The sequence below is a fragment of the Mauremys mutica genome, chromosome 1 (genome assembly GCF_020497125.1).
Source record: "Mauremys mutica isolate MM-2020 ecotype Southern chromosome 1, ASM2049712v1, whole genome shotgun sequence".
Lineage (NCBI taxonomy): Eukaryota > Metazoa > Chordata > Testudines > Geoemydidae > Mauremys > Mauremys mutica.
The window spans coordinates 153,098,321-153,170,409 of NC_059072.1; the positions used below are offsets into that span (position 1 = coordinate 153,098,321).

A 72,089-nucleotide genomic window follows, 5' to 3' on the forward strand; every position below is an offset into this window, starting at 1 on the left:
AATGTCAGTGGCTGATGCAGTGCAGAACTGAGGTGCACTAGGAAAGCACAAGCAAATGTGTGTGCGAATTTTCCAGGAATGTGGTAGCCAAGGGTACCTCAGGTCAGGGTTCTTGTTTAAGAATGTGTTCTGATGTGAACTGGCAATGTTATATGGGGGTCTTACAAGTAGAAAGTCAGGAAGTGCTATAGGTCAGGACTGGGGTGCATTGGCATAGTCACATAAAGGCTCAGGATTGTATTGTTGAGGGTTTCTTCTGTTAAGAGGATCATGGTGAATTGACAAAGTTATGTGGGGTCCCAGGTTACTTTGAGGGTTTTTGCTGGCCAGGACTGAAGGTAAGTGAGTTGATCTTCATGGATGTTTCCACTGTGTTATACAGTTCAATTTTTAGGCGAGCTTTTATCCATTACATTCACCAGACTGAAATATAATCTAACATTTTAGGGGGGAAAAGTAGCAGATATAAAAGTCTTGAAGCTAATATAAACTTCCAGGAAAAGAGCACCTTTGAATGGCTCCAAGCTTCAATACAGAAGGCATTTTCTATGAAACATTGTGAACGCCTGAGAAGTGGGTAGCTCAGTGGCATTACTGACAGATACTTAGTTTCACTGCCTGAGCCACAGAGATGAGAAACACTTGGCATTTGGACAATTGTGTGATCCGGTCAGGGGCTTAGAAATGGGACATGGCACCTTTCACCCACCAGAAGAGCTGGCTGAATAATTGTTTGCTGTGAATTTTGAGACTGAATAATTATTCAGCTCTAGTTGTCACTTTGAATCTGGTCCAGGTTGACAGATCATCAAAATCTGATATCTGTTCTGTGACCTCAGTAAAAAGCAGCTTTATATCTTTTAATTTATTTACATGTTCTTCAGTCAAATCTCTCCTGAAGACTCAAGCAGTCAACAATTATAATAATAATATGTTTCTATAAACCTATAGGTTTTGGTCTCCCCAGTGCATCCTGGCTACTTTGTGCCTGTCCTGTTTAGACTGTAAACTCTTTGGGGTACTTTGTGCTCACCACTTCATCCATGGCAACAGCCTCCCTCAACAGCTGTATTCCTCAGGAACTATAGAACTATGGTCTATGAGAGGGAGATTTATGAAACCAGGTTCAAGGTTCCTAGAGGAGATGAGAATGATCCCAAATCTCATGTTCTTCACAGTGAGGTGCGAAACCGCCTTCAACTTAGTCTTCCTATGGCTGAATGTGACTCTGTAGACAGCTAATGCATGTGTAAGAAATACTTCTCAATGGATGTTCTATGATTTTTGTCTCTTTTGGAAAAATGCTTTCAAAGTTATCTAGAGTTTTACTTCTTAAAACTTTCTTTCCCATTCAGTTCCCCCCCCCCTAAAATAATCTATTTGTTCCACAAATGCTTAAAATCCTGAGCCCAAGCATGCCTAATTTATGCTGGAGTCTTTCTCTTAAAAATAAACTCTTTCAAAGTTTAATAATAGTCTTTTAAACTTCATAGCTTCTTATTAACAATCCAAGGACAGGTTCTTCTTGTTTTTCTTTCTCTAGTAGGTAAGATAGCCCCAGGACTCCAAGTAATTGATTAATTCCCACTCAACATAGCTATATTTAAATGGCTTCTACTATTAGTAACCTGTCATATAACAAGGCTTTTGGAATCTATATTTATAATAAAGGTGTATCGCTATGCACATAACAGGCTTTGGCCTTTGTTTTGCTTCCTTTTTGTCTATTACTCCTTATATCACCGCTGGTTGTAGTAACACTGAGTCTAAAAGCCCCAAGATACACATGGTCTTGCCATCAAGCACTGAACTGGGCTGCTTTTAATGTCTTCTATGGGAGTGTCTCTCCAGACAAGGATGGGTTGCCATGTATTTTCTTTACTTTTCTTGTTTGCAAGCTTTGACATAGCGATTTGTCTTGCCACAATTATTGCCCCCATATGAAGGGCATTTTCCATGATCAAGTTTTTCTCCACTTGGGTCTTCCTTTACATTTTGTTGATCTCTGCTGCTTTGTAATTGAACATTTTTTTGCAAAAATGTTGATATGTTTCCTTGTATTTTCATCCTTTCCTTGTGCTACTGGGTGAATTATCTTTGAGTCCACTCTGCTTATGCCCTGCATTTGGGTGTGTTGGTGTTCACTAGCTTTGCACACATTTATAGTTCTTGGCAGAGTTAGTGTGGATTCTCTGAGCTTTTTCATTTCAGCTCTTGCATCTTTCATCCCTCTTTTGATCTATTAGTTCAGCTTTTAAGATAATAGCATGAGCCAGCCATTTTGTATGCTTAAACAATGTATCAACCTATTGTTTCTCCAGATGTTTTATTACATTGTTACAACATTATCTTTCATATATATTTTTATGGGTTGAAAGTGTTTTTGTTGTGTCTGACATATATTGTAAGTTCCTGCAGTATCTTTGGAACATGTTACTGTGTCTATGTGTCAGCAGCTGGCTCCCAAATCCCCCCACCCCCAGTATTTATCTTCACGGGTGAGGTATATCTGCTTGGGTGGGTAGGTGACCAGGCCTGCTGCACTCCTCTGCCACATAGCATCCTCAGACTGAGTGGTGTTGGCGGGGACCCCCAGAGCAATGGATATGGGAGTGAAAATTCCATGGGGATGAGTGGAACAGTTCACACCTCTCAGAGATGTTGTTTCAGGCTCTCTGCAGACCCAGGCAGACACCACTGCATCGGTTACACTTGGGCCACATTTTCAAAGTGTTAATTTGCTAGAAATTTACATTTTTTAAGTGAAAGCTGAGATTCTGCCCTCATCGTGTGACTCCAGGATCTGGGGCTCTAGGCAGAGCTCTATAGTGCCTCTGATCGATGGCACCCCAGGATGGCAAGGTCTGCAGCCCATTGGAACTATCAGCAGCCGGCTCTCAAGGGACGCAGAAATGAAAGCTTGTCATTGAAATTGATCGATCCATAGTTTGGAAGCTGTTCACCTTTCCGGGCAACATAATTCAAGCCTCTTTCATCCGCCCAGTCACACAATAGCCAGGCACCGCTCTGCACCTTATGGGAAGACACTCGGTCATTGAAAGATCCCTTGCTCAGGCTAGTTGCTTCTGTTACCACCTTGATCTCCCCTTCATAGTTGGCATGTTCATATAGGATTTTTCAGGTTTTCAGTAATCAGCTTGAGAGAAGTGATCTTGTCATTCATGTCTTCATCAACAAAGCTGTATTCACCTTCCTCAAACACCAGGAACTTGCCTAAATAATTAGGATGTTCATAGGCCACCTAGGGTTGGCCAGTGACTTTTATAGAGGAGACACAGTGGTCCCACCCTATGGGCTTCAAGTCAGCAATGTCAGAAGTGAATTCTTTGGATTTACCTTGGAAGTTTATATGCTCATAAATGATGATCCCATTCATTTTGGTGGGTGTGGCAGGATCTTTGTTATTGGTTCTTGGAGCCGAAGCAGTGATGTGAAGAGAGAACAGAGAACACAGCTTGAGAGGCAGTCCCTACTCCGTGGAGACTCTCTGTGCTGGGATGAAAAATCAGGAAATTAGCAACATTTGAAACAACAGATAAATACACAAACGATTGAACAAAATGGGTGGGAGCAAATGTATAAAGGGAATGGGCAAAGTCCTTCCTCAAACGTTTAGCCAGCGGGAATAAGAGTAGGGTCTTTTCCCCCACCAGCTGACTCCAAGGTCTATTGCCTGCTCCCAACCTGCAACTCCACAGCTTATGAAGAATTGCAGTCTGGGTCAATGGAAATGTTTTGTTGTGATAAAATTTAAATTTTTCTCTCCAATTTTGACTTTTTAATCTATTATTTTTATATTATTTTATTTTCTATTTAATTAGGGTAGAATATTTTTAAAATATAAAATAAAAGCAATAAAAGACGTAACTGGTACTGTATTTGGTCGCTGGTATCATATAATTATAACAAGGTGGCTTGTCCTACGGGTTGCAGTGGTCCCCAAGGAAAGGACAATATCTCAGGGAGGAGGGGCTGTGCCCAGCTTAGGCCTGGGGGGAGGATTTCATTTGTGTTTGTTTGAGAAATTTGTTAAGTTAATAACGCTACTAAAAAGACAGAGGTCCCAGAAGGGTTGTGTTGAAAGAGAGACTGTGTGGAGTTTGCTGAAGGAGCCCAGAAAAAGGGGGAAACAAGGCACTGCAGAGGCATTCCTGGTAGGGGCGCTCTAGGATTTCTGCCACCCCAAGCAGGGCGGCACGCCACGGGGGGCGCTTTGCCGGTCGCCGGTCCCGCGGCTCCGGTGGACCTCCTGCAGACGTGCCTACGGAGGGTCCGCTGCTCCCGTGGCTCCAGTGGACCTCCCGCAGGCATGCCTGCGGATGCTCCACCGGAGCCGCGGGACCAGCAGCCCCTCCACAGGCATGCCTGCGGGAGGTCCACCTGAGCCGCCTGCCGCCCTCCCATGGGACGCTGCCCCAAGCGCGCGCTTGGTGCGCTGGGGTCTGGAGCTGGCCCTGACTCCTGGCCACAAGCAGATACCCGGGTGGCAGTTGACCCCCTTTCTATAATATAATTAAAATTAATAAATAATATGTTTCAAAATGAAAAATCATTTCAAAATTGGAGCTAAAACAGTTGCAAAATTGTGGAAACCAAAATATTGCAAAAACCTGCGTCTCAGCTGGAGCATTGTGGGCGCCACATTTTAGGAAAGATATAGACAAATTGAAAAAAGTCCAGAGAAGAGCAACAAAAATGATCACAGATCTAGAAAACGTGACCTATGAGGGAAGATTGAAAAAATTGGGTTTGTTTAGTCTGGAGAAGGGAAGACTGAGTGGGGACGTGGTAACCATTTTCAAGGACATAAAAGGTTATTACAAGAAGGAGAGTGAAAAATTGTTCTCATTAACCGCTAAGGAGAAGACAAGAAGCAATGGGATTAAATTGCAGGAAGGGAGGTTTAGGTTGGACATTAGGAAAGAGTTCCTAATTGTCAGGGTGGTTCATTACCTAGGGAAGTTGTGGATTCAACCGTCACCCAAGGTTTTTAAGAACAGGTTAGACTAACACCGGTCTGGAATGGCCAAGTTATCACTTAATCCTGACTTGAGTGCAAGGGACTGGACTAGACGACTTATTGAGATCCCATCCAGTCCTACATGTCTGTGATTCCAGTAAGACTGAACCAGAATGTTTAAAGCTCACTGAAAAGCTTTGTTTCAAATTTAATCAAAAACAACACATTCCTGCAGAATGCTTCAATTTCAATGAATCAGCATTTTCTAGCAGAAAAAATGTTCTTTCCAAATAGTTTTTGACCAGTTCTTATCTCTGTAAAGGTCTCAGAGCATGAAGCAAATGTCTCCTCCAGTGCAGAGAAGCTCACAGGTCTGGCAGCAGCACTGGCTCCACATCAGTGGGTTTCAATCTTTTTTGGCTCAGGAGCCATTTGTAAACCTGGATGGCCAGTCACAACCCAGTAAATAGCCTTAGTGCAAACACATCTGGCTTACTAAATATTTCCACCCACGATATACAATATATACACGGATATAATAAGTACTAAGTAAGTACATGGCGAGCACCATAACAGCAGCTCCTGTGACTCCTGTCCTGTGGGGTGGCTGGGCTTGGCTCCCCGTTCAGTGCATTGTGACCTCTGGGGATGCCGTACTGCTCAGGTTGGGCCCACCCCCTCCGTATTTTTGTGTGCAGCATTGTGACCTGGCACATGTGGCTCAGCCCCACTTACTGAAATTTGGCCCCTCACGACAGAGGGGTGGCTGGGTCAAAGCAGAGCAGCATGGCAACCCCAGAGCGGGAAGCCAAGCCCAGTCAGGCCCATGGGACTGTAGCTGCAGGAGTCTGTGAAGAGGTGTATTCCCCGCACTTGCCCTGAGAGGCCAGGCAGGTCCGATCAATCAGTTAAGCAGTGAGCAGGGGAGAGATTTAGGCTGTGAAGGGGCCACTAACTGGAAGCAGGCTCAGTTGAACAGGAACAAGAGGAGCCTGTATAAAGCCCGGAAACAGAGAGCAGAAATAGGGCTGCAGGGAAGCAGGCTGCAGTCACTCCCTGGGAGAAGGGAGGTGTGTTTGGGGATGCAGGGGAGTAGTCTGCCATCAGTCCCTGAGAGGAGGGAGCTTGGGCTCGCAAACCCAGAGGGAGGGGGAGATAGAAGGTAGAGCTGCGAAGTAGGAAGGAGTCCAGGGGCACAGCAACATGGTCTGGGAGTGAGCAGGCCACTGTTGCTAGAAACAGAGGCCCTGCACTGGAACCTGGAGTAGAGGGTGGCCTGGGTTCCCCTACCAGCCACTGAGGACGTGGCATAGGCCAAGCAAAGGACAATGGACTGCCTTGGATCGTTTGCCCTGGAAGGGGAAACAAGCAAGTGACCTGGCTGGAGAAGCAAGTTAAGAAAAGGGAACACCCTGAATTGCAGAGGGTGCTACAGGACAATGGGAAAGACACAACACCAGAAGAGGCCACAACGCCTGGCCAGACCTAATCCCCAGAGTGAGCAGGAGGAGGCACCTCTTGCGGTGAGTGAACCCCGAGACAGAGCCACTGCTGTGAGGTGAATGGGACAGGCTCTGCAACCCCGCCAGGGCAACCCCACCTCCCCAGGGAAAGACCGGACCTTTCCCCGCTCAGGCCTCCCACACCAGCCTCTGGTACATTCTGGTGAACCAATTTGGGGTCACAGTGCACAGGTTGAGAAAAGCTTCTCCACATGGAGACAAGAGGGAGAGAGAGAGCGAGCACATAAATCGAGTTCAGCGTTTGCATCCAGATGTTGAGAACTGGATATAAATTGACAGAAAATGCCTGTGAGCTCTGAGCAAATGTTGATGAGCGAGAGGTGGAGAGGCCATCTCAGGGCTCCTCCCACCAGGGACTGGGAGGGGGAGGCAGAGCAAACCCCAATATCCACAAGGCTTTTTCTCCTTCAGACTGAGGTTTTGGATGAGGAGAAAGAGACTCTGCCCACCCCCGACACCCCCATCCCTGATTTCCCGCATGCTGGGGAGGAGGGAGGAGTGTACCCTTAACAGATACCCCCAGCTGCTCTCTCTTCCCGCTGGGATTTTGGGAAAGAGTTGGCTGGGAAAGGATGGGGAAGCAGGGAGAAAGGGGACTGAAGAGCGAGGACACAACACAGACGGGAGGAGAAGAGAGGGGCTATGCGCAAGGGGGAAGAGCTAGAGAGAGAAGATGAGAGAAAAGGAAGGAATGCGAGAGAATCGAGAAAGAGTGACAGGGTCATGATGAAAGCAGGGAGTGAAAGAAGAATGGATTTAGAGCCTGCAGAGTCTAGTGCATGGAGCACCTACAATGCTTGACTCTGAGCTGGTGGTAAACAGCCACTGTACCAGACATCCAGACGGGACTAGTGTGCCACAGGACTTAGAGAAGCACCCTGCAGTGGGGTTGGCTACCATAGTTTGGAGCCAGTCCTGCAGACATGTAAGCAGCTGCGCAACTTTACTCACACGGATAGTTCCATTGGCTGCCTAGGGGCGCGTGGTGCTTTGGTGTAAAGTGTTTGCATTTACTGGGCCAGATTCACGACCGGTGTAACACAATCTTACACACACAATAGAAGGATTTATGCTGATTTATTCTGACACAAATTAGCAACGTTCCCTGTGGATAGGAGCTCTGAGGGGCACCAGGTTATAGCTGTATAAAGCAGCCATAATTCCACTGCTGTGTGATGAAAGGGGGCTGTACAGCCCAGAAGTGGATGGTCCTGGCAGAGACTGGGGCCTGGCCAGGGTCTCCATTGTACATAGAGCTGATTGGGCATTTCCTGTTGAAATGATTTTTAGACAATTTCTAAAAAATCTAAATTTTCAATGGGAAATTTTCAATTTTGCTGAATTTGGTGGGGGGGCAATCAAAACAAAATGTTTCATTTCAGGGCTGTTCAACAGTACACTGCTTCCGCCCAGAGTGCCTTGATGGTTCATGGGAGTCATATTTCTGGTGCTTCGTGCCCCCATTCTCGCCTATGACCTGGACCCTTACCCAGACCTCATTCCCATGATGCACTGTGGTCCCTCTCCTGACCGAGCCACATGGCACCTCCGGGAGATGTATTCTTGGCAGGGAGCCTGCCCCATAAGGAAGAATGAAAGCATGAGGTACCCGAAACTACCTGTCCCATGAGGCAATAAGCAAATGCAGTTCAATGTCAAACTGACTTGAAACAAAATGTTTCAACATTTACTAAACAAATTCTTTTGTGAAAATTTTTGATATTTTTCCAGTTTGGGACATAAACAAATGTCAAATTATTACAATTCCCTATGAGCCAAATTCCTATTTTGTCTCAGCTGCATTTATGCAGTATACCGTATACTCACCTCCTGTAGTGTGTGCTCTTCCTCCTCCTCCACCTATGGGCCCCAATTCAGGAAACCTGTGAAGATTAGACTATTACAAAGCTGCCTGAATATGGATTTAAGAGCCTAACTTCAGGCACTCAGCTGAAATTTTTCATGTTAACCTCTGTGCCTTAGTTTCTCCATCTGTACAAGAGTAATATTAATACTTCCCTTGTTCTTCTTTGTGATGATTAAGCACTTCAGCATTGTAAAGCAAAGCTAAAGGTCACCAGAGTTCACATAAAAACCTCCAGTGGCCAATCCCGCACTCTCTCTCCCACCCCACCCCCATCTTATTGAGGCAATTGGCCATTGCACATGTTTTAATGTTGATGTGCAAAAAGCCCAGCACAAGCAGGTTGCTCTTCTTCTTCAACAGAAGAATTAAAGATCACAAACATGCATTTCCCTTAGGGGGAACATTTCTTGCCTATAACATACTGTTATGCTGGAGACTGGGTGGCTCCCACCAAGCGTGTCTTTAATCTACAGGCAATCACACACCTCACTGAAGCTATGGGCATAGCACCCACCTTTCATTCAGACTAAGTAACATAGTAGTTAAATACCCTTTTGTTTAATGACCACTGGAAAAATGGAAGCCACCACCCAAAGGCTAGGGTGAGGGCTTGCTCAGTGGTTTGAGCATTGGCCTTCTAAACCTAGGGTTCTGAGTTCAATCCTTGAGGAGGCCACTTAAGGATCTGGGGCAAAAATTGGTTCTGCTAGTGAAGGCAGGGGGCTGGACACACTGACCTTTTGAGGTCCCTTCCAGTTCTAGGAGATTGGTATATCTCCAGTTATTATCTATTACCTTAGACTGGATGCAAACACAAGGGCTGGGGATTGATTTGTGAGGAGCTGTGTGTGTGTCTGTAAGTCAGAATCAGCCACAAACCATGGAAAGAGAGTTTTTCTTCATTCCTGTAGTATCTGCCACCTCTTCCAACAAACTAAATATTCCTTCCCCTTCCGATAGTATTTGGTGTGGTCCCCCCCGTCAGAACTTGTGCTCTCGGAAACCACCTTCCCTAAATACAGGAGGTGCACTCTCAAGCCTGGTGGCAGCAGTAACATCTCCTCCCTAGAAAATCATCTCAGGGGATGTGGTGAGTTCGTGTGAACCACGCATACTAAACCCACAGACACTCTGTAATTCTTCTCTAGGTGCTTTCATCAGCTTCCCAGACAAAACATAATAACATAACAATTTCTACCTTGGCTTCTGGCTTCAGCTTCTGACACTTGGGAGCTCTCAATGCACCTTTCTATCCAGCTGCTGCTGCAGACAGGAGATACCCTCTCCAACCGGCTTTATACCTGAACATTGGCGGCTCACTATCACAATATTACGTAGCTGCCCAGTAGGAGTTCACCACTTGTGCTATCTATGTCCAGAAGCAACTGAGTGTCCCAGGATGATGTGATAAATGGTAACAACAATGTGATTGAAGCATTTCTTTCGAAATATTTATTCTACAGAAAAGGACCTGGGGATTACAGTGAATGAGAAGCTGGATATGAGTCAGCCCTTGTTGCCAAGAATTCCAATGGCATATTGGGCTGTATTAGTAGGAGCATTGCCAGCGGATCAAGGGACATGATCATTCCCCTCTATTCGACATTGGTGAGGCCTCATCTGGAGTACTGTGTACAGTTTTGGGCCCCATACTACAAGAAGGATGTGGAAAAATTGGGAAGAGTCCAGCGGAGGGCAACAAAATGATTAGGGGGCTGGAGCACATGACTTATGAGGAGAGGCTGAGGGAACTGGGATTGTTTAGTCTGCAGAAGAGAAGAATGAGGGTGGATTTGATAGCTGCTTTCAACTACCTGAAAGGGGTTCCAAAGAGGATGGCACTAGACTGTTCTCAGTGGTACCTGATGACAGAACAAGGAGTAATGGTCTCAAGTTGCAGTGGGGGAAGTTTAGGTTAGATATTAGGAAAAACTTTTCACTAGGAGGGTGGTGAAGCACTGGAATGGGTTACCTAGGGTGGTGGTGGAATCTCCTTCCTTAGAGGTTTTTAAGGTCAGGCTTGACAAAGCCCTGGCTGGGATGATTTAGTTGGGGATTGGTCCTGGTTTGAGCGGGGGGTTGAACTGGATGGCCTCCTGAGGTCCCTTCCAACCCTGATATTCTCTATGTCATAGATAACACTTCTGCATTCACTTTCTGAAACCACACCAAGATTTTATAGTCCTCTTTTTCCCAAACCAAAAAGTCCCAGTCTTTTTAATCTCTCCTCATACAGATTTTGTTTCATACCCCCACGGTCATCTGCCATTTCTCACCGAGCATTGTCCTGAAGGTTTTGAACACTTTTTTGGTTTTCTCATGTTTCATGGTTGGAAGGATTTCCAGAAACAGATGAGTTTTCTTGACATATAGACTCATAGACTCATAGACTTTAAGGTCAGAAGGGACCATTATGATCATCTAGTCTGACCTCCTGCACAATGCAGGCCACAGAATCTCACCCATGCACTTCTATTACAAACCCCTAGCCTATGTCTGAGTTATTGAAGTCCCCAAATTGCGGTTTGAAGACCTCAAGCTGCAGAGAATCCTCCAGCAAGTGACCCGTGCCCCATGCTGCAGAGGAAGGCGAAAAACCTCCAGGGCCTCTGCCAATCTGCCCTGGAGGAAAATTCCTTCCCGACCCCAAATATGGCGATCAGTTAAATCCCGAGCATGTGGGCAAGACTCACCAGCCAGCACCCAGGAAAGAATTCTCTGTAGTAACTAAGATCCCAACCCATCTAACATCCCATCACAGACCACTGGGCATACTTACCTGCTGATAATCAAAGATCAATTGCCAAATTAATTGCCAAAATTAGGCTATCCCATCATACCATCCCCTCCATAAATTTATCAAGCTTAGTCTTAAAGCCAGATATGTCTTTTGACCCCACTACTCTCCTTGGAAGGCTGTTCCAGAACTTCACTCCTCTAATGGTTAGAAACCTTCGTCTAATTTCAAGTCTAAACTTCCTAGTGTCCAGTTTATATCCGTTTGTTCTTGTGTCCACATTGTTACTAAGCTTAAATAATTCCTCTCCCTCCCTAATATTAATCCCTCTGATATATTTATAAAGAGTAATCATATCCCCCCTCAACCTTCTTTTGGTTAGGCTATGTTTCTCCTGCAGCTTTTCTGCTCAGTTCAGCTGAGAGTATGGTTCTTAGGTTCTGGTAAATATCTGTATTTGCAAACATGTTGGCAACAGTCAGAGAAAACTCCAGAATTTTCTGTGTGTCACACAGTGATTCCATGTTTTCAACATTGAACATTACTTTGGTGTGCAGAATCTGGCGGCCATTTTGGTTATTTGCCAGTCTCTTTAGAGTTTCTGCTTTAGAATAAAAAAATTCAGGATGATCTAGGAGACGCATTAGCATGATCCATGAATTATTTAATGCCTGGCAGTGAACTACAAGCTCATCCACTGATGTGGCACAACAGGGGTAGGTATATTCACCTCTTGGACCAGATTCTGTCCTCCGCTTAGGACTAAATCAAGAATTGCCTCTCCTATTGTGGGTTCCAGGATTAGCTGCTCCAAGAAGCAGTCATTTAAGGTGTCAAGAGAAGCTTACAAGGGATGGATCAGTTGGTGATTACCTGTTCCGTTCATTTCCTCTGGGGCACCTGGCATTTGCCACTGTTGGAAGACAGGATACTGGGCTAGATGGAGCTTTGGTCTGACTCAGTTTAGCCATTCTTATGTTCTTATGTTCCTAGAAGAGAATTATTTGATAATGCAAGGAGCCAAAAAAATCTTTTCCTCTCCCACAAAAGCCCTGTGTAGATATAGCTAATCACAGGATGGAACTGAGGGTTACTGGCAGAGCTTTGTGTGGGTAATTCAAAGCTGGAACAGCAGTGTTGCTGTGGGCCAGGCTGCAGGTGTGTTGGCAGCACTATAGGAGTCAGTAACAGCGCTGTGTTCTGTGCACCTGGAGACTCCCCAAGAGGCCTGGGTTACAATCTCTGGCCATAGTCCCTTGGAATGTCCTAAATTTTTAAACACCAAACACGCCATCCATAAACTTAAACACTGTTCCCACAAAAACCATTAACATGAAGTTCATTTTGTGGGCACATGTAAGTGAGTTGAGTGTACTTATATGCTGGAAAGTGTTAATGAGTGTCACCAAATGGGTCTTTGATTTATAGACAATCACAGATCTGAAAGTTGATGCATGTACTAAGCACCTTTCTTTTAAGCTAAATGAATGGAGCAATCAAATATACCTTTATGTAGTGATGGCTGGAAACTATATGAAGCCACCACTCACAGCAAGCTAAGCTATGTGGGCTGAGAGGTTTCTCTGGAACTGATTGGCAACACAAGCGGCTAGGGTGTGTGTAATCATTTTTACTTATTATTTAACCCAGAGTATGTATTAATACCTGGGGGAGCAAACAGCAGTGCATATCTCTCTATCAATGTATGTATTAATACCTGGAGGAGCAAACAGCAGTGCATATCTCTCTATCAATGTTATAGAAGGCGAACAATTTATGAGTTTATCCTGTATAAGCTTTATACAGGGTAAAACAGATTTTCTTGGGGTTTGGACCCCTTTGGGAGCTGGGCATCTGAGTTTTGGGGACAGGAACACTTCTTAAATTGTTTTCAGTTAAGCCTGCAGCTTTTGGGGGACGTAGTTCAGACCTGGGTCTGTGTTTTGTAGCAGGCTAGCATGTCTGGCTCGAACCAGGCAGGGTACTGAAGTCTCCAGCTGCCAGGGAAAATGGGGTCAGAGGTAGTCTCAGCACATCAGTTGGCAGCGTCCAAGGGGTTTCTGTAATCCAACCCATAACAGACTTTATTTAAAAATTATGGTTCTGGACATTTAATATTCAGCGAAAACACTGTATTTGTGCAGCTTGTAGGTGGTACAGTAAAAGCTGTTTTATCTGGCACTTCACCAAACAGAAAGCTCTATAAACTGGCATTTCTGATCTTCATTGTAATTCTGGTTTATAATCCAGTTGGCACGGGGCTGGCAGAAGGTTGGGGCGCAGGAGAAGGCCTGGAGCGCGAGCTCTGGGAGGGAGTTTGGGTGTGGGAGGAACTTGGGGCAGCGGGTTGAGGTGTGGGAGGGGGTGCACGGTGCTAGATTCAGGGGTGCTCCCATTGGGCAGCTCCCCACAAGCGGCTCCTGGGTGGAAGTGCAGGCAGCTCTGCGCACTGCCTCTGCCCACAGGTACCCTCCCCGCAGCTCCCATTGGCTGCAGTTCCCAGCCAATGGGAGCTGTGGAGCTAGCACTTGGGGCGGGATGAGGGCAGTGCGCAGAGCTGCCTGCTGTGCTTCCACCTAGGAGCAGCTGGGACAGGTCGCCATTTGTGGGGAGCTGCCTGAGGTGAGTGCCTCCCAGATCCGGCACCCCGCACTCCCTCCCATACCCCAACCCACTGCCTGAGCCCCCTCCCAGACCCAAACTCCCTCCCTCTTAGTTAACCAGCATTTGTCACTTTCTGACACTCTCCTATTCCCCCAACATGCCAGATAAAACAGCTTTTACTGTATATTGAAAACATTGGTTTATGGCTGAATTTATGTCTCCATTATAGACACTCTAGTTCTGTATGTAAAGACATCTGAGTAATTCCTTGGCCCATGAAAGACTAGGGGGCAGTTCTTCAAGATACTAACTGCTGCCAATTCTGTTCAGGGTCAGGCCCTCTATGTAGCATGGAGACCAAATGCCTTCAGGATGCTCTTTGTCTAATTGGAATTGGTAAATGCAATTTCCTCTGGCAAAAAGAAGTCTGAGAGGGGATATAATTGCTTTCTATAAATACCTTAGGGAGTAAACACCAGGGAGAGTGAAGAGCTATTTAAGCGAAAAGATAATGTTGGCACAAAAACAAATGCGTATAAACTGGCCATGAACAATTTCAGTCTAGAAATTTGAAAGAGGTTTCTAACCATCAGAGTGGGAAGTTCTGGAACAGCCTCCCAATAGGAGCTGTGGGAGCAAACAACTTAATTAGATTTAAGAGAGACAAATTTATGTGTGAGAGTCAATGTTGGGGTTACTTGCGATTGTGGGGGCAAGACTTGGGAGCCCTGAGGCTCACTTCCGGTTTGTGTCTTATGTTCCTAGAAGCTCATGCTTTAGGACACCAGCAGGGGTCATGAAGGGTTCTCTGTCACTCCCTCAAGCATTTGGGGGGCGGGGGGGGGGTACCTGGCATTTGCCACTGTTGGAAGACAGGATTCTGGGCTAGATGGAGCTTTGGTCTGACCCAGTTTGGCCATTCTTATGTTCCCAGAAGAGAATTAGTTGATAATGCAAGAAGCATCAGAGATGGCTACAGCCAGAGATGGGACACGGGACAGGGTGGCCAGTGCTCTAAGGTGGCATCCAGCTTTCTCTCTTTCAAGTGCTTGGCTGGCTGGTTCTTGGTCACATGCTCGTGTTCTAATTGATTGACATATGTGGGGTTGGGAAGGAATTTTCCCCCAGGTCAGATTGGCATGGAGCTTGGGGTTTGGGGGGTTTTATTTGACTTCTTCTGCAGCATGTGGGGGCAGATCATGTGCCAGAACCACTGCAGGGGCCTCAGGCATTGGTGCACCTCAGTCCCTGCTATTCTAATAGACTCATAGACTTTAAGGTCAGAAGGGACCATTATGATCATCTAGTCTGACCTCCTGCACAATGCAGGCCACAGAATCTCACCCACCCACTCCTGTAACAAACCCCTAACCTATGTCTGAGTTATTGAAGTCCTCAAATTGTGGTTTGAAGACCTCAGGTTGCAGAGAATCCTCCAGCAAGTGACCCGTGCTGTAGAGGAAGGCGAAAAACCTCCAGGGCCTCTGCCAATCTGCCCTGGAGGAAAATTCCTTCCTGACCCCAAATATGGCGATCAGCTAAACCCTGAGCATGTGGGCAAGACTCACCAGCCAGCACCCAGGAAAGAATTCTCTGTAGTAACTCAGATCCCACCCCATCTAATACTCCTGTGAATAGCAGGGAGTCCAGCCTCCAGAGAGCTGTAATACTTTGGTCTAATCAGAGGCGATTCTTAACTCTTGATAGTGGGGGGCACATGACTGCCCCATGCGTCACCTCTGGGCCCTTTCCCACTACTCCCATGCCTCCCACACCTGCTCCATGCTGGCACCAGCTTGCCTCCATTCCCCCCAGGGCTCTTTCCTCACTTCTCCCATCGCCTCCCCACTGTGGGCATGGTGCTCCAGACACCTACTGCCAAGCATCAGTAACTGCAGCTGCAGGCGAGGAAGGGATAGGACTCAGTGGGCTTCCCTGTGCCCCCTCTGGCAGAGCTGTGCTGCCAGCTCAGACTCTTTCCCCTGCCCAGGGCTCCTCCTAACACGGCTCAGCAGGAGCGTTAGGTGCCAGTGCCTTTCCCATGCACGTCCCTTCAGCCTCGCTCAGCCCAACTCCCATCCTGGCAGAAATCTGGGGGTCGTGTTACCCCACATTCCCCCCCCAAACACATGTCACCTCTGCTCTAATTTCAGTTGTTGGATTTAGTGTGTGGGTGGTGTTGGTGGCCTGACATGAGTGTTCTGCATTATCAGTTTTTATTTCTAAAACAAAAAAATCACTTCTTCCTCTTTCGTAGTTTTGATATGAAGTAAATGGTAACCTCAAGGATTAAACAAAATTACAAGAAAAGTAGCGCAATCTTCACAGCCAGCAAAAACAAAGGGAGAGAAAATTACCCACCAACCCCATACTAAGGACCTAAGAAGATAAGAACAGCCGTACTGGGTCAGGATCAATAGCCCATCTAGCCCAGTATCCTGTCCAGTAGCCCCACTTTCTGCTTCCGATGTACTTTAAAAAAATTTGCTGTTAACTTTTTGGTCTTTGGCTAGTTGCTTTTCAAATATTTTTTTTTGGACTGCCAAATTATACTTTTAACCTTGACTTGTGAGAGTTTATGCTTCTTTCCATTTTCCTCAGTAGGATTTAACTTCCAATTTTTAAAGGATGCCTTTTTGCCTCTAACCACTTCTGGGAGACACTTTTTCTCTGTGTGTTTTCTGCCTACAATACTTGCTTAACTGCCATTGGCACGTATTGGCAATTCCTCTTCACTGTCACAGATCCCACACACATGGCCACCAGGTCACAGTTCCCAAGGTAACTACACCTGTGATTCCTTTTTGGCTGGCTCAGGGCACCTCGCTAAGGTCTCAGGCTCTAGCTCTCACCTTTCTCATGGTGCAACCCATATTTCTCTCCCTCCAGATCAGGGATTTAGGCAACGCCTCCTGCCCTTCATTGGGATCACCTAAACAAGTCTGAGGGCATGTCTGCACTACAATACTGCAGCTACACTGCTGTAGCTATGCCACTGTAGCACTGTAGTGTAGATAGGTCCTACTTACTCATTTTCCTATTCTTTGTTTGCCAGCCTTCTGAACCAGGTCTTTCACATGTAGGTCACCAGTCTGAATCCAGCCCAACTCAGAGATTTCAAGCCCAAAAGGCACCATCATAAAGATCTAGTCTGATCTCCGGCACATTGCAGGCCACAGAACTTTGCCTACAACAGGGCGGTAACCTCTGGCTGAGCTACTGAAGTCTTCAAATCTTCATATAAAGATTTCAAATTATAGAGAATCTACTACTTATTCTAGTTCAAACCAGCAAGTGACCCATGCCCCATGGTGCGGAGGAAGGCGAAAAACCCCTAAGGTGTCTGTCAATCTGACTCGGGGGAAGATTCCTTCCTGACCCCAAATATGGTAATCAGTTAGACCCTGAGCATATAGGTGAGACCAACCAGTCAGATACGTGGGAAAGAATTCTTTGCAGTAAATCAGAGCCCTTCCCATTTAGCATCCTGTCTCAGTTGCAGAAGGGCCATATGCCATAGTAGGCAAGATCATCATACCATTCCCTCCATAAATTGGTCAAGCTCATTCTTGGAACCAGTACAAGGCACTGGTAAGACCTCATTGTGAATAGTGTGTACAATTTTGATCACCCATGTTCAAGAAAGATGAATTTAAACTGGAACAGGTGTGAAGAAGAGCTACAGTGATGATCAGGGAAATGACATGCCTATCGTGTGAGAAGCGACTGAAACAGGTTGGTTTGTTTAGTATGGGCAAAAGGAAGGTTTAGAGGGGCTATGACTGCTCTCTATAAATACCTTAGGGAGTAAACACCAGGGAGGGTGAAGAGCTATTTAAGCGAAAAGATAATGTTGGCACAAAAACAAATGGGTATAAACTAGCCATGAACAATTTCAGGTTAGAAATTTGAAAGAGGTTTCTAACCATCAGAGTGGGAAGTGCTGGGCTGATCGAAAATCTGGCCATGTGATTCATCATAAGACGTCTTATGCCTCGAAAACATTCACTTAACACATGAAGAGGGTTCTTCTTGTCTGGTGTTCACTTTGCCTTCTTCCTCTTTCGTAGTTTTGATATGAAGTAACTGGCAACCTCAAGGATTAAACAAAATTACAAGAAAAGTAGCACAATCTTCACCGTCAGCAAAAACAAACGGAGAGATAATTACCCACCAACCCCATACTAAGGACCTAAGAAGATAAGAACGGCCCTACTGGGTCAGGACCAATAGCCCATCTAGCCCAGTATCCTATCTTCTGATAGGGGCCAATGCCAGGTGCTTCAGAGGAAATGAATAGAACAGGAAATCATCAACTGGTCCATCCCCTGTCATCCACTCCCAGCTTCTGGCAAAGAAAGGCTAGACTAACTCAGAGCATGGGGTCGTATCTCTGACCATCTTGGCTAATGGCTATTGATGGAGCTATTCTCCATGAATTTATCTAGTTATTTTTTTAACCCTGTTATAGTTCTGGCCTCCACAACATCCCCTGGCAAGAAATTCCACAGACTGACTGTGTTGTGTGAAGAAATACTTCCTTTTCTTTGTTTTAAACTTGCTGACTATTAATATAATTGGCTCTTGTGTTATTTGAAGGGGTAAATAACACTTCTCTATGCACTTTCTCCACACCAAGATTTAATAGTCATCTCTTTCCCAAGATGAAAAGTCCCAGTTTTTTTAATCTCTCCTCATACAGAAATTGTTCCATACCCCTAATCATTTTTGTTGCCCCTCTCTATACCTTCTCCAATTCTAATATATCTTTGTTGAGATGGGGCAACCAGAACTGCACGTGGTACTGGAGGTGTGGACGTATCATGGATTTATATAGTGTCATTTTGATAGTTTCTGTCTTATTATTTAGCCCTTTTCTAATGGTTCCTAACATTCTGTTAGGTTTTTCTTAACACTGCTGCACATTGAGGAGATGTTTTCAGAGAACTATCTGCAAAGACTCCAAGATCACTTCCTTGAGTGGTAACAGCTTATTTAGACCCCATCCATCATTTTGTAAATATAGTTGGAATTATGTTTTCCAATGTTATCAACATTGAATTTCATCTGCCATTTTGTTGCCCAGTCATCCAGATTTATTATCAATTTATTTCAAAATCTCTTCTAGGGATAGCTCAGTCTGGGACAGGTCTTCAGATTTACCACCTAAAAAGAATGGTTAAAGGTGTGGGAATCTCCCTCACATCCTCTGCAATGAAGACTGAAGCAAATAATTCATTTAGTTTCTCTGCAATGACATTATCTTCCTTGAGTGCTCCTTTGCCACTTCAGTTGTCCAGTAGCCCCACTTTTCTGCTTCTGAAGTACTTTTAAAAAAATTGCTGTTAACTTTTCGGTCTTTGGCTAGTTGCTTTTCAAATTCTTTTTTGGCCTGCCTAATTATACTTTTACACTTGACTTGTGAGAGTTTATGCTTCTTTCCATTTTCCTCAGTAGTATTTAACTTCCACTTTTTAAAGGATGCCTTTTTGCCTCTAACCACTTCTGGGAGACACTTTTTCTCTGTGTGTTTTCTGCCTACAATACTTGCTTTAACTGCTGATGACACGTATTGGAAATTCCTCTTCCCTGTCACAGATTCCACGCACATGGCCACCAGGTCACAGTTCCCAAGGTAACTACATCTGTGATCACTTTGTGGCTGGCTCAGGGCACCTCGCTAAGGTCTCAGGTTCTAGCTCTCACCTTTCTCATGGTGCAACCCATATTTCTCTCCCTCCAGATCAGGGATTTAGGCAACGCCTCCTGCCCTTCATTGGGATCACCTAAACAAGTCTGAGGGCATGTCTGCACTACAATACTGCAGCTACACTACTGTAGCTATGCCACTGTAGTGTAGATAGGTCCTACTTACTCATTTTCCTATTCTTTGTTTGCCAGCCTTCTGAACCAGGTCTTTCACATGTAGGTCACCAGTCTGAATCCAGCCCAACTCAGAGATTTCAAGCCCAAAAGGCACCATCATAATTATCTAGTCTGATCTCCGGCACATTGCAGGCCACAGAACCTCGCCCACCCACTCCTGCAATAGGGCGGTAACCTCTGGCTGAGCTACTGTAGTCCTCAAATCTTCATATAAAGATTTCTAATTACCGAGACTCCACCACTTATTCTAGTTCAAACCAGCTAGTGACCCATACCCCATGGTGTGGAGGAAGGTGAAAACCCACCAGTGTCTCTGCCTATCTGACCTGGGGGAGAATTCCTTCCGAACTCAGTATGTTGATTTGTTAGACCCTGGGTGAGACCCAACTGCTAGACAGTTGGGAAAGAATTGCCTGTAGTAACTCAGAGCCCTCCCCATCTACTGACCTTAGGAGACCGCTGCTAACAGCAGTGGTGGATAGGCCATATGTAAGGCTATGATTTAGTGACTTCCAGCAACCTCTGTGACTTCAGCCTGCGGTGGTCGAGAGCTGCAGGGTCTCCCACCACCCGCGGGGGCAGGGAACTGTGGGGTACTCTTGAGTTCCCAGCTGCTGTAGACAGTGCGGGAATCCCCTGAGCTCCCAGGCTTTTGGGATCCCTGGAGCTGCCAGTTATGGGGGAACCTCCGAGTTCCTAGCCACTGTGGGCCTATGCTCTTAGCTCCTAGCCTCTGCGCAGCTGCGCCACTTCAGGCGGTGTGGGGACCCACAGATCCCCATTTTTTCACGGCTTCTGTGAATTTTTCTTTTTTGCCTGTGACTTTTACTAAAATTATCTGTGACAAAATCTTAGCCTTAGCCATAGGCAACCTCATCGTATCATTCCCTCCATAAGTTTATCAAGCTCAGTCTTCAAACAAGCTAGTTTATTTGCCTTCACTAATCTCCTTGGAAGGCTGTTCCAGAACCTCACTCCTCTGAAGTCAAACGGCAATATGCAAAGTCCCCTGGGAGGTGAAATTTCCCAGGCTTATCAGCCTAAGGATTTGTTTATTACTCAACAAGTGAGTTTTGCTGCAGGAAACTCCTGCACGCGTCAATTGGGTCAGGATTCAATCACTAGTCAATAAAATTAACTTTAATGATGTTGATTCCACAGAATTTAGTATTTCACGATGTTAAAGCTCACTTCACATGTTGTCAGTTCTTGATATCTCAGCAGCGCTTACATTCCTTCCACCCAGTCGCTGCATTGCTTGTCCTGTCTGAAGAAAGACATTAACACCTCCACACTTGGTGGGGAGCCATACAGTGAGTGGGGAAACTGAGTCACACATTTGCTTAATAAAAATCAGAGGTTGCCCAGTTCTCCACACATGTCCTCCAGTACTGTAAGACCCCCGGGACTGAAATGAGGACCAGAATTGGCAACTCCAGCCTCCCTTCCGTCTGCTAGAAAGAGAAGTGGGTAGTGCCCTCTCAGTCCGAGTTGTTCCAGTCACCCAGGCCATTCGCTGGGGGTGGTGATGATATGAATGACAAGATCACTTCTCTCCAGCTGATTACTGAAACCTGCACAATCCCCAGATTATCCTGTAGAAACATATGCACTGTCAATGCGAGATCAGGGTGGTGAGAATCATAGATTCATAGAAACACATCTTTGTGAAGTGTCATTTTCTACCTTGACTACCATCAAGACAAAGAGTAGGAACAGACTCAATGTGAAGAAAAACTTAAATTGTTGCTGTTGCTTCACTGCCTCCCAGAATGACAAGGCTCACAAGTGAAAAACAGACTCAAGAATCACACTGAAATTTTAAGTATGAGATTTATATTCCAGTCAATTTATTTTATAATTATATGGTAAAAGTGAGAAAGTAATCAATTTTTCAGTAGTAGTGTGCTGTGACATTTTGCATTTTTATGTCTGATTTTATAAGCAAGTAGTTTTTTAAATGAGGTGAAGGTTGGGGGTACACAAGACAAATCAGAGTACTGAAAGGGGTATGGTGGTCTGGAAAGGTTGAGACCCACTGCTCTACTACACCGAAGAGCCATGTAGGTAATTACAGATTTTAAATTAGGCCGTGTGTGTGTGTTTTGTATAATATAATGTTGAACAGCAAGTATGAACGTGTGTTTTTGCCTTGACTATAAAACAAGTTTGAATGTACGCTTAGGGTAGTTTATTTATGCAAGATGGCTTGAATGTATGCTTAATTGTTTTGGGAAGGAAGAGCAATGGGTGGACATTGGTGCTGTGTGCATGTGTGTGCTGAGGGGTGGGACGGGTTGCCAGTGGGGTGCCACCTGGAACTGGGGTACCACTGAGCCCAATGACCCACTAGACCGGGCTCCCTCTCACACCGTGCTGCTGTGACAAGTTGCAAAGCCCTCCAGGCTTGCACTGTCACCAGCACTTGTACAGACAGGGACACGTCCAGCTGCAGTTACAGGCAGGCTCTCTAACCACCAGCTTCGGACCCCAGAGCAGCACCGTCCTGCCCTGGTCAAATCTGGCCAGTATATGGGTTGAACACCCAGTCCACCTCTCCCTCAGTGTGAAGAGGACTGTGGACACTTGTGGTAACCAAGCTAAGATTTTCCCCAGACACCTTAGTTAAACGCTCACTGGTTTGGATTAAAACATAAAACAAAGTTATAAACTACAAGCTATAGTTTAAGTTATTATAAGTGATAGCAAACAGATCAAAGCAGATTACCTAGCAAACAAACAAAAACACAAACTAAGCTTAATATACTACATAGATCGGATATGACTAGCAAATCCTCACCCTAGTGATGATACAAGCAGGTTGCATATTCTTAAGGGGACAAGCTGCCTAACTTACAGCTTGGAATCCCCAGGTGTTCCCTTCACAGGCTAGAAATCCCTCTAGCCTGGGTCCAGCACTTGCCCTACTTCAGTCTTTGTTCCTCAGGTGTTTCCAGGAGACTTTGGGAGGGGAGTCAGTGAAGAACCTCGATGAGGTCACTCCCCTGCCTGAAATAGCCTTTGCTCATGGCGGGAACACTTTGTTTCCAAGCTCAGTTCCCACACCAGCCAGTGGAAAAATACTGATATCCCAAGATGAAGTCCAGTCCCAGGTGACCTGGTCACGTGTTCCTGTAGTGTCACAGCAGCCATGAATCAGAGGCTGTTTGTAGCGTGCTCAGGAAGGCCCCCCAGTGGGCGGTAAGTTTCTTTTAGACCTATTGTTTTCTCCTAAGGCCTCATTACCCTGAATGCCATCTAGACTGAGAGCCTTTTGCCTAGTGGGTGTTCCCCAGGGGAAACCACATTTGAAACACAGATGTAGTGTCAATATTCCTAACTTCAGATACAAAAATGATACATGCATACAAATAGGGTAATCATATTTAGTAAATCATAACCTTTTCAATGATATCTCACATGACCTATCTCGCATAAAATACATCATAATTATGCCATAATCATATCATAATATCTCTATGAAGAATAGCAGTAACCTTATCCCTGATTTAAAAAAATGTGTAATCAACTGTTTTACAGAAAACAGTTTAAACAAAACCTTCATTTTGTCTACATGGGGTGTATTAGCCAATTGTACATAGTTAGATTTCTTTTAAGTTAGACTTTGTGTATGTGCATGTTTGGTATAAAATAATGCTGAACAAATACAAATGTGTGTGTGTGAATGGGTGACTTATCTATAAGATACATAGTGAGGTGGAGTGGCCTCCCTCCAAGGCTGACAGGGAGGAACCACTCCCCACCCTCTAGTGGGTGGAGGCAGGCAGGACCTGCCCCTCATGCCAGAAGCAGAGGGACAGAACAGAAAGTATAAAAGGCAGGACCTCCAGCTAAGTTGAGCCAGACGCCTCTACTTTGCTGCTGGCCTCTACACCAGAGACTGAGCTGTGCTAACCACTGCCTGTGGAGCAGGACCCCGAGGAAGGGGAGCTGCTAAGGCTGCCATTGGCCGAGTATCCCGAGGAGCTGCTGGGTGCCGTGTACCCAAAGGAGACTGAGGGCCCAGGAGCAACGAAGCCCTACGAATAGGTAGTGGTAGAAAGTAATCCAGGGAAAGTCTGGTTGTGTTGCTGAAACCACAGTCAGCATGTTTCCACAGGATCCCCACTGACCCAGTGGCGGGATTCCTTGCTGGGACCTGATGGAGTAGGGTGGGCCAGGGTCCCACTACCCCCTGCTGCCAACCCCACTCCTAAGGTGGTGCCTAATGACCTTAGGCCAGATGGCCTGTGTTTCTCCGCTGTCTGCCCCAACCAGAGAGCTGGGCCATAGGCTGCTACTGCTCTACCCCATCCACAGGGCTTTAGCCTGACTGTGTTTGGTGTCTGTCCCAGTCAGGCAGCTGGGCTAAAGACTGCCAATTGCTCTGCCGCACCCCAAAGGCCAGGGCCCTAGACTCTTTGCTGACACTTAGCATGCTAATCCCCCATCCTTTGGCCTCAGCTGTAGGTGGTGCAGCAAGGTGGTGTGGCCTCCCTCCGTGGCTGACGGGGAGGAACCTCTCTAAGCCACTACTAATAATATACAGCTATTTTGAATGTGTGTTTCCAATGGTTTATCTATCAAAAAGGACACAAGTTGGCTTGAATGCATGCTGAATTGTTTGAGGGAAATAGAGCGGAAGAGAGGGTAGGCATGTGTTGTATATTTTGCTAAAATATTCCTTTAAATTTATCTGTCCTTCAAAAACTTTACTAAAATTAAGAGGCCTCTGCTACAGTGCTAATTTCCAATATTATATATATATATATATATATATATATAAAAAAAAATAGAGGGCTGTGAAGAAATACAGTACTTTGAGTAAATGGAATAAGGGAAATTGTTCTAAAGATTAGGCACCTCTTTCATGGGAGTCTACCAGTGAGACAAATGCTAAAGGAATTATGCAGAAAAAGAAGATTATTTTGGGTCCCAAAACTGAAAACAAAAAAGTCTAATTACTAAGTGTCCATAGGTTTTGTAAAAAGTTTGAGAGAAATTTCCCTGCATGCTCCTTTTGAAGGGTTGGTCATATTTCTGCAAATAAAAACTACAACACGGGGGGAACAGGAGGGTGGGAAGAGGTAAGGAGGCAGCATATACCAGCATTCTTATCTGTCCTTTAGAGAGGTGGAAAAATCTTTCTGCTTTATAATGAAAAATAGAGAAATAAAATCATTACAGTAAAAGGCCTGCTGCCTTTGCCTATCTAAGGATATAGAGAAAACCACAGTTTAAGTTAAAGAGGAATTGCTGCAATGAGAACGTGTGGTAGTTTTAAGGCTAAAGTTTGGATATAGTTGGGTGTAGCTCAGTGTTTACAATCACTTCCCTAAGCACAAGAACAGTCACCCACTCATTACATGTGTTCAAACTAGTGCTAAATTCAGAAATTAACATCTCAGGCTGAACCAATTACCATAACTATGGGAGTTGGGTGGGTTTTTTTTCCTCTGCTTTTCCCACGTCTACAGAGCACTTTACACAGTGATATTTAAAATGCTCTTTCCCTCACTATTAAAAAGATTAAAATTTTGCTTTTGTTTTGTGTTGTTCCTTTCTTCCCTTCTCTCCCCTCCTCAAACCTGATGATGGTAAACGCCACATGTACAAATCACAGGACTACCTGACTACATAATATCAAATCTTTGACTATTCTCTGATCACATTTGCTCTAGATCTTCCTTGTCAGCGTTTCCCAACATGTCATCAGAAGATAGCTGGTCGGAGCCTTTGCCTGTGCAAGAAATCCAAGAAATTGCTGACAAGGTGAGTGGCATGCGATGAAAGATGAACAACAGAAACAAATACAACAAAAGTATACGTCTTTAAAGCAAATTCTAGAGAAATTAGAGAGCGAAGCTACAACTTTCTTTAAAATCCAATATTCAGCACTGAAAATGGAAGCCCTCTTGATTGATTAGAAGCATGCTTTAAAAGTGACTGTGCTAACTCAAGTCCGTGAAAATTCGTAGGTTCGTATCCGCCAAGGCCAGAAGGGACCATCTAGTTTGACATACTGTATAGCACAGGCATAGAACTGTTCATTCTTTTAATCCGTTTGATGTGGCCATGTTAATTTTGTATCATTCTAGTTTAATTGAAATGTCATGTGATATCAAGCGCGGTACAGAAGTCTAAGTCTATTACATCAATGCTATTACCTTTATCAACCAAATTTATAATTTCATCATAAAAAGACAGATCCTGTCATACTGACTTGATATTTTCCATAAAGCCTCATTAATTGGCATTAAGTATATTATCCTCCTTTAACTCTTTATTAATCGAGTCCCATATCAGCCACTCCAATATCTTGCCCACTATCGATATCGGACTGGCAGGCCTATAATTGCTGGGTTATCCCATTTATCCTTTTTAAATATTGGCACAACATTACTTTTCTTCCAGTCTTCTGACCCTCTGCTTTCCAGTCTTCTGGTTGCTGTAGAGACAGTCCCGACAGCAATATATGAAAGACAGCAAGGTCTAGTGGTCAGTACTGGCATCTGAAGCTGTCGGGACTGTCTAATTAACTACCAGAGCAGTTCCACTGATAGTAGCAGTGGTAGAAGCACTTGTGCAGACAGGGTTTTAGGTGTCTTTATAAGTGTGTCATCGCACCCTGATCTGTACAGAACTGGCTGACAGGGCAGTAAAAATATCAGTGTTCTGCCTACACTGGTACTTGGGCTAGTGGAGCTGCACTGGCAGTGAATTGGAGGTCCCATTTGCTAATACAGAGCAGGCCAGGGAGTCAGGCTTTTGTTCCTGGTGCCAGGGCCGGCTCTAGGGTCCCATTACTGGGGGGCAGAGGAGGGGAGTGGGTATTTGGGGGCCCTGTAAACAAATAACCTTCTAGGAGTCCAGGGGCTTGTCTGATCCCTGGAAAATCTTGGATTTTAGGAAAGTTGGTTACTATGTCAGTATTTTCCTGTGATTTATAATTTTGGCTTTTCTGACAATGATTTAGGGCCCCTTGAAGGTTGTTCAGGCTCCAGGGGGCATAGGGCAAACACCCTGGGTCTGCCTGGCTCAGTTTTCTCAGCTGTAAAACGGGAAGTGAATAACACTTCCCTTCCTCACATGGGAGCCGTGAGGTTTAATTAGCTCATGTTTGTCAGGTACATTGAGAGTCTCCCTCGAAAGACACTAGAGACCTACAATATGTTACTGCTGGTGTATGTGCACTCACTGTTGAAACCTAACAGAGTGTCCGAAAGATTTTATAATCCAAGTTGAAATGTGCACCCAGCATGTGTCAGGAATGAGGCTGCAATACTTAGTTTTCAGTGGCCACAAATATGGGGCAAATGGTGAATTTTCAAGTCAGATTCTGCTTTAATTCACACAGGGGTCAACCGGGGTTTTAAATTTACTCCCCTGTTAATTGAGAGCACAATATAGCCTCCAGAGCGCAGATATGTAGGATACTTTCCTGAAAGTAGTTCAGGTGTCATGCACTTTGAGTGCTTTAAAGCACACACCTGTTCAGTCATCTTTAAAAATGTAAACAAAATTATTCATTGCTCTTTATTTTCTAGAAGGTGAAACTTACCTTGTGCTTGGATGAGGAGAAAGAACTCAGGAGTTCTGGTTCTCCTTTCTGGCCCCGCCCTTGCATAAAATCTGTGTGTGCTGTGTAGATATTGAACAGTATTTGACTCACAAATGCCTATTAGCAACTCAGAACTCCCCAGGATTCTTTAGCAGCTATGAGACTCTGACCACCAGATTGCGGACTAGCAAACGTGTGGTGGCTCTGACCTCACCCTTCTTCAGGCACCTCTTTATGGAAAGGGAGACCAGCTGCCAACAGACAAATGTCATTGATGATTGGCTAAAATACATTTATTGCCTTTACTGACTAAGTGTTTTTAAATAAATGGTGAAAGTTCATTCATTAGCTAACTGGGAATCATAATGGGTCAGTGGTTAGTGCACTGGGATTGGTAGTCATCAGATGCGATTCCTGTGTCAGCCACAGACTCACAGGGCTGACTTTTGGGAAGTCACTTCAGCGCTCTCTGCCTCAGTTTCCACATCTGTAGTGCTGTTGCTATGTGGGACATCATTGTAGTATCTAAATGCTCCTAAAAGAGGCTCCAAAGCAGACAATTAAAATAACAGCAAATAGAGAAGATGCTTTGCTCTTCAGTCCTTCTGAGAGGAAGGATTTTAACTCTGATTTCCTCAGGAGGTACAAAGCACTTTTCATGGGCAATCTGAAAGCACGAATCCCAACCAGAGATGGGCGCCTCTCTCCAACCTGTCAGTCAGGTGCCTAAGTATCTTTCTGGAGCTGGGACCTAAGCCCTGTCACTTTTCTCTCCATTTTACTTCTGGCTAACTTAGATGGCTCCCCACTCTGCTGGCTTCTGGGAATCCTTTTCCCCATACAGTGTACAGGAAACCTGGGTGCTTAACTCAGGGCTAAGAATTCCACTAGTCAGCAGGGTGCCTAAGATTCCTGGTGAATCTGACCCCCAACAGCCCTAGTCCCATCGCCTTGGGACAGGTCCTCTCATAGACCCCTGAGTGTTACCTTCATGTCCACCCTACGCCTAACTGAGTCCAGAAACCACCACCAACATTTGTTCAGGAATGTCTTATGTATTAAACCCCCATGTCCTACATCTGTTAGGCATCAGAACAGCTGCTCCAGAGCTGACACTGACACAGAGCTGAAACTGTTCCAGAGTCACATGCTCACACAAAAGATGCTGCATCAGTGTGGAAGCGCAATGCAGAGCAGCCCCTAATGCAGGGGTGAAAGTAACTTAAAGGACTTACTGGTACTCTGGAGTCCTGAGTAGGGGGCAGGGCCTCAAACAGAAGGGGTGAGGGCTTTAGCGCCCCAGATCCTTTAAATCACCACCCAAGGCCTGCTGCTGGAGCCCTGGGGCAGCAGTGGCAGCTGGCGGCTCTGGCAGCAATTTAAAGGACATGGGGCTCCCAGCCGCCACCGCAGTGGAGCCCCAGGCCCTTTAAATTGCCATCTGGGAAAGCTGGTCCAGTATGGTGTAGCGGCTACTTTCACCTCTGCCCTAATGAGACAGACCACAGAACTGAACTCCGACCAATTACCTCTACTGCATGAATGCATTAAGATGTTCAGATTGCACACTAACTTCTTGGGAACTGCCCACCCTCCCTAAACACACCAAGAGTTAAACTGGGAACTACTCTGTTATTGTTAATAGGAACTGTTTAAACTAGTGAGCCCAGGGTATTTGCAGCCTTTTCTGGCAGCCTTAATACATTAGTATTTCATTGGTGCTGCAGGTCAGAGCTTTGAGACTCTGTAGCTGTTGCAGCCCATGGTGCTTGACAGCTGAAGTTTCTTTAATGCTTTCCTCTGAGACATGGTACATCTGGTGTGCAAACAAGTTCTGTATCTGAGAAGGGTTGATGTACCACAGCACTCCAATGACCCCCATCAGGTGAGGGTGATCACAGGTATCTTAGGGAAATGTGTGACATAGTTGGGACAGATACGACACTAACTGGGACTAACCTCATGGAATTATGTTTAAGTATTTTAGGCGTTCATTGTATTAAAAATGTAAAAGTTTATGTACAATTCAGGGATTGTACATAATCCCATGGGGGAGGTGAATCACAGCCCTCAAGGAACTAAGAAGACTGGAGAGTGCTTAGGCAAATCCACTCAGGTTGCGACACCTCCAGAGAGGTACCACCAGTTGGAAAGAAGTTTGCATTTACTGATACAAACTGGATTCTCCAGAGCCCAACAGACAAAGAAATAGCCTGAGTTTTAACTGACTTGGGGCCTTTTCCTTATCCAGCAAAGGCAGAAGGTCTGGTCCCTAAGGCCAGGAGGGGGGGAGGGGACATGCAATCCTTGTGCAAGGGCTTAACCTACTAGAGCCCTAGGGTAGAGCTGGGGTGACCTCGGGCAAGTTTTCTAGAATGTGTTTGGGTTTTTATTGTGTTTTCTGTGTAATGTTTTTACCTTAAGAATAAATGTGCCTGCTTAGAAAGAGCTGTGGGGTAACCTGTCACTGCTGGCACTCTACTGTTCATAGCCTGTGGAGAGAAAGCAGCACAGGTGCTGGGCTGGTTAGGCACTCTGGCTTCCTGGAGGTATCACAGCATAGTGCAAGAAGCTGTGCAGCCTGAACACGTTGGTCAGGAGGGAGAGAGACATGGGTCTGCCCAAGAGACGTGACAGCTGAGGAGCTGCCCCTCTTCCCCCGTAGAGTGGGTGCCCTTGGTGGACACAATGAGGGAATGCAGGTGCAGTTGTCCTAAACCAGGGGTTCTCAAACTGGGGAACAGGACCCCTTGGGATTGTGAGGTTATTATGTGGGGTCGTTAGCTGTCAGCCTCCACCCCAAACCCCACTTTGCCTCCAGCATTTATAAAGTGTTTTTAATGTATGGGGGTGGGGTTGCACTCAGAGGCTTGCTATGTGAAAGGGGTCACCAGTACAAAAGTTTGAGAATCATTCCCTAACCTGGGAAAAGGTTATTGATAATGTCACTGTCAATTCACTGATGAGCCCCAAACTTCCCTTCCCTTCAGCTGTATGTTACAATAGGTAGCACTCTTCATGCCACATATTTTGAAGTACTGGTACTGAATAAGTTTTAAAATTCCAGTGTTTAAAGTTATTCCCCTGCATAAACACATCTACCCAAACCTGCTTCCAGTGCAAGAGAGTCTTGCCTTTGCCAGCTGGGTGTTAGCTCCTAACACAACCAGCCTGGCAGCCACTCAGGCGCTCTCCTCTGGGCTGTGCCAGCCCTGCCTTTGCCCTGCAGATTGACATTAAGTGCACCGAGTCCCTGAATCCCTTCAAAGTGTCCCCCTGTGCTAGCCAGCCCCGATCCCTGGATACCCACAGAAATCCCAGTTCCTCCATTCCAGAAGGAACAGTGGACCCCAGGTTTACCTTATATGACAGCTCCTGTAGCACACCTAGCAATTGAGTTCACTTACAGTAAAAGTAAAGAACATTTATTGAAGGAAGAACAGATTCAAAGAGAAACAAGCGTGAGTGATGGGTACAAGTAGTTCTATATAAAACAAAAATCATAACATGCAAAACACTTGTTAACAGTTACCTTGCCTATCTAATAGAGTAGATTCTCACCCCACAGTTCAGTCCTTTGCAGAATTAGCTAGCCCCAAAGAGCCAGACTTCCAGGAAGCTCCCCCACTCATCAAGGTGCCACCTCAGTGAATGGTTGCAGAGTGTCTTTCTCTACCCTGTGATCTACTGGATCAGTGTTTTGTCTTTATCCACAGACGGGGTGATCCACTCACTAGCATATTGTTCCTTTTCACTTGCTAGTGGTTTTGATACTTATAGTTTGTCTTTGATGATTTCCCATTGCTTTTCTGGGTTGGTGCCACAGAAGACAATGAGTAATGAAAGTTATAATTGGCTAGCTCAGGACAAACAACTCCCTCCTGCTTGTATTGGCCATGACTGAGACATATTATTGCCTGGTGACTCACTTTACCTCCTTGACCATAAGGGCATACTTTTCAATATAGTTACATTATTCCTTAAATATCACCCTGCAACAGAGTCACACTCACCTCTCATAAGCGCCCCCAGCCAAGCATGTGTGCCTGCACTCTCTGTTTGTGGTTAGTCTTCAGTGACTCAGCCCTCCGGCCAAGTCATGACCAACCTGGGTGAGATAAAGCAAAGCAAACCCCTTTCAGAGTACAAGTACAACAGGGGTCTCTCTCAGTTTGCCCCTGCTCTGGACTAGGTCAGTGCCCCAGGGCTCCTCCCCTTGAGCCAGTGTCTTTGCCCCCTTAGGGCCTTTCCAGCCACAACTCTCCAGCTGGGCCAGTACAGTTCTCCCCCCCGGGGGTGCCTCAATGTCCAGGCCACTTCCCCACTGTGGCTAATGGGCAGGCGGGAGGGAGACCCAAGCCCACCCACTACTCCAGGTCCCAGACCAAGGACCCTTTAGATAGCAGCTGTCTGCTGTGTCCCTTTATCTAAATCACACTGCTGCTCTAATTCCCTGGGCCACTTTCCTGCAGCCCTGCACCATCTTCACCCTTACCTCAGCACCTTGTCCTGATGGAACCTGCACAACCAGCTCAGGTTCCATCTTGCTCTCCCTGGCTTCTGGCAGCACTACCTTCCCCATGGTGCTGCAGCTCCCTCAGCCAGCCACACACCAGCCACACTCCTCCAATTCTAGCAAGGTACAGAACTCATGCTGGCCCTGCAGCTCTTCTTATATTGACCTGATGGGCCTGGATTGGCTGCTTCCCACACAGCTGCTCTAGGGAGCTTGGAGGACCTCTCTACTGCCCTTTTCTGGGGGTGGCAGGACCACAAGACCTCCAACAGAGGGCCTCAAGGCCTAGTCCACCCCGTCACACACATCTTACAGTGCTTATGGGTATTGATCAATTACAAGTTTTCATCCATGCTATCCTTCATGGATGAATACCATGAAAGCAGTGTGTTAGGTGTAGTGAGTTTGTCAGGTCTGAGACAGGAGTTGCTTGTAAAGAACAGTGAACCCTTTGACAGTTGGCACCAACGGGTCTCTATGTCACAGTGCCCAAGTGTCATGTGATGGCAAACTGGAGGTGGTGCCTCCTTTAAGAGGGAGCTGGACCTGACAGACTGAGGTCATTGGATGGACAAGGGTTTTTGGGGAGAAATGTTTGCAGAAAGCAGGAGCTTCAGGTGAAAGAGACTTTCAGGAAAGGCCAGGCAGCAATCCTAGTTTTCACAGGGCTGTGAAGCCTGGTTAGAAGGAAATGTTGAGCCTAGGGAATAAGGCTGAAAGATCTAAGTTGAGTTGTTTATTTAATAAGCAAGGTCCAAGAAGGGAAATGCTGTATGCTGCCTTTAAGTCTATGTGCATTCTGAGAGGGGGAAACTGAGGAAGTGGACATATGACGAGAAAGGATATGCTGATCCCATTACACCATCTAACCCTCTTTCATTTTTCTATAGGTGAAGCCACAGCTGGAAAAGAAAGTGGACAAGACATATCGAGTCTTTGTAGCCAACCAGTATAGATATCTGAAAAACATAGTTGGTGCAAGCCACTACCTCATTAAGGTCAGTATTCAATGTAGGATGGAAGAAGTGAGGGATTTTGTCAAGTGTTCTACCTGCAGAAGAACTTAGATGTCATTTGGAGTGGCTTGAGACAGGAAATAATGATCAAACATTGCAGGGAAAGGGCCAATTTAAGTTTTAATCAAGGTAGGGACTATCTCTCGTGTGAACAGCTTCAATGGGAGAGTCAAAGTGCCCCCCTGCCTCAGACTACCCCATAGCCCAGGAGTTAGGACATTCAGCTGACAGGTAGAAGACCCAGGACCAACTCCCTTTGTCTTGTCATGCAGAAGGGGGACCTGAATGGGGTCTCTCATGGCCCAGGTGAGTGCCCTTACCCCTGGGCTAAAGGTCATAAGGGAGGTTATTGCCTTCTTTATTTTTTCTGGTGTCAGGTGTGCTCTGAGCACACCTACTGGATCAGACCCTGCAGGTAAGATAGGCAGGGCAAAGCCTCATATGAGAATCCCGCTGCAGGTTTGCTGTGAGTTAGGTGTCTAGGCACCTGCCTGAGACAGGAGTGCACATGGCCAGTGGCAAAAACTTAGGCAACTAGCAAAAATTACAGCAAAAATGTAGGTGTTCAGGGAATGTAGGCACCTCCAGCATTAGGTGGTAGCTGAGTGGGGGTTTTGTGAATACCAGTGGTGCTTAAACATTGGACTTAAACTCCTTAGGCTCCTGAGCCCCTTTGTCAACCTGGCCCTGAATCTCCCAGCACAAGCTATCTGGGTAAGGACACTGCTCTGCCAAGGCAGGTGCTGTGTATTTACCTGCTTTAGGCCAAAAAAAAAAAGAAAAATACAGAGGAGGTTCACTGTAGTACTCACAAGTTCACCTCGCTGCAGAAACAGCCAATAGTTGGGTATGTGGTAACTCACCAAGGCCTCCTGGGGTACGTCTACACAGCAACTAACACCTGTGGCTGGCCCGTGCCAGCCGGCTCGGGCTCGCAGGGCTTGGGCTGCGGGGCTGTTTCATAACTAATGTCTGGGCTTGAGGTTTGAGCTAGAGCTTGGGCTCTAGGACCCTGCGAGGTGGGAGGTCCCAGAGCTCAGGCTCCAGCCTGAGCCCAGAAGTCTACACCTCCCACAGCCCGGGCCCTGGGAGCCTGAGTCAGCTGGCACGGGCCAGTCACAGATTTTTCTTTGTTGTGTAGACATGCGTCTACAGATGAGTGCATTAAGCCTTTCATTATTGTGGTATTTATTTTTCCTGGAGGCCTGGCTCAGCCAGGTCAGCACTGAACAGATACACAGTAAGTGGCTAAGTCCCTGTCTCAATGAGTTTACAGTGTAGACTATGTTAGGGGGCTTATTTCTTCACCCTTTTACTTCCCTGGTCGTTCTCGCATGAACAGAGAGCAACAATACCGGAAGTCCGAAGGTGCAAACAATTTGATGTTTATTGGGGTGAACTTTCAGCAAGCATGAGTTCAGTTTCCTTCCTCAGTGTCCCCCTTCCCAGCTCTAACACCACAGAGCCTTGCCTATGTCCCTGTTCCCCTTTCCTGTTCCTATTCCCTCCTCCTTAGCAAAACATGATTTCAATTCCCCCACCCCCATTCCTTGTTCCCATTCCCCCCCTTACTTCCTGATTGACTGCAGACTATATAGTAAAACTTGGGTTTTGTTTAGCTATACCAGTGATTCTCAAACTTTTGTCCTGGTGACCCCTTTCACATAGCAAGCCTCTGAGTGTGACACTCCCCCCCCCAAATTAAAAACACTTGTTTATATATTTAACACCATTAAAAATGCTGGTGGCAAAGTGGGGTTTGGGGTGGAGGCTGACAGGTCACGACCCCCCACATAATAACCTCATGACCCCCTAAGGGGTCCCGATCCGCAATTTGAGAACCCTCGAGCTATACCTTAACCAATTATTTTACTGAAATTTAACTAACCAATCCTAACATGTAGTAACATGGTTATTTAACCAATTATATCCCACCACCTTAATTGGTTTACACCCAACAAAATTAATTATACAGCAGACACAAACAATTACAGAACCAGACAGAGATTACAGAAAACAATAGGGAAGTGGAGACTACACTGATAGAACAATACAGAAATGAGGATTTTACATCCCAGCTATTGATAAGTGAGTTCTTGCCAGACAGGATGGTATCAAACTAAATTATCAAACACTTGGCATGCTGGGGCCTGGAGCCACCCCTGAGTGCATCATAATCAAATACTTGAGCTGTGCAGATTTCACCGAACAGGTAACTGTGGTGCTAGGCAAGCCATTGGTCCAGTTATAAGCCAGACAGTTCTGTTTTTTCCTTCCCCAAGGTTTTATCCCCTGTCCTGTACAGATGTAAAACTGGATGTGGGTCTGTCTGGTTTCACGCTGCACTGGGCAGAGGATGCATTTTGAAGAGCACGCTGCTCTGCCCCTGCTGGCGTGACCTCACACACACCACACATGTGACGCAGGAGGACATGGGAGTGGGGCAGCATACTCTTTAAAATGGCATCCTCTGTCACGCAGGTGGGGGCGGGTCCACGCTATCCCCGAAGTACCAGACGGCCTGGTATTCTGGGGATGCGTCAGTGGCCACCCTAGATGCCCCCTCCCAGAGACAGCACCCCAAACTCCCTTCTGCACCCCAACCCCATGCCTCAGCCCTGAGCCCCCTCCCACAACCAAACTCCCTCCCAGAACACAACCACCTCCTGCACCCCAACCCCCTCCCCCAGCCCTGAGCCGTCTCCAGCACTCAAACTACCTCCGAGATCTTGCACCATGAACCCCCTCCTGCACCCCAACCCTCTGCCCCAGGTTCAGCCCCCTCTCACACTCTGAACCCCTCTGCCCCAGCCCAGAGCTCACACCCCCTCCCACACCCCAACCCATTGAAAGTGACCGAGGGTGAAGGTGAATGAGCAACAGGGGGTGGGGGAAATAAAGTGATTGGGGTGGGGCCTTGGAGAAGGGGCGGGGAATGGGCAGAGCCTCAGGGAAGGGACAGGGCTGGTGGCAAGGCAAGGTATTTGGGTTTGTGTGAGTAGACATTTGGCAACTCTACTCATATCCCACCGGTTTGAGCACTCTGCTGAGAAACAGGAGACCCAGTACATCAGATGAGGATCATATTGAACCCAGGTCATCCAAATCCCAGGTGAGTAAGGATCCGCGTTTGTCATGCAGCTCACAGAAGTCATGGATTCTGTGACCTCCATGACTTCTGCAGCGGCTTGGGTGCTTGGCCGGGGGCCGCCTGAGCAGCTCATGGAGCCCCTAGGCCGGTAGCACCAGCTGCTGCTGCTGCAGTCTTGCTCCCCACCACTCCGCAGCAGCAGGAGTTTGGGTGTGGAGGGGCTCAGGGCTGGAGGTTGGGTGAGGAGCAGTGCTTACCGAGGGGGGCTCCCCAGAAGAACTACAGGAAATCCCCTCCCTCAGCCCCTAGCTCCATGTGCTGCCTCAGCTGGCAGGCATCACCCTCGCAGCTCCCATTGCTGTGATTCCCAGCCAATGGGAGCTGCAGCACCAAGGCTTGGGGCAGAGTGAGGTAGCACATGGAGCTCGGGAGCCAGCTAGGGAGCCTACCACAGCCCCATGAACCCTCCACCCCAGCACCCGCTGTGCCCCCTGAACTGCGCCCCTCCAAGCACCCTCAGCAGCCACCCACCAGGCTGTGCCCCTCCAGCATCCGCGGTGCCCCCAGGGCTTTCCCCCCAAGCCGCCCCCCCCACATACACAAGTCAGGGGACATGAATTTTTGTTTCCTGCCCATAACCTGTCCATTACTTTTACTAAAAATACCTGTGACTAAAACGTAGCCTTACACATGACTACTCCCAACCACTGGACTAAAAGTGATAAGGTGGGATACCACCATCTCCTCCTCTGGCCATTTTGTGAATCTGTCCCCCAAAATCAAAAAGAATCATTTTGGAAATATTGAAACAGTTTGTCACCAGTTAAAAAATATTTTTTGATTTGACTGACAGTCAAAATTGACACAAACAGTTTTGGTAGATTTGAAATGGCATTTTTGGTGAATAAAATATTAGTCCGAAAAATATTTCACCTAGCTCATGTGAGAGGGGTGTTTTACCTAATCCCAGCATCCAGTCATCTATACCTTGATTTCCCCTCTGGTGGTGGGGTGCTTTCAGTATGGTCGGTAGCCAGACAAGTATTCCAAATAAGTCTTCAGCCCATTCTGTAAACTCAGACAGACCCTCTTAGACCTTGGGAAATCCAACAGGAGGGTTTCTTCCCACTACGTGCCTCCTTCCTCTTCCCTGCCTTTCATCAACTGACTTCTTATATCTCCTTTTTTCAAACTTTCTTTGCTCTTTCCTGAGTGGCTTTGAAAACTGATATGGCCTTCTTGGAGAAAAAAAGGGTTAATTTGTTCATTACCAGAGATCTGATTGAAGTCAATGAGAGTTTGCCTTAGGAAAAACTGATTGAAAACTTTTGGGTTTATGTGCAAAGAGCAGAAGATGAAGGGGCTGAGTGGAAAGGATAACTTTGGGGGTATAAAGACTGTGGCCTCAATTCAGCCCAAGGATAAACAGGTGCTACTCCCAGAGCAACCAATGGAAGTGGCACATTCTTATGGCAGCATTGAATTTGACCTCGTGAATGGGGATAACATTTTTACTTCCACTGATCGTGAGGAACACACTCACATAGGCACAAAGACTTGTCACTGATCACACGTAGTAGGAAATGGAAACAGTCTCTACAGCTATTGAAGGAGAGTGGGTGGGAGTTAGTTCTTATTTTGTAGCTATTCAAAGGTTCAGCACTGCATCTCCCCAAACATCCTTTCATTGGAATGTGCTTAGTCCATGGCTGTCCCATTCTCCTTGTCTTTCAGGTCTCCGTCAGCAACAGCACTGATGAGTGTGTACACTTGTATGTGGTACAAATGGTTATTGCTACCCCAGTGGATCCAGAACTCAAGAAGTATCAGCTGAACAAAACCAAAGATGATCCACTGGAGCCATTTTGATTGAGATGCTTGGGACGGGCTCTTCTGTTGCTCTTTCTGCAGACTCCCAGCTCATACAACCAGTGCCAATACATGAACGAAAATAAAATGTAACTGATTTTGAAAACTAAGTTTGTGTTTCCATGCTGCATGTAACAGAAGGTCTGTCTTCATTCCAGCAGTAAGTAACTGCTGCTAACTGACAATGGGCCTGCAAGGAACGAACAGTTCAGCACTGCATTTCCCCAAAACATGCCTCTCTTAGAATCTGCTTAGTCCATGTGCTTGACTCTCCCATTCTCCTACTTTGCTGCTTTCTGCTAATAATAGTAACCTAGAAAACTAGAAGAATTTTTCCACCAGCTCTGCCTTAAGTAAATCTTTCACATCCCCACTTGCCACATCCTCACTGCAGTCATAAGAAAAACAGTCATCTAACCGGACACCCCACACTGGATCATTACATCGATTGCTTCAGGAATAAAAATCAACTCTGAAATCCTCAAACATGCATTGCATCCACCGCAGTCTATGTACCACCCAGGGGATAGTCCCTGAAATCTAAACACCAGAGAGGGATCAAACTGGTAGACAAAGGGCACTATTGTAGTCCCTAATCACGATAACTGTGACCGCACGATCAATAGACAAGTCTCTTAAACTATCTATTATAATGACAGGTTTCAGAGCAGCAGCCGTGTTAGTCTGTATCTGCAAAAAGAACAGGAGTACTTGTGTTAGTCTCTAAGGTGCCACAAGTACTCCTGTTCTTTTAATCTATTATAAAGAACTTAAAAATGACCCCACACCATAATTCACACAGGAATTTAAAGACACTGTCAAATCTTTCCCCAAACAACTCCAAGAAAAGCTCTATAATCTCATCCCCCACAAACCCTCCCCGTGGAACTTCTACGGGCTTCCCAAAATACCCAAACAGGGGAACCCAGGAAGATCTCGCGTATCTGACAATGGCGTTCTCACTCAAGCAAAATCAGGACTCATAGAAACCATCCTCAATCCACTCACCACTGCAAGCTTCTTCCAAAACAGCACCAAGTTCCTCCAGAAACTCTGCAACATTAATAATCTCCCTCAGAACACCATTCTTGCCACTCTGGATACCACCTCCCTAATACACCAACATCCCCTCACCATGATGGTATCCCTGCCTGTCTCAAATACTTACAGAATAATGCACAACACTCAGAAATGCACCCAACACACATCAACAAGCTCATCCATTTTATCCTTACCCACAACACCTTCATATTTAACAACAATTACTGTCCAAACCATATAAATAGCTGTGGGTAGTGGGATTTCTCTCCCCTCCCCCGGCCCCGCCCAATATGCCAGCCTCTTCATGGACCACCTTGAGGAATGAGTTCTGGAAGAATGCAACTCAAAACTAATGTTATACCTGAAATACACTAATGACATTTTCATCCTCTGGACAGATGACCTGAGCTCCCTCATAGATTTCCACCACAATGTTAACAGCTATCACCCATCCAGCAAACTCTCTCTAGAACAAACCCACACCAGCATCAACTGACTGGACAATGCTATTAGCTTCAACAATGGAAACCTACAAACAGTAATACATCAGAAACCCTCGGACCACCACACTTACCTCCAACCCAGATTCAGCAACCACCTAGACATACCAAGAAATCTGATCTATAGCCAGGCACTCAGATACCACAGAATATGCTCTGAGATACACACCTAAACACTCTTAACAACACCTTCACTAAACAAAGACACGCCACCAGAGATGTAGATCACATCATGGAAAGGGCCACCCAAATACCCAGGGAGAAACTGCTTAATTCAGAAAACAAAAACCCCACTGACCACAGCCGCCAGTTGTCACCAATCATCCCAAACTGGGGACCACATCCTGGAAAATCTTTCCTGAACCCCCTCTTCTGGCCTTTAAACAACTCCCTAACCTAACCAAACTCATCATCAGAAGCAGGCTTGCCACAGACTAGGAAACACCAACTCACCGTGGCATCAGACCCTGCCAGAACAATAGATGCAAAACCTGCATACGTAGCTCCACTGTTACAGTGATCAATACCACCCACAACACACCTTTTAAAACTCACGGATCCTGCACTTGCCTGTCACAACATGTGGTGTACCTCATCCAGTGCATCAAATGTGCCCAATAACAACTATGTGGGTGAAAGCAGACAATCACTATTCTCTTGAATGAACTCACACTGAAAAACGATAAGAGACAAAGCCACCTTATCACCTGTAGGCAAACACTTTTCACAAAGCGATCACTCCATATCTGATCTTTCAATACTCATTCTCAAAGGAAACGTACTCAACACCTTCAAATGACAAGCCTGGGAACTTAAATTTATAACATTGCTAGGTGCTAAAACTCATGGATTTAACAGGGGCACTTGCTTCATGTCAAGTTACAGATATGTAACAGACACCTACCAGCTAACTCTTAATGGCAGCTTATGTGAATGTGCAACTTGATTCTCAGAGTGAAGTCAATACCCCCATATATAAACTGCACTGAGGTATTTATGATCTCCCTGATGCTTCCAAGGATATCAGTGCCACCAATGCATTCAAATGTGCTGTCTTAAGCAATTGTTTATTTCAGGACCCGGAGCCCTAGAATCCATATCTTGGTGCATAGCTAAAGAATAATCTCCTTTTGTATGTTGTTCAAAAGCTATTTTTACCATCACTGCTATTTGCTGGGACCGACACGGGAAACAGTCTCTCTCATCTGACCCAAGGGAGGCTTGCAAATAACTTGTACCTGGGCCTGCTCCACTTCATTAGCCACTTCACTGAGACATATGTGAGACTTGGGAAGCATAGAATCATAACCACTTCCCAGCCAGTGTGGGGCAGGGAAAGCCCTATCAGTCTCTTCAGTGAACACAAATAACTGCGCAGGGGTTCCCCTCCCTGCTGCCTCCTGGCTGGCCATTCCTTCCAGGATTCTAAAAGGCCAATCCTTCCCCATAGCAGGTGTGGGTTTGCGTAACTGTGTGTAAGATCCACACTCCACACTGGCTCCTGGTAAAATGTTCTGGCATCACCATGAAGACGCACTGCTAGGTATTGTGCTGTTTTCTTTTCAGGCCACTACAGCTCAAAGTCTATCAAGTGCTCATAGATTCCAGTCTCATCCGCATTTCTTCTCAGTCAAAAGTGCTTTTGCCATCTTGAAGCTGTTGCCACCTGTTGTAACAGCTGTATATAGAATGACAGGGATTCCAGCACACCAGGCAGGACTAATACTTCATCTCAATCTTCTAAAGCAAATACTATATAATAACACAAGGCAACAATTTAGCACTAAGATAAAAATACAGCACCATCTATGGGTCGAGGTGCTGTATACACCGATCATTACAGTAGGTCCTCCCATCCTGGTGTGGGGTTTTGCTTGAGCCCAATCCTTGTTCTCTGATCCCATTCCACCCACGTCAGTTTTTCTATGAAATCCAGGCCAACTATTCACATAATGATCTGCTAGTTTCCTTGCTATGTGCACTTCTCTAGGATTGTTATCTATTATCTATTTTAGGTCAGGGAAACAGAGTTTCTAACTCTTCTCCAAATTCATTAACTCATAAATAGAGCTCAGTGAACCATTTCAGTCCAATAGAACTTCATCCAAAAATGCAGTTTTGGGGCAGCTGAAACTGCTTTTGAACTCGGGTCAAATTTGGTGAAGTTTCAGCCAAATAAAAAAGGAGGAAAAATGTTTGGAAGAAGTCAAAATGATTCATTCTGACATTTGTGAAATGAATTGTTTTGACTTATTTCAAAATATTTGGAAACAAGGTTTTTGTTTAAAAAAGGAAGCATATTTTTTAAAAAGCTCAAAAAAGGATGAAAAACAAACAAAAAACACTGATTTTAGTGTTGTTTCAGAATGAACAAAGCATTTTATTCAACCCAAAATTATTTTAATTATTTGTTTTTTATTTTTCATAGAAACAAAAACAAAAACAAACAAACAAAAAAAACCGCTCCCCCCCCCTCAGTTTCAGTTAGAAACAAACAATTATTTTTTTGATTTTTCAGTTTGGCCACCTGACCAAAATATCAATTATTCACTCTGAGTTACTTGTAAGACTCATCAATCATGATGACTCCCCAACCAGCCCCCTCGTTTTCTGATGTAACCCCATATTTCAGGTGCATCCTAAGTGTAATTCCCTGTTTTCCTGAACTCCCTCAAACTATCTTCTGTATGCTTTGGGGGTCAATTTAAAGATTTCCAACACAGTTTGCTTTTTATACTACTCATAATCTCTATAGTTCCCACTGGCCATATGGCTTAAAGCATCTGATGCCTTCCCCACCAGTAAGGGAGCCAGACACTTGGCTCAATTCACACCCCATTACACACATGTAAAACCACATCCATGTCCTTCTCTTCCCTAAAGTGAGGAAATATAGTAACTTGGAGTTTACACTTGGGGAAACAGGTCTATGGGCTCTAACCCCACCTACTGGACTAGGTTGCTGTTGGTGCACTTTTTCCATTTCCAGTTCATGCTGCTGATCCTTTTCGCTCTCCTTGCTCTCCTGCTGTTGTTGCTTCTCCAGTGTTTCAAGATCATTTTGAATTCCAGTCCTGTCCTTCAAGGTGTTTGGAACCCCTCTCAGCTTGGTATCATCTGCAAACTTTATAAGTGTACTCTCTGTGTACAAATTATTTATGAGGGTATTGAATATGTTGTGTATCTGAGTGACTCTAATGACTCAAAATTGTCGAAATAACATGCTCAATTGAAAATATTTAATCTAAGATTATTAATCAGAGATTAGAATAGCACTATATAGAATACAGAAATAAATAGATACATTACCACCCTTTGTTGTCAGACTAAGAGCTAGATATGTGTCTGTCCTGCATCTGGAAGGGATGCATGGTGTTCATTGCCCCCCAGCCTAAGTTTTCATATCACTATCATTATATCAGATTTCAGACAAAGGAAATCTAGTTGCCAAGAATATTCTCCCAGTCCCAGAAACATATGTTGTGATGTGATTTCTATACAGTCTCAGTTTACCTGACATATGTATGAAGGCATGATTATTTACAGCTGAGAGAACTAACAATTCTTCAAGTTAATCTCTCTCAGTGGGTCTTTCTTACCTCATAATCATTCTTGTAGATTTCTCCCACAGAAAACATCTACTATAATAATAATCTCTTCTTAGTTTCTCTAGTCTATATATGCGTATGTTAGCGTTATATATATGCTAACATATAGTGCCCCAGTCATCCTCAGGGGATTTTCACTCCAGTATCCATCAATCTGTGGTTCCCCACCAACACCACCCTGTATTTATGTTATTAAATACAGCATAATGAATAAATTCCTGAATAGGGTTACTTATTAGACAAGACTAGTGTTCTGGGCTTTAGAATTCAGACATACTCTTTATTGAAGATAAAGATTCTAAAGCATAGTTAATATATATAAATGAGTCAAATATACAGACAGAAAGAACTAAAAGGATTAGTATTCACTAACAAGCACTAACAAATAGAACCAGACCCAGGACAGATCCCTGTGGAACCACACTCAATATGCCCTTCCAGTTTGATTGTAAACCATTGATAACTATACTCTAAGTATGGTTTTCCAGCCATTCGTTCAGCCAGCTTATAGTAGGTTCGTCTAGCCTACATTTCTCTAGTTTGTTTATGAGAAGGTCATGTGAGACAGTCTCAAAATCCTTACTAAAGTATGATTACCCAGGTCAGCTGCAAGTGTTTCACTGCAATGTAGACGTACCCATAGAATGTTATGTCTAGAAGGGTCCATTATGATATGGTGTGTGCAAATGAGAAGATGGGGAGACAAATGCAGCCAAAAATGTAATAAAAGATCTAGGAGGAGCCAGAATAGGGCTTTAACCTAGCGCACTCCAGATGAACGTGCACCAGGGTCTCCCTCACACCACAAAAGGGACAGGCATCAGGGAAAGGGGTGAACCACACCAAGTACACACCTGTGCTCATGGCTCCGTGAAGGAGCTGCCAACCAATATCCCCAGTGGGCCATGGGACTAAGGTGGACTATGGGCTGGTCCACCAGGGTTCACCACCCTCAATGGGTGACATTAAGTCCCACCCTTTGGTATCAGGGCGGGACATGAGGGTGAGGAAATGAAGAGTATGGAGCATGAGCATGTACAGATGTGCCCTTGGCATGGTTTGAAAGCATACCAGCTGCAAATCGGGGTATATGGATGGGCAGCTGAGGGGATGCAAGGGGCAGGGGCCCTGTTAAAAGGCTTGTAGGGCCTGGAGTGTGGGGTGGGTGGGGAGAACCCTCCCAAAGTACTTGCTTGAGGTAAGCCCAAGAAGCGGGCAATAAGGCTGCCCTCACCTCCTGAAGTATGCACTGGGGAGTATGAAGGGTGGAGAGCCCCATGTGCTGAGCGAGTGTCAGGGGGTACACCCAGTCTTCCTGGTCATAGTCCAGGATGTCTCCGATTCTGGTGACTTCTGCCAGGATCAGCCTCTGGTGCACTGAGGGGGACTCCGCCACCTCAACACAAAGTTGTGGATTGCATAGCAGGGGCTTTGCAAGGATATCTGCCTTCCTCGGTGGCCACCATGGATCTGGTGGCCGAAACCAGCTTCCAGGTCTGGAGGAGGTCCTGGTAGAAGATCAGCAGCCCAGAAAGGTCTCGCTGAAGATCTCTCGGATGAAGATAAAGGAGCTGCCGGTCATGTAGTTGTTCTCGGAAGCGACGGAGGAAGGCGTCCGCCAATGTACTCCATGCCGGACTATCTGCACCATAGAGGAGTCTCTGCGGGGTCTGGAGGCAGAAGACATGGATCTGCATGCGCAAGCACATCAGACCCTGTCCTCTTTTCTCCAGGGAGAGATGGAGAACCCCCATAGAGACCCAGTGCAGTCCTGACCAAAAGAACTCCAAAACCAGCTTCTGGATGTCATCCAGGAAACCTGGGGCTGGGACCAGGGTGTTGAGCCAGTGCCAGAGCATGGACAGGACAAGTTGGTTGAGCACCAGTGCCCTCCTGCGAAGGGAGAGGCACCGGAGTAGTCCCGTCCACTTCCGCAGCTGCTCAGCCAGCCTGCCCTCTAAATCGTGCCAGTTTTCTGGAGGAGATGGATGCATGGCAGAAAGATAGATGTCGAGATAGAGCAGTGGACCTGCGCTTCACTGGATGGCCTGAAGCACAGGTAGGAGGGCGCTCCCCTGCCACCCGGCCCCGACCACCAGGCCAGAGCTCTTGATCCAGTTGACCTAGATGGAGGCCACCAAGTAGATGGTCTGGCAAACCTCCACCCACAGCAGGTCATCTGGGTCCTGTACTATGAGGAACACATCGTTGGTGTACGCTGACAGGATCAGCCACAACTCTGGCTCATGGAGCACCAGCTCCGTCAACTTCCAATGGAGAAGACAGAAGAAGGGCTCAATTGCCAAAGCATACAGCTGGCCTGACAGCAGACTCCGCTGATGCACCCCGTGCCCGAAGCTGACCAGTTTGGTCAGGGTCCAGTTGAGCCTGACCAGACACTCCACAGAGGTGTACAACACCTGGAGAAAACCCACGAACTGGGGCCCAAAGCCGAACACCTGCAGAGTGCTTAGGAGATATGCATGGTCCACCCTGTCGAATGCCTTCTCTTGATCCAGGGGCAGGAGGGCGAACGACAGACCATCCCAACACCCGAGCTCCAAGAGATCCTGGACCAACTAGAGACTGTTAAAGATGGTACAACCCGGGATGGTGTAGGTCTGGTTGGGGTAGACCATGTCCACCAGCATGGACCCCAGCTGCAGCGAGATGGCCTTTGCTACGACCTTATAGGACCATGCTGAGGAGCGAGATGGGACACTAATTCCTAAGGTCGCAGAGGTCCCCTTCCTTTGGAAGGAAGTTGAGCATGGCTCGCCTGCGTGAGAGAGGTAGGATCCCACTCCCCAAGCACTTGGCCCAGACGGTGACAAGGTCTGGGCTGAGGACATCCCAGAACACGCAGTAGAGCTCCACGGTCAGCCCGTCCATGGCCAGAGATTTATTGGTGGGCATGCGACGGAGGGCTTCCATGAATTTGGCCAGAGTGAGAGGCAGCTCTAGCTGGTCTCAGTCACCCGCGCTGACCGTCGGGAGTCCTTCCAAAGCACTCTGCAAGTGTTAGAATTGGTCAGATCCAGGGAGAAAAGGCCTGCTTAGAAGGCTCTTGCCCTCATGCACATCTCCACTGGATCTGTTAGGGCGGTGCTGTCCTCTGTCAGGAGGCAGGTGATGTGCTTCTTGGCCCCCCTCCATTTCTCCAGGGTGTAGAAGAAGCAGGAGACGTGGTCCATATTCTGAAGACGACAGATGCAGGATCAAAAGAATGTTCCCCGGGCATAGGCACTGACTTTGTGAGTGCTCCGGGACTGGGGCTGGAGCACCCACGGGGAAAAATTGGTGGGTGCTCTGCACCAACCGACAGCCAAGCTCCCCTCCCCTCCCCACAGCCTCACCCCACGTCACCTCCACCTCCTCCCCTGAGCGCTTCTCCATCTACCTTCCAGCACTTGCTGCTGCAGAACAGCAAGCGTAACAACCTCCGGGAGGGAAGGGGGGAGGAGCAGGAAAGCAGCGTGCTCAGAGGAGTAGGCGGGGAAGAGGCAGGGCCGGAGCAGGGATTTGGGGAAGAGGTTGGAATAGGGGCAGAGAGGGGGTGGAGTTGGGGCAGGGACTTTGTGGAAGGGGTTGGTATGGAGGCGGGGCAGGGGTGGGGCAGGGTGGAGTTGCGGTGGGGCTGAGGGCAGAGAGGAGGGGGTCGAGCACACACCAGCACCAGCAGAAGTCGGTGCCTATGGTGCTGGGCCCAACAGCCCTCAAGGGCCCAGAGCTCCTCACACTTCTCCCAGCAGTGGGAGAGTGGTAGAGGGGAGATATGTAAGCCTAGGCTCATTAAGGTGTCGTTCCCTGTAGATTTGGAAGGGTTGCTATAGGTTAATTGGAGCACCTGCAGTCAATTAAGGCCCTGTGAAGAACCTAATAAAAACCCTGCTTCAGGGAGACAGGGTGGTGTGAGTAAGGACTGGAGTTTAGTGATTTGTTGCTGACAATTGAAAGACTGGAGAACTGGAGGAAGGGAGATCCCAGGGAGACTCCCTCCCACAGCGTCAAGTACCAGATTTCCCCAAAACATGCCTCCATTAGAAGCTGCTTAGTCAATGAGCTTGACTGTCCCATTCTCCTGCTTTGATGCTTTCTACTACATAATACTAATCTAGAGAACTAGAAGAATTCTTCTGCCAGCTCTGCCTTAAGTAAATTTCTGCCTCAAGGGATAATCCCTGAAATCCAACCACCAGTAGACAAAGGGTGGCACTATTGTAGTCCCTAATCAAGATAACTTTGTCAACAAGACCAACACATGAGTCTCTGACACCACTTACTATAAAAAACCACGTAATAATTCACACAGGTATTTAAAGACACTGTCAAATCTTTCCCCAAACAACTCCAAGAAAAGCTCTATAATCTCATCCTCTCTCAAACCCTCCCCATGGAACTTCTACGTGCTTCCCAAGATACCCAAACGGGGGAACCCAGGCAGACCTATCGATCTGGCCCTGCCACTCTCACTCAAGCAATATCAGGACTCATAGAAACCATCCTCAATCCGCAAACTTCCTCCAAACACTTCCAAGTTTCTCCAGAAACTCTGCAACATTAACAACCTCCCACAGAACACCATCCCTGCCACCATGGATGTCACCTCCCTATACACCAGCATCTCTCACCATGATGGCAGCACTGCCTGCCTCAAATACTTACAAAATAATGTAATGCTCTAAGAAATGTACCCAATATATACAGCCAAACTCACCCATTTTATCCTCACCCACAGCAATTTCATATTTAATCACAAACACTGTCCAAATGAGGGGGATAGCTGTGGGTATTAGGATGGCTCCCCAATATGCCAGCCTCTTCATGGGCCAACTTGAGGTATGTTCTGGAAAAATGTACCACAAAATCAATATTATACCCTGGACGAACGACTTACTCCCTCAGATTTCCACCACAACTTCAACAGCTACCACCCATCCAGGAAATTCTCTCTAGAACACTCCCACACCAGCATCAACACAGAGAAGGACCAGGATATCATATAGGAAGATGTGGATGACCTTGTAAACTGGAGTAATAGTAATAGGATGAAATTTAATAGTGAAAAGAGCAAGGTCATGCATTTAGGGATTAACAACAAGAATTTTGGTTATAAACTGGAGACACATCAGTTGGAAGTAACAGAGGAGGAGAAGGAACTTGGAGTACTGGTTGATCACAGGATGACGACTATGAGCCACCAATCGGAACTGGCTGTTAAAAAAGCGAATGCGGTTTTAGGATTCATCAGGTGACGTATTTCCAGTAAAGATAAGGAGGTGTTAGTACTGTTCTACAAGGCACTGGTGAGACCTCATCTGGAATACTGTGTGCAGTTATGGTCTCCCATGTTTAAGAAGGATGAATTCAAACTGGAACAGGTACAGAGAAGGGCTATTAGGATGAACTGAGGAATGGGAAACCTGTCTTATGAAAGGAGACTGAAAGAGCTTCCCTCATTCAGCCTAACCGAAAGAAGGCTGAGGGGAGATACGATTGCTCTTTATAAATATATCAGAGGGATAAATATCAGGGAGGTAGAGGAATTATTTAAACTTAGTACCAATGTGGACACAAGAACAAATGGATATAAACTGGACACTAGGAAGTTTAGACTTGAAATTAGATGAAGGTTTCTAACCATTAGAGGAGTGAAGTTCTGGAACAGCCTTACAAGGAGAGTAGTGGGGGCAAAAGACATATCTGGCTTCAAGACTAAGCTTGATAAATTTATGGAGGGGATGGTATGATGGGATAGCCTAATTTTGGCAATTAATTGATCTTTGATTATCAGCAGGTAAGTATGCCCAGTGGTCTGTGATGGGATGTTAGATGGGGTGGGGTCTGAGTTGCTACAGAGAATTCTTTCCTGGGTGCTGGCTGGTGAGTCTTGCCCACATGCTCAGGGTTTATCTGATCACTATATTTGGGGTTGGGAAGGAATTTTCCTCCAGGGAAGATTGGCAGAGGCCCTGGAGGTTTTTCGCCTTCCTCTGCAGCAGGGGGCACGGGTCACTTGCTGGAGGATTCTCTGCACCTTGAGGTCTTTAAACCACGATTTAAGGACTTCAATAACTCAGACATAGGTTGGGGGTTTGTTACAGGAGTGGGTGGGTGAGATTCTGTGGCCTGCGTTGTGGAGGAGGTCAGACTAGATGACCATAATGGTCCCTTCTGACCTTAAGTCTATGAATCTATGAATCAACTGCCTGGACAATGCAATTAGCTTCAGTAATGGAAACCTACAAACAAGAATACATGAGAAACCCTCAGATCACCACACTTACCTCCAGAGATCCAGCAACCACCCAGACAAACCGAGAAATCTGGTCTACAGCCAGGCACTCAGATACCACAGAATGTGCTCTGAAAAGAAAGTCCCGGGATACACATCTAAACACTCTTAACACCGTCTTCACTAAACAAGGACATGACACCAGAGATGTAGATCACATCATGGAAAGGGCCACTAAATACCCAGGGAGAAACTGCTTCAATACAGAAAACAAAAGAAAAAAAACACTAACTACACACCCCTAGTTGTCATCAATCATCCCTCACTGGAAACCATACACGGAGCATCATCAAACAGTTACAGCCAAAATTGATGGGGACCACATCCTGTAAAATCATGAACCCCTCTTCTGGCCTTGAAACAACCCCTCCAACCTCACCAACCTCGTCATCAGAAGCCAACTCCCCACAGACTAGGACACACCAACTCACAGCGGCAGCAGACCCTGCTGGAACCAGAGATGCAAAACCTGCAGATGCAGCTCCACTGTTACGATGATCAATATCACCCCCACAACACACCTTTTAAAACTAATGGGTCCTACACATGCCTATCACAGCATGTGGTGTACCTCATCCAGTGCATTAAACGTGCCAGTAACAACTATGTGGGTGAAAGCAGACAATCAGTATTCTCTTGAATGAACTCGCACAGAAAAATAATAGAGAAAGCCACCTTATCACCTGTAGGTGAACACTTTTCACAAAGCGATCACTCCATATCTGATCTTTCAATACCCATTCTCAAAGGAAATCTGCACAACACCTACAAATGAAAAGCCTGGGACTTAAATTTATAATGTGCTAGATGCTAAAACCATGGATTTAACAGGGACACTTGTTTCATGGCTAGTTACAGACATGTAACCGATACCTACCTGCTAATTCTTAATGGCCTACTTCAAAATTTTTTACATAATCTAACTCATCCCCCCTCATTTCAAGTGTCCTCCTACAACATGCATCACCCCTTATGCTTAACAGTCTGTCCCAACTTGTATTTACCTCAGGGCTTGCCAACACTACAGGTTATGTCAGTATAAATCATATCACTCAGGGGTGTAAATAAGCCACCCCCTCCAAGTGACATAAGTTACACCAGCCTCAGTGCCTGAGTGGACAGTGGGAGAGCTTCTCCTGCTGATACAGCTACTACCTTTCACTGAAGTGGTTTTGTTATGCTGACAGGAGAGCTCTCCCCTGTGGACACAGAGAGTTTCACCAGATGCCCTGCGCTGCTGTAGTGCTTCTAATGTAAAAGCCCTCAGACACTCCCATTTCCTTTCCTTGACCCATTAGCTCAAAAACTTGTATCTTCCACTAACAGAAGCTGATCCAGTAAAAGATATCACTACACCTATTTTCTCTCACACACATCCTGGGAACAATATGGCTAAAACAAGGCTGCAAGCAAAAAATTAGAAGTTGATATTGTCTCTTTTAACATACAAGGTTAAAGTGCCCAAACAGAATTGTTGTGGGAATTGTTGCCACAGTTAAATTTCCCAACCTTTGCGGGATGGAAAAATTCTCTCAGTCAGTGCAGTGAATACATTCTTCTGTGTCCCCAAGCAAACACACTGGCAGTTTATGTGAATGTGCAACTTGATGCTCAGAGTGACATCAACACACCAGTATATAAACTGCACTGATGCTTCCAGGGATCCCAGCAGTGCCCAACACATTCAAACATGCTGTCTTATATCCTAAGTAGCTGTCTATTTCAAGACCCGGTGGCCTAGATCTGGAATCCACATCTTGGTGTGCAGTAAAGAATGACACATAACGTACTGTGCTGGGCTTCCTCTCCTCCGTTGGGTGAGCTGCAGGTGGGTGGGGCTTGAGAGACACACTGGTGGAAGAGAGTGAAATTAAGTGTTGATTTGAGTGGTGTCCCCTGTTGCCATTGCTAGGGGAGGCACTGCCGTGTTAGGGTCCCAGGCCCAGATCCTCAAAGGTGTTTAGGAAGCCAGTGGGAGTTAGGGCCCTGGATACCTTTGAGGATCTGGGCACTAGACACAGTCTTAGTTGGATGGTTAGATAATGTGGTCCACTCTTGACTCATTCCCTTGAACAGCGCTGGTATTAAACTGTGTCAGAATTGCAGGATGGTGAAGAAATGAACCCATGCTGGCAAAGAGAAACACGGCTCAGTGAGCAACTGCCACAGCTATAACCAAAAAGGCCAACATGGAGCAGGCCAGGTCATAGTCACCCCCATCCTCAATTTCTATCCCAGAAGAGCAAGTTGAGGATTATTCCTGCTGTCTGGAATTCACATATCACTCAGGTGAGAGTCCTCAGGTTGTGCACACGGAGTTTCTGGTAAGAGTCTGCATCACTGAAAAGCAGCATGTCACCCGCTCGCACTCTCTCCTAGGACATCCCCCAACCCCAACTCCTGAACTGCACTGCCGACATTTTCATCTTCACAGTCGATATCCATCTCCACTTCATTATTATCCACCATCACCCTGCAAGCTTCCTTCAGCTATCTCCCACAGGTCAGTATCCCGCCCCATGCCCTTCCCATGGCTGGTAACAACAATCACCAGCATAGCATTCCGCTGACAGTCTCCCTCCCCCAGCACCATCTATGCCTGTCCCTCCCCACTCCACAGCTGGACCCAGGATGCCAAGGGATCCCACCCCAGGCCCAGTTCTGCTACCACATGGGTCTCGGCCAGAATCTCAAACTGCTTTTGCACTCCTTGTCAACAAGAACAAGGCCATGAGGTGGGAAAGATTGGGCTTGAAATGGGAGCATGCAAGAGGCCTCACATGTAGGCCTTGCTGGGGTCAGCAAGGCCCACATGACCAATTACATTCAAAGTAGGGTGGACTAGGCCATCTCAGCCTTGGCTGTAAGGTTGGAATGGAATAGCAGATGCAGGACCTCCTCAGGATCTGATGACAGCTTCATGGACTGTTCTAGAAAGTGGGGTTTGAGCTTTGCAACTTGCAACTTACTCAGTTTGCCTGTCACTTTTGCTACGTAGCACATCTGCTAGGTGTGTGTGCCTCTGCCCACCCAGTGGCCCAGGTAAGGGATCTTTGCTGCACCAGCCTACACTTTGGCACCTGGAGTGTGAGGCCTGCCTCACTGAGGCTTCTCAATACCTTCCCCACCTGTGCTTTGTGCTCCTCCCTGGTGTTGCTAAATATAGTTGTAACCCCTCTGCCAGGCTGAAACGATAGCAGCAAGGGCCAGGTCCCTTCCCCACAACGTAATGCAAACCAGCTCGAGCCCCCACCCAGTGACCTGGGAAAATCTTACACACACCCCTGGGCGCCTCAAGGAGGCAATACTTCCCCTCTCACAAGCACAGACTCTTGGTGTAGCAGAAAAGGTTTAATCACATGAGATAAACAACAAGCATTAAATTGGGAAAATACCTCAATTAGAGTTCATAGGTCAAACCGTGAGCAAAGACCCACCCCAGCAAATTGGGCCATGTCCTTCTCTCTGGGCCCTTGAGTCCAGCAACCCCCCACATCACCCACAGTCCCAAAAGTCCCACAATCCAAAAGTCTCTGGCCTGGTCCACACTAGGACTTTAATTCGAATTTAGCAGCGTTAATTCGAATTAACCGTGCACCCGTCCACACCAGGAAGCCATTTAATTCGACATAGAGGGCTCTTTAGTTCGAATTCTGTACTCCTCCCCGACGAGGGGAGTAGCGCTAAATTCGACATGGCCATGTCGAAGTAGGCTACGTGTGGACGGAAATCGACCTTAGTAGCTCTGGGAGCTATCCCACACTGCACCACTCTGTTGATGCTCTGGACAGCAGTCCGAGCTTGGATGTTCTGATCAGCCACACAGGAAAAGCCCCGGGAAAATTTGAATTCCTTTTCCTGTCTGGCCAGTTTGAATCTCATTTCCTGGTTGGACATCGGGGCGAGCTCAGCAGCACCGGCAACGATGCAGAGCTCTCCAGCAGAGGAGTCCAGGCAATCTCTGAATAGAAAGAGGGCCCCAGCATAGAATGACTGGGAAGTCTTGGATCTGCTCAGTGTGTGGGGCGAGGAGTCTGTGCTTTAGGAGCTGCGCTTCAAAAAACGGAATGCAAAGACCTACGAGAAGGTCTCCAAAGCCATGACAGACAGAGGATCCAGCCGGGATACAACGCAGTGCCGCCTGAAAATCAAGGCTACCAGAAGACCAAAGCGGCAAACGGACGCTCCGGAGCCTGCCACCACTGCCCCACCAGTGAACGTGGACTCTGACGATGGGATAGTGTCGACGGCCAGTTCCTCGGCGATGTTCGCGGACGGGGAAGATGAGGAAGGGTTTGTGGAGGACGAGGCAGGCGACAGCGCTTACAACGCTGGTTTCCCCAACTGCCAGGATCTCTTCATCACCCTCACGGAGAGCCCCTACCAACCCTCCCCGACCGTTAACCCGGACCCTGAATCAGGGGAAGGATCAGTCGGTAAGTGCTTTAAGCATGTAAACTTTTATTATTAATGGAACAGGAATCTGAACCATGTGAAAAGGAGGTATATATATATGGGGATAGAACAGAAATCCTCCTGGGAGATCTCCACGAAGCTCTCCTGGAGGTAATCGAAAAGCCTCCGCAGGAGGTTCCTGGGGAGAGCTGCCTTATTGGGTGCTCCGTGGTAGCACACCTTTCCGCACCAGGCTTTCATGAGGTACTCAGGGAGCATTGCCTCCCTGAGCACGGCTGCATAGGCCCCTGGTTTGTGCCGGCTTTCACGCAGCATGCGCTCTCTATCTCCTTCAGTGACCATCCTCAGGGTGATCTCGCTCGGAGACTCCTGCATCTAATTAGGGGAATTACTGCAATGTTATGCCTGGTCCAAAATATTTTTAAAAAATCTGCAGACAGACGGCGTAGCAGAGACTCAGCATGCTGCTGCGTGACAAGCGTAACGGAAAGCCAAAGAATCAAATGGACGCTCATGGAGGGAGGGGGGACTGAGGACGCAAGCTATCCCACAGTTCCTGCAGTCTCCGAAAAGCATTTGCATTCTTGGCTGATCTCCCAATACCTGTACGGTCAAACACATTGTCCGCGGCGGTTCAGGGCATAGCTCGTCAATGTACCCCCCTCCCCCACCCCCAGAAGGAAATGGAAAAAAAATCGCCTCTTGACTCTTTTAAATGTCACCCTATGTGTACTGAATGCTGCTGGTAGACGCGATGCTGTGGCACTGTACTGTAGCATCCTCTCCCCACCCCCGCCTCATGGGTGGCTGATGGTGCAATAAGACTGATATCCGTCATCATCATCATCATCAGCCTTGCTGTAGATGGTGTAGTGCAATATGACTGGTACCCGTCCTCGTCATCAGCCCATAAGTAGACGGCCTGCTAACTGTCTTCATCATAGCAACAGGGGGCTGAGCTCCATCAGCCCCCGCCCTTCATGTGTAAAGAAAAGATTCTGTACTGCCTGGACTGTCATAGCAGCAGGATGCTGTTTTCCTCTCCCCCACACTGCTTAATGTCCTGTCTGGACAATCATAGCAGCTGGAGGCTGCCTTCCCCTCATTTCATTTCAGTAACAAGTCACTGTTTCTTATTCCTACATTCTTTATTACTTCAGCACACAAATCAGGGGACACTGCAACGGTAGCCCGGGAAGGCTGGGGGAGGAGGGAAGCAACAGGTGGGGTTATTGCAGGAGCACCCCCTGTGAATGCCATGCAGCTCATCATTTCTGCATAATCTGACATGGAGCGGCTGTGCTCTCTGGTTCTCTGAAACACTAGATCTCTACTACACTAGCCCCATATTCTATACAGGAATTATTCTATTTTTAGATACCATAAAGGAAGGATTGACTCAGGGAGTCATTCCCAGTTTTGTCTTTTGTGCCCCCGGCTGATCTCGGCCAGGGGCACCTATGACAGCAGCAGAAGGTATAATGCAATACGGCTGGTAACCATCATTACCTTGCCAATTTACAATGGCATGGTAGATGGTACAATATGGCTGATAACCATCTCTGCTGTCATGCAAAAGCAAATGAATGCTGCTGTGTAGCTCTGCTGAATCGCCTCTGTCCGCGGCATCTAGTACACATACGGTGACAGTGACAAAAGGCAAAACAGGCTCTATGGTTGCCACGCTATGGCGTCTGCCAGGGTAATCCAGGGAAAACGGGCTCGAAATGATTGTCTGCCGTTGCTTTCCCAGAGGAAGGAATGAGTGACTACATGTACCCAGAACCACCCGCGACAAGGAAATTTGCATCATCAGGCACTGGGATCTCAACCAGGAATTCCAAGGGTCAGGGGAAACTGCAATGGGGTGGAACAGGGGCAGAGTTTATGCTTTCCGGATTGCCTGCAGCAGGAGTGCTCACGAGATAGGTGCTGTGCATGCTCTTGTTCACAGACACAGACTAGACTGTGTTCATTGTTCGCAAAAATGTATCTTTGCAAGGAATTCACTCCCTTTTTCCCATCACACAGCTTCGACTGTCTCCAGACCTGCCACAGCATCCCCCTCACAGAGGCTGGCAAAGATTAGGCGGCGAAAGAAAAAGACACGGGATGAGATGTTCGCTGAACATATGGGCTGCTCCCAAGCCGAGGCGGACCAGCAGAGCCAGTGGAGGGAGACCCTCTCTCTGTACCAGCGCTCACACAGCGAATGGGAGGAGAGGTGGCGTGAGGAAGACAAGCAGGCGACTCCAACGCTGCTTGGACTAATGAGGGAGCAAACGGACACGCTCCGGCGCCTTGTGCATGTTCTGCAGGACCGCAGGCAGGAGGACATAGCCCCCCTGCAGTGTATCTGCAACCGCCCTCCCCTGCCACAAAGTCCCATACCCCCCTCACCCAAAATAACCAGAAGGAGGGGCGCCGGGAGGCGTTAAAACTGTCACTGCACTCCAGCAGAGTGCTCAAGTACCTAAAAGCTCTCATACCCTAAATTTTGAGAAGTCCTTCCCTTCCAGACTCACCCAAGCTCCAATCCCAGTTTCATCCCCTAACTGTCTAGTTAATTATTAAAAATACTTTGCTGTTAATTACTGTTTCTGTCATGCTTTTTTAACAGAAGACTGTGTTTGAAGGGGCGGGGTGGGGAAGGGGGTTGGTAATTGCATAGGACGGTCACCTTTACCAGGGTACAGACACGGGGGCAGGATCAGCAGCAGGTCACACACACAGTGCAGTCAGTAGGCACCCTGGTCGGTATGGGAGGTGGTTTCCAGGTTCTGTGTGGGTGGGGGGGGACGTGACTTTGTAGCGGGGGAGGGCGGTTACAGATCTTATGCAGCGGTCCTTGTCCTGGTATCCGTCCTCCTCCGCCACAAGGTCACATAGCCCCCGCACACGGAATCCCAAAAAGGAGGGATGGCAGGCTCCGTTGAAACAACCAGTCCGGCACTGCGGACCGCTCTAGGAGCAGGAGCCTGTCATTCCTCGAGTTCAGAGGTGGTCTTTACATCACCGCACACCCTACCCAGCACAGTCTGCGTCCCAGTTTCAACCCTTTAACGCAAAGTCATTAATAAAGAAACCTTTCTTAAGTAACAATGGAACATGTATTTTATTTTTACACGTGTGTTGGAAGTGGGGGAAACGGGGTATGTAACTGCAGAGGATAGTCAACAGTAACCGGGTAAAGAAACAGGGGCAGGTTCAGCTTCTCTGTAAAGAAACTGAACAGTCACAGGTCACGCTGCTCGCTGCTCGCTGGTACTTGAAGAGTTCCTTGTCACTGTCCAAGACGCCTGTATAGGGCTTCATGAGCCAGGGCATTAGCGGGTAGGCTGGGTCCCCAAGGATCACTATAGGCATCTGCACATCCCCAACAGTTATTTTGTGGTCCGGGAAGAAACTACCTTCCTGCAGGTGTCTAAACAGACCACAGTTCCTGAAAACATGCGCGTCATGAACCTTGCCTGGCCACCCGACGTTGATGTTGGTAAAACGTCCCCTATGCTCCACCAGTGCTCGCAGCACCATTGAAAAGTAGCCCGATTTCTCAGCAGCTGACTGTGGAAGAGGTGGACGATAAGGTGCGAGGAGTTGAAAACGGCCATAACTGCAGCGGGCTCCATGCTCGCAGTGCTGTGGCATCCGCGCTGTCACTGACCAGAAAAGTGCACGAACAGATTGCCCGCAGGCACTTTCGGGGAGGGAGGGACGGCGTGATTGACGGTTCAATGATGACAGTTACCCAAAACCACCCTCGATACATTTTTTCCCCCAGCAGGCATTGGGGGCTCTACCCAGCATTCCAATGGGCAGTGGGGACTGCGGGAACTGTGGGATAGCTTCCCACAGTGCACCGCTTCCAAAGTCGACGCTGGCCCCATTAGTGTGGAATCACAAAGTCGAATTAGTGTCCTTAGTGTGGATACACAAATTCGACTTCGTAAGGTCGATTCCACAAATTCGAATTAAGTTGAATCGAACTACTCTTGTAGTGTAGACATACCCTCTGTCCCGGGTCAGTGCAGCCCCAGAGTTCAAGAGTCTCTCTGCAGAGGTCCCCCTCCCCAGCCTGGGTAGAAGGGGCACCTTACGTGGTTCGGGGCCAACTGCCCTGCCTCTTCATGGGGTTCTGCTTCCACTAGTCGTCTCCGCAAACAGCTCAGCTCTGCTGGCTCTGTGGGCTGCTCCGCTTTGCCAGCTGCTCTGGTCCACCAGCTGTCCCGTGATCTGCTCCGGCCATCCTCGCGAGCTGCTCGGCTCCACTCACCCAGTGGCTGCACAAACTGCTCCACTCCGCTCTGCCAGCTGCTCTGCTCCATGGTCTTGCTTCAGGCTCCCCCACTCATTAGCACAGTACTCTCAGCTCAGCAAGTCCAGCTCTTCAGTGATTTCAGCTCTCAGTGATTTCAGCTCATAGTAGGGGAGCCCCAGTGCCAGTGAGTTCAGCTCAGTAACCTGTATCTAGATTCTTAAGGGAATCAAAAAGTTAACTCTGACATTCCACAGTGGAGAGAGGCATAGGTGGAACTGGTGCTTCTGGCTCACACAAGGAGCCTGCATAACCAAGTACAGATATCTGTCCCCAGCCTCTCCCTCTTGACTGGGTTTTGGAACCCATGTCCCTTGTCTAGCAAGTGCTATTTAATTGATAATGAACCCCTCTATCATAAGACAGTTTTGTAGTTCCTCATTTACTTAATCGGGGTGACAACATTTTATTGCTCCTGCCCCAATAACAACGAAATTGGGGCTCCCACAGCTGTGAAAATAACCATCCCAGGCTGCTGTGGAGTATACTAAGTGGGGTGGGAGTGCCAATGCAAATAACTGAAATGCTAATACGAATACTTGAAACTTCTTTCTGCACTCCCCATAATCTACCACCAGATGTCAGGGTAGAGCTCATCCTGACTCTGCTTACATCGTGATGTCATCTACATAGCTGATAGCAAAGCCCTGGAACCCATGTAATACCTGATTAAGCAGCCTCTGGAATATGGCTCTTGCATTAATTAGAAGGATAGCACCTTAAATTCAAAACGTACAAAATCAGTAATGGATGCAAACTTCTCTTGTGGCTCCGTATCCAAGGATGTTTACCACCATCCCTTAGCTAAATCCATAGTAGCTGATTGTCACACCATATTTCATATATTATTTTTATAGTAATTTTTCTTGACATCAACACCCCAATTTTTATAAAGCATTGCATGTGCAAGGGCAGCTAAGGAGTATGCTACTTTGTAGAAACATTGATCCTGGAATCATTTCTTTCTTTTCATCCAGAGTATTGTGAATTCCCCATAAAACTTTTGACACAGATATTAACCAGTTTTATCTGAGATTACCTGGGGAGTATTTCCCAGAATAGAGGAGTCCTGAGGAAGTCACAGTGGGTATGTCTCAAGATACCTTTTTGTGTCACAGTTCCGCCGAGTTCATTTGAGTCTTAGTTACTTATTTTCCATAATCTTGATATGGGGTAGGAAACAGCTTTTGCAGGAGCTAATATTAACTAACATGGTGTTTGGTACATATGGATATCGGCATATGTTGCTTTTTTATGTCTGTTTCCAGAATTTCTCTGATTCATTTCAGAATAGCAGCCGTGTTAGTCTGTATCCGCAAAAAGAACAGGAGTACTTGTGGCACCTTAGAGACTAAGGTGCCACACAAAAGCTTATGCTCAAATAAGTTTGTTAGTCTCTAAAGTGCCACAAGTACTCCTGTTCTTTTTTCTGATTCATTTATATGTCATATTGTTTATATTACATCAGCAAAAGGGGGCGCTTTAATACCAACTTTTCAATACATATTAACCTAACTTACAACAGAGATCAAGATAAGTATACAGAAAAAGAAATAAGATGGACCACTCAAAGAACAGCTAAACAGACACCACATGCCAATTAATCTCTTCTTCCTGAATGGCTCAGCAGTGATCATTTTTTCCGCTCTCAGCTGCAGCCTGAGTGCTGGCATTTACATGTGAGATATGATTAGCGAGCATTACTCACCAATTTCAAACATTAGTTGAAAACAATAATGTGGCAAGTGAGCCAGTCATGTACTAGAATTTGTCTTGTGTATGTAACAATATTTCCTTACCATTGAATACTATGTTTTACAATGCATGGAGGCCAAGATCATATGAACATCATTTCCCCGCTTTAGGAATATAGACAGTACAGAGTATAATACACACATACACATGGCCTGCATTCTTTTACTAAATCTGAAAAAGGTCTGCAGAATAGGTGACCCAACTTCCTTGGGTTCCTCTTAGAATACAGAACATTCCTGACTTCAGAATTTGAGCCACAAATTAGTTCCGCCTTATTCTGAAATCTCATTACACCAACAAACGAAGAAGGGTTCTTCTTTCTCTTCCTTCTGTTAATCCCGTCAAATGGGGTCCACTCTACAAGTCTTCTCCCTCCAAAGTGCCATCTCCTCTCTCACACTACATGCTAACAAGCTTTCCTTTATGATGACATCTCACCACTTCTTGTTGGGTCAGTCTCTGCCTTTTCCCCCATCAATCTTGATCTGTTGGACTGTTTTACCTATATAGTTGTCAGGACTGGGCTGTACATGACCAAATCATCTGAGCCTCCATTCCCTCATTTCTTTTGTTTATGGATGTTACTTTGAGCAAGTCTGTAACACACACATTCTCCATGTAGTCTTTCTTGCTTATGCCACTTCTCCATCTCAGCATTTGAATTTCTGTGGATCATTTGCTCGTTGTTGCCCAACACTGAGTGCCATACATTAAAACTGGAAGGACCACCGTTTTGTAGACTTTCCTTACTAATCTTATTGGTTTCTTCCTGTCACATTCTGCACCGCTTATCTCTTTCCATTAGAGCCAGGCATTTATTATCCTAGCTCTACTATTCTCCTTCACTTCCCCAGATTCTGGAACCCAGATACTTGAAACTTTGCATTTTCAGTCCTGTCTGCCAATCTAGTTTCAAGGAGAATTCTTCAGTGTTCACATTACTGAAATTACACACGGGGCCGCCCAGAGGATTCCGGGGGCCCAGGGTCTTTGGCGGTGGGGGGCCCCCGCTTCAGCGGTAAGTCGGCGACGGGGGGTCCTTCCATTCCGGGACCCACTGCCAAAGTGCCCCAAAGACCCACGGTGGGGACCCCCCGCTGCCGAATTACTGCCGAAGACCCAGCTGCACTCCGGCGGCGGGTTCAGCTTCGGCGGTAATTCGGCGGTGGGGGGGGTCTTTCTGTCCCAGAGAGGAAGGACCCCCCACCAGCGAAGACCGGGAGCAAAGAATCTCCGGAGGCCCGGGCCCCGCGAGAGTTTTCCGGGGCCCCCGGAGCAAGTGAAGGACCCTGCTCCAGGGCCCCCGAAAAACTCTCGTGGGGGCCCTTGCTGGGCCTGGGGCAAATTGCCCCACTTGCCCCCCCCTCTGGGCGGCCCTGATTACACATCCTATACTGTTTTTCCTCTGCTTATTTTGAGCTCATGTCTTTCTAACACAGCTCTCCATTTATCAAGATCCTCTCCTCACTGCATAGAATTTCATTTTCAAACAACATGCACCAAAGTGCCTCCTTCTGTATGTTTCTTGTGAGGGTATCTAGGACCAGGATACACAAGGGCTCTATGCTGATCCCTTATGCACTCCAACCTTTAATGATAGTTCATGGGTTTCAGCACCAGAAGTTCTGACTGTTGGTGTTGCACCTACATATATGGCTTCAATAAGCCACACAAAGTCTGCACAATCTTCCTCCTCATGCACCACCAGATGACTTCTCCTGGAACTCAGTCAGAGGCTTTTTCCAGATCCATGAACTTCATGTGAATACTTTCCCGCTGCCAGAACCAATTCCAAGCCCAGCTGAAAAAAAGGGGGGGTTGGCATCAGGTTGGCAGCAAAAATTTACATAAATTGACACTATGAGTCCTGAAACGAATCAAGAAAATGAGGGGTATTCTAGAAACGATGCATAGTGCCCCGACCCGTGTGTGGTGGAAAGTTGGCCAGGGCTATGGTACAGCTTTGGACGTGTGCAGTTAAAGAAGCTACCCCAGAAAACTAAGATCGGACTGGCAAGTTGGAATGTCGGCACACTAACTGGCTGTAGCTTGGACCCAGCGGAGACACTGAAGAGGAGGAAGGTACAGATAGCACACATCCAGGAAACAAAACAGAAAGAGGAAAAGGCCAAAGAAATTGACGAAGAATACAAAATACTGTGGGGGCTCCAGCTTAAGACATGGAGTAGGCATAGCCTTTGAGAGTAAAATAAAGGAAAGAGAGACTGACGGTAAATAGAATCAAGTTAAGGATAGTCAAGCTGGCTTTTGAATATGGCTTGCTAAACATAGTAAGTGCATATGCATCCCAGTCTGGCTGTGGGGAAGATGAGAAGACAAGTTTCTGAGAAATGTTAGACACTGCAAATTCCAGGAAATAGTTATCAGCGCCCACTTAAATGGACGTGTTGGAAGAGACAGGCATGGAAATGAAGTGCTATTAATACAAATCTCAGGAATTTCTGAATCCTCCTTTGTAATCAGGGTTAAAAATGTCCTCTCAGTCAGTAAGTTCCTTCTCCTCACCCCAATATGCTCCGGATCTTGGCAGCACCATTTCTGCGGGATGGATACTGAAATGAAGTTTGTTTTCCAACAATGCTTTGTACCCTATATATCCCCGGGTTTTCTAGCCCATTAAATCCACAGTATTAAACCTCAATCTTTCCCTGCTCCTGATGAGAGCTTCATAAAGCCTCCTGCTTTCTCTCATAGCCAGTTGCATTTTCTGACTTTCCAGATATTTCACAACACATTTCACTCCATTTCCATTGAATCCATTTCACTCTGTGCCACATCAAATCATAGCAGCTACAGCAGCACACCACCTTACATCCCTTTTCCATACTGCAAATCTTTCAAACTCTTGGGAGAAATTTTCAATGCAAGTTAGATTCCTAACTGCCATTTGTTCTTTGAAAAATCCCCTCTTGTATGTCCTTCAAAACTTATTTTTACCATAGTTGCTATTTGCTGGGGTCAAAGTTTTCAAAAGTGACTGCCTAAAGTTCAGCTCCTAAGTCTATACTTAGGTAGTGTCATGGTTACAGGGCTAGTTGCACCTCTGTTGCCTTTCTGGTCTCTCTGAATGCACCCCTCCCTCAGGCCTTAGGCTTCTTCTCCTTACCTGCTTCTCAGAGGAATCTTATGATTCTTCCACTCAATGTCTACACTTCGAGCTGGAGGTGCAATTCCCAGCATGAGGAGACATACCCGGGCTAGCTCTGATTGAGCTAGCATGCTACAAATATAGCATCACCTTTCTTCAACCAGTTAATAAATAATACTACTTAGCTCTTATATAGCACTTTTAATCTGCATTTTAATGGCAGCTGGTCTGTCAGGGAGATTGCCCTTTCTTGGGGCTGTGAGGAAGATGGCCCTTATAAATAAAACAATCCAAATCAACACATACATTTTCAACAACAGCTAAGAAAACAGAGCAAAACTCCTGCTAAATACACCCTGTACCTTCTGTAGAAATATTATCTGTTTAGAAGTGCCTATGTGGTTTCAATGCCTTACAAGGACTTTTGGTTAAGATCTGGTGAAGAAGCACTCTCATATCTGACATTTCCTCTATGGAGAACTATATCATATCCTTGCAGGGGAATGGATTTGATTGCCTAGGAAATGCTTCTATTTCAAATGACTATGAGCCTATTTCTTTTCACTTTTTCAAGTTTGCTCCTGTGTTGTAAACCTCCATCTTTAGTTCCCTATAATAATAGGAGATAAACCTATCTCCTAGAACTGGAAGGGACCTTGAAAGGTCATTGAGTCCAGCCCCCTGCCTTCACTAGCAGGACCAAGTACTGATTTTTGCCCAAGAGCCTTAAGCGGCCCCTTCAAGGATTGAACTCATAACCGTGGGTTTAGTAGACCAATGCTCGAGCCACCGAACTATGCCTCCCCCACCCAACAATAATGTGTTTGTTCTTTACAATGTATTGAGTAACACTGTCATTCTGTAACAGGGCTAGAAGAAATTCTAATTCTTATACTGCTCTATGTCACAGTTGTACTGGTTACACTCCCTTTTCTCTTCAGCTCACAACAGATACTATGGGCATGAGTCTCTAGTCACTTACATGGAATTCACGCCTGCGTAAATCCGTCGATTTCAATGGAACTTCGCCTGTTTTACACTAGTGTAAGTGAGAGGAGAACCAGGCCTCTTCTTTGGGATACTGAGGAGGGCGGGAACTCTAGAAAAGGAATTGATATTTTAGACAAGATTTTTCAATGCATTCTATTCATTGGTATGGGAAACATTACTTTGTAGCCTATAAAAAAAATTTAAAAAATTGAGAGAGGCTCTTCCAAAGAGCCGGTAAAAGTAAGTCAGCTCATCAAGCTTAGTCCTGCTGCTCTGATAACTGGAGAGGCTCAGAGGTTTGTTCTCATGAGGAAGGCTTTTGAACACCCGCAAGTGCAAGAACTCCTCATTGCCAACATGGACCTGAAAGGTAAGAAGAAAGAGACAGTAAGTTCCATGGAATAAAAGCCTTCCAGGGACAGGACATTTTAGCGTGTGTGTGTTTTGGGTTGGGGGAAGGGAAGAGGGGGCCGAGGAGGGGCTGTCTTCTTGTTGGGGCACAGATTAGGAGTCATGAGCTCACTCCCTGGCTGTTTCACACATTCATCATGTGGCCTTGGGGCAAGTCACTCAGGCACACTCAGTTTCCCATCTGTAAAACAAGGATGATCAGACTTGTTTACCTGGCAGGGGTGGTGTTGATTTATTAATGCAGTGAGATGCTCTAATCTAATCTGGGACCACAAACACTAAAACGCCTTCATCATCATAACATGGTTGTTACATGGGGTCATTACAGGGAAGAGTGGCTCGTTTGGGTCCACAATAAACAAACATACAGTGGGTTTTTCCATCTCCTTCTCCAGGGACACAACCAGCAAGTCACCACCTGGGAACACTTTGTTCCCAGTTCCTTTTGCCACAATCCAGGGTCCCTCTTTCCAGGCCTCTTTGCCTGAGAGTGACCAGTCCTCCCACAGCCTTTCATTCAGGTCTTCACCCTGAGGACTCCCGCTCTTCCAGCATTCCACTCCTCCAGGCCAACCTGCCTGTCAGACATACCCCTCTCCACTCAGGGGAATCCACCCTCCTGCAAGAATCCTCAACTTCTGGGCTCAACTTCCCCTGACTTGGCCAGTTCTTCCCCTTTTCCTGCCTGCTTTGGTCTCCTCTCACCAACAGCCTTCCTCCAAGCTCTTCATCAGCAGCTCATAGTTACTGCTCTCCTTCTAAACTCAGCTCTCTGCCAAGCAACTCCTGCCAGCTCTTCCTTGCTGCTTCCAGTTTCTCTCTCTGTGTGTGTCTGTCTCTCTCTCCCTGCCATGGTCTCAAACAGTTCTCACCTGCCAATCTTGAACACACACACACACACACACACACACACACACACACACACACACACACACACACACACACACACACACACACACACACACACACACACACACACACACACACACACAGGTGATTGCAGTATATGTAGACCAGGGGTCTCAAACTCAAATGACCCCGAGGGCCGCATGAGGACTAGTGCATTGGCCCGAGGGCCGCATCACTGACACGCCCCCTTGCTGCCCCTGGCCCCACCCCCAATCCACCCCTTCCATGAGGCCCCGCCCCTGCCCTGTCTCTTCTCCACCTCCTCCCCTAAGCGCGCGCAGTTTTAATAAATATATACACTCAGTAATGCACCTCACTCAAAGGACAAAACACGCACTTAGATTTACTGCCTAAGGCTCTGGGAGGGAGTTTGGGTGGGGGAGGGGGTCTGGATGCAGGCTCTGTGCTCGATGCAGGCTCCAGGCTGCGGCAGGGGGTGGGGGTGCAGGCTTTGGGATGGAGTTTGGGGATAGGAGGGAGTGCAGGGGTGAGGGCTGTGGGGCTGAGGGCGAGGGGTACATGATGCAGGAGGGGGCTCAGGGCTAGGGAAGAGGGTTGGGCTGTGGGGTGAGGGCTGTGGATGAGGGGTTCATGATGCGAGGGGGCTCAGGGCTAGGGAAGAGGGTTGGGCTGTGGGGTGAGGGCTGTGGATGAGGGGTTCATGATGCGAGGGGGCTCAGGGCTAGGGAAGAGGTTTGGAGTGTGGGGTGAGGGCTGTGGATGAGGGGTTCATGATGTGGGGGTGCTCAGGGCTAGGGCAGAGGATTAGGGTGCGGGGGGATGAGGGGTTCATGATGTGGGGCGCTCATTGCTGGGGCAGAGGATTAGGGTGCGGGGGGATGAGGGCTCTGGCTGGGGCTGAGGATTAGGGTGTGGGGGATGAGGGCTCTGGCTGGGGCTGAGGTTAGGGTGCAGGGGATGAGGGGTTCATGATGTGGGGGAGCTCAGGGCTGGGGCTGAGGATTAGGGTGCGGGGGGAATGAGGGCTCGGGCTGGGGCTGAGGGTTTGGGGTTGGAGAGGCTCAGGGTAAGGGAAGCCTGCCTTGCCAGTACTGGCGGAGGGCAGGCACTAGGACCCTGCACCCTAATCCTCAGCCCCAGACAGAGCCCTCATCCCCCCACACCCTAATCCTCTGCCCCAGCCCTGAGCGCCCCCACATCATGAACCCCTCATCCCCCCGGACCCTAATCCTCTGCCCCAGCCCTGAGCGCTTCCCTTCCCCCGCCCCAGCCCGGCCCCGGCGGGTCCCGCTTCCCTTCCCCCGGCCCGGCCCCGGCGGGTCCCGCTTTCCCGCCCCCCTTACCCGAGCGCGTCTCCGGCGGTCCCGCTCAGAGCCGCGTGGTGAGCGGGCGGGGCTGGGAGCTCCACGCCGAGCGCAGCGCTCAGCCCAGAGCTCCCAACCCCGCCCCCTCCCCACGCGGCTCGGATCGGGGCGGGGCTCAGGCGCTCGGACGGAGACTCGGCGCTCTATGCGCCGAGGCTCCAGGAGAGGGGCGGAGGCGGGAGCCTCCGCTTTTCTCTTGGGGGCCCCTGCGGAGCTCCCCTGGGGAGCTCCGCGGGCCGCATGTTTGAGACCCCTGGTGTAGAGCTTCTGATTGTAGCAAAGTCCCTCCAGCGGTAAGAAGCAGGATTGAAGACAAGATGGAGATGAGGCATCAGGCTTTTATAGTCTTTTCCAGGTGTAAGAACACCTCTTTGTTCTGACTGTGGAAAATTACAGCAAAATGGAGTTTGGAGTCACATGGGCAAGTCCCTGCATACTTTGTCGAGTCCCCATGAAGTCACGGGACCTCCTGGTCAACCTCCTCCTCGCCCTGGCCAAAATGGCCATCTATGCGACCAGGGAGAGGCGGTTGGCCAATGGAGACTCCTGCGACTGTGGGGCTTGTTTCCAATCCTTAGTCCATTCACGTCTCCGGGCGGAGTTCGTATGGGCGTCGTCCACTGGCTCCCTTGACGCCTTTGAGGAGCAGTGGGCGCTGTCCGGGGTTCTCTGCTCGGTGTCCCCGTCAGGCTCCCTTCTTATGACCCTTTGACCGCACTCCTGTCCCTGTTCTTTTATTGGTTGTCCCCCACAATTAGTTGGTTTCTGAGGTCCTGTAGATCCTCCCCTTAGGCTGGGGGGGGGAACCATTCGCATTGGGCTGGCTTCCGCCCGCCCAGTTTCCCGGAAACCCAATACGTACTTTGATGAGTCACATGGTGTTTCTGCCTTCTCTCAATGAGTCAGTTGTATAGCTGATGGTCCTTAATGGGCCATTAAGCAGGCTAGGCAGAGCTGACACCAACTTGTCTGGGATGTCACCCAGAAGTATAGCATAAGTTTGAGATACAGACAGTATAGAGCCAATACTTATAACTTTAAATACAAAAATGATACATGCATACAAATAGCATAATCTTAACCAGCAAACCATAACCTTGTCTTAGACACCTTATTTGACCCCCCCCCGCCCCCTTTATACCAGATTTGGTGCCACTACAAGACCTTGCTTGCAGCAGTTATCTATATGGTCCCAGCTTATGTCAATAACGTCACAGAATCGTGGTCACAAGAACATGTATAAAGAAATCTTCTCCCACAAGAAAGGTCACCACAGTCTCAGAGACACACAAGAAATGCCTAAGCACTATGGATGAGAAGCAATTTCAGGCCACACAACCTTACCAGTCACCCCTGCAGCAGGGTGGTAACCTCTGGGTGAGTTACAGAGGTCTTCAACTCTTCATATGAAGATTTTTCAAGTTACAGAAAATCTACCACTTATTCTAGTTCAAACCAGCAAGTGACCCGTGCCCCATGCTGCAGAGAAAGATGAAAAAAAACCCAGGCTTCCTGCCAATCTGACCTGGGGGACAATTCCTTCAAGACTAAGGTGACCAGATGTCCAGATTTTATAGGGACAGTCCCGATTTTTGAGTCTTTTTCTTATATAGGCTCGTATTACCCCCCACCCCGTCCCGATTTTTCACACTCGCTGTCTGGTCACACTATTCAAGACCCCAGTATAACGAACAGTTAGACGCTGAGCGTATGGGTGAGACCCACCAGCTAGACAGCTGGGAAAGAATTCTCCATAGTAACTCAGAGACCTCCCCATTGTGAAAGCTATTTGGTGTCCTCCCCCCCACCCCGCCCTTTTCATAGTTTTGCAAGCGGCCAGTAGGTGGAGGCAGAAGCCTCCAAAAGGCCTCACGTACACAGTACCTTGAACTTTGTAACTAATCTTTCTTTTGCTGCCAGAGGCAGAAAAGGATCCTGCTTCAAGCCAGTTTTTCCTTACCAGATAACGGTTTACGGGGTTCAGTAACCACCAATGAAGTCTTAACACGGCATGGTCTTTGTCTGAAAGCGTATAAAAAGCTTGTGAAACTTGTGTGCAGTAGAGTCTTCTGTATCTATTACAGAGCTCTCCTTTCTTCTGCAGAATAAAGAATGTTTCCTTATCCCTGTCAGGCTGTTATTGGCTCTCAGCTAGGCAGACCCAATATTTCGGTAACACCATCTAGAGTCCCATCTCTGGCTGCAGGAGATCTCTGCTGACAGCAGTGGCAGATGGGCCATATGCCACAGTAGGCAACCTCATCATACCACCCCCTCCATATGTTTATCAAGCTCAGTCTTGGAACGAGTGAGTTTAATTGTCCTCACTGCTCCCCTTGGAGGGCTGCTCCAGAACCTCATGCCTCTGAAGTCAAACCACAATATGCAGATTCCTCTGGGGTGACAGGTTTGCCATCTTATCAGCTTAAGGATTGCCCACTGAGTCCGGGTGCAATCGCTAGCAATAAAGATAACTTTAATGATGTTGATTCCACAGAAGTTCATGTTTCTAAAGTGAAGTCCACATGTTGTCAGTTCCTGATAGCTCAGCAGTGATTATATTCTTTCTACCCAGTCACTGCATTGCTTGTCCTGTCTCAAGACATATATTAACACCTCCACACTTGGTGGGTAGCCATAGAACGTGAATGGGGAAAGCAAGTCACACATTTGTTGCATAAAAATCAACCACAAGTTTCTCACGTCTCCACATCTCCCCGTCTTGAAAGCGGGCTCAGCCAGGCTGTCAGTGCAGTGCCCCAGGGGAGCCCACACATGCCCTCACATGGCCCCCAAGACTGTAAAACCCCTGGGACTGAAATGAGGACCTGAATCAGCACCTCCCTCCTCCCTTTCATCTGCGAGGGATAGAGGGGAGTGGTGCCCTCTTGGTCCAGATGTGCCAGTCACCCAGGCTGTCGGCTGGAGTTCCCGCTCACTGGTGGGGGGTGGGGAGCACCCACTCCATCACTGGGAGAGGGCCACACTGCTGTTAATCATGCAGGTCTGTTACCAGCTGAGGGATCACAAGCCTCTGCAATGGAGAATCTGCATGTCTTCCTCAGAGCCAAATTCCTTCTTCTGCCCATCTCCTTGCAGGCCAGGGCCTGGTGACACCCGTGGCATCCCGCAGTTCCCCCATCAAGGGGAGGTTGCACATGCCCCGCTGTGCTGTTGCTCCATTGGATTTGTCCTTTGTCCCACACGCTGAGATGAGCTGAGCTGAACTGTATTTCTTCCCCCACCCCACTCAAAGGCATGCACCCTTTCACAGCCCCCCCTCGTCCCCTGCAAGGCTCCTGCTACCTCTTCAGGAGCCATGGCAGCTGTCTTACACTTGACTTCATCTTGTCCCTCCCTCACGCGGCAGGTGCAGGGCCGCGGTTTCTCTCTAGCTTCAAAAGGAGCCGCGGCCCCGCACCTGCCGGGTACAGAGAGCACCGAGGCTGCGGGCGCCGGTGCTCCCTGTCCCAGGGACGGGCGGGGCCGCGGCTCCTCTCCAGCTTGGAGAGAAGCCGCGGCCCCGCGCCTGCCGGAGACAGAGAACTCCAGGGCTTCAGGTGCCAGTGCTCTCTGTCTCCGGCAGGCGTGGGGCCGCAGCTTCTCTCCCCTGTTGGGCACCAGGCGGGGGCACATCAATGTCCCGGCGGGTGCCATGGCATTGGGGACCACTGATATTAGGCCTTAAGGGGGAGCCAACTTATGATCGTGTTATATGTGATTTCGCGTTATGGTGGGGTGTGTTATTGCGAGGTTTGACTGTATATTTATAAAACTAGATGACCTCTTGAAGTTTCTTCCATCCTGACAGTTCTCTCATTCTATCAATGACCACACAGGGGCCCCCACAAGTGCTTGGCCAGATCTTGGAGAAGCTGCCCCATTATCTCTGCCAAGACACCATGGCATCCAAAGACATTGAAAGGAATGTCCACATGGATGAAAGAGAAGGAGTCAACCAAAGAGATTGTCGGCAAACTGTATCACAACAAGCTCTAGTTTCTCTAGCTCAAGCGGGTAGGAAAGGTGATGGGGAGGGGGTTAAGTTCCTTTGTGGAGATAGGAACCTCTAACCCTTCCCAGGGGATAAATGAGACACCTGCTAATCGGGAAACTGTCAAGGTGTCTCTACTGGCCAAGACCTCTCCTCACACAGAGCTCATCATCCAGGCCGTGAGGTGCCATCTCAGTCTTTCTGGTGCTGATCACCCCCTAGGATGGGAAAAGGAGAACTGAACATGAGATGCACCAGAGCACATTGGGGTGTAGCACCCGCCCATGCCACTCTAGACCAGGAGAGGAGTGGCTGGAACTCAGGTTTCCCACATACCAGACCACACCCCACCCCGCACACACACAGTCTCTCTTTCCCCTCCCCAGACATTGACATGTTCTCCTGAATGGAAAACCAGCAGCTGGACACAATTTCATTGTTCTGTAAATGTTTAAACTATTTGGGTTTTGTTCCAATGCAAAACAAAAACAGAGTTGGAAACCTTGAAAGCTCCTGATAAATAGCTCTAAGAATTTACCCTCATTGTCCAATTTGTGAGACATATCTCTAGTCTGAATTGATCTAACATCAGCTGCTAACCATTGTCTCTTACTATGCCTCTTCCTGCTTGACTGACGGGCTGTAGCCTCAGAGAAATCTCTTCCCCAGGGAGGCGTTTGGAGCCTGGGATCCAGTTGTCCCAGATCATGAGGTAAATGCGCCTTTGATCCTTTCCTGGCTTCACTGAGGACACCTCACATAGGTCTCCTGCTGTTCCCATTCCTGGGGAAGGATCCTGCATTACCCTCCCGCCAGGCCAGCGATTTAGGCTACACTTCCACCTGCAAGCCACTGTGGTGGTCAAGTTTGAGTTTAGTCTGGCACCTGCCACCCTGCTCTATCCGAGGTAGGGACAGAGTTAACCAGTGACCAGCCATCCTGCATACAGCAAAGAATTATTTATTCGGAACAGAAGCATAATTGAGTAAACATATCACAATAAACAGTTCATACCCACGCTTACCACGCAATGCCTGTCTCCCATGAAGGAACCTGGTAGGTTTCAAATAATTCAGGTTCTCTCGCAGGACCTGGTTCTGTTTGGGTCACACATTGTCAGTTTTTGGATTGGGTGAGAGCCACCTTCATCAGGATGGCTATTTTATAACAGTTTCCGTTCCTTGCCAGTCTCGCGAACCAAGTCTTTCCCACGTAGGTCACCAGTCTGAATCCAGCCTGACTCGGAGACTTTGCAGAACACAGAACCTCGCCCGCCCACCCTTGCAACAGTGTGGTAAACTCTGGCTGAGCTGCTGAAGTCCTCAGCTATTCATATAAAGATTTCAAGTTACAGAGAATCTAGCACTTATTCTAGTTCAAACCAGAAAACCACCTGTGCCCCATGATGTGGAGGAAGGTGAAAACTCCCCAGGCTGCCTGCCCCTCTGACCTGGGGGCAAATTCCTTCCTGACCAAAGATTGGCGATCAGTTAAACCAGTGATTCTCCAACTTTTGTACTGGTGACTCCTTTCACACAGCAAGCTTCTGAGTGCGACCCCCCTAATAAATTAAAAAAACTTTTTTATATATTTAACACCATTATAAATGCCGGAGGCAAAGCAGGGTTTCAGGTGGAGGCTGGCAGCTGGCAACCTCCTATGTAATAACCTTGCAACCCCCTGAGGGGTCTCAACCCCCACTTTGAGAACCCCTAAGTTAGACCCTGGGCATGTTCGTGAGACCCATCAACTAAACAGCTGGGAAAGAGT

The 72,089-nt window shown here is 47.2% G+C and overlaps 1 protein-coding gene across 2 annotated transcripts; it reads left to right on the forward strand.

Annotated features, from left to right (window-relative positions):
• Window positions 1-23,448: 23,448 nt before the first annotated feature.
• Window positions 23,449-37,761, forward strand: LOC123366304 (cystatin-A5-like). 2 transcript variants are annotated; one of them, XM_045009619.1, is made up of 4 exons: window positions 23,449-23,651; window positions 25,280-25,370; window positions 32,566-32,673; window positions 37,517-37,761. In XM_045009619.1, exons 2-4 carry the CDS (start codon window positions 25,305-25,307, stop codon window positions 37,649-37,651), a joined length of 309 nt encoding a protein of 102 aa, XP_044865554.1. In that variant the 5' UTR covers window positions 23,449-23,651; window positions 25,280-25,304; the 3' UTR covers window positions 37,652-37,761. The 2 variants fall into 2 exon arrangements, with proteins under 2 accessions (XP_044865554.1, XP_044865547.1); XM_045009612.1 differs by having other exon boundaries at window positions 23,449-23,648.
• Window positions 37,762-72,089: the final 34,328 nt, after the last annotated feature.

What these genes read in the sequence shown, in the direction of transcription:
- LOC123366304 (XM_045009619.1), top strand. Translation starts at nt 25,305, where the DNA reads ATGTCATCAGAAGATAGCTGGTCGGAGCCTTTGCCTGTGCAAGAAATC. An exon ending in TCCAAGAAATTGCTGACAAG is followed by an intron (nt 25,371 to 32,565) that starts GTGAGTGGCATG and finishes ATTTTTCTATAG; the next exon opens with GTGAAGCCACAGCTGGAAAA. An exon ending in CAAGCCACTACCTCATTAAG is followed by an intron (nt 32,674 to 37,516) that starts GTCAGTATTCAA and finishes CTTGTCTTTCAG; the next exon opens with GTCTCCGTCAGCAACAGCAC.